Source organism: Primulina eburnea, chromosome 18 (genome assembly GCF_022965805.1).
Source record: "Primulina eburnea isolate SZY01 chromosome 18, ASM2296580v1, whole genome shotgun sequence".
Taxonomy (NCBI): domain Eukaryota; kingdom Viridiplantae; phylum Streptophyta; class Magnoliopsida; order Lamiales; family Gesneriaceae; genus Primulina; species Primulina eburnea.
In genome coordinates, this window is record NC_133118.1 from 1713410 (window position 1) to 1785498 (window position 72089).

The window sequence follows — 72089 nt, forward strand, 5'->3', positions numbered from 1 at the left end:
CGATAATAAGGAGGAGATTCATGGACCGTGACTCCAGTGGGAGCCAAATGCGAGGTAGATCAAAGTCAAAAAATAAGAAGAAAATATTTACTGCTTTAAATGTAGCGGTAGAATGAACTTCAAGATGGAAAATGTTACTACAAATTTGTATGGACTTTTGGGAGAAACACAAAAGAGCCAAAACTAGCGGTTTCATCGATTGGTTAAGGAGAAGAATTAACAATGTTATGGTGTAGAAAGCTCGGATATATGTCAGAACGAGGGTTGAAAATTCTCTCAAAATGGAAGCTGTTGCTCGGGCTTACAAATGTGTGACTACCTTCTTGTGAGCATTGTGTTACCAGCAAACAACGCAGATTAAAGTTTGACACTTCTATTGGCAAAATAAAAAACATATTGGAGCCGATTCATTCAGATGTTTGGCAAGCACTAGCTGTATCTGTAGGATGAGCGAGATACTTTGTCTCGTTCATTAATGATTTCTCTAGGAGATGCTGGGTGTATCCAATCAAGAAGAAATCAGACGTTTTTCATGTGTTCAAAGATTTCAAAGAACGGGTTGAACTTGATTTTGAAAAGAAAATCAAGTGTTTGAGGACTGACAATGGAGTAGAATATGCAAGTGACGAATTTGATGTATTTTATCAACATGAGGGCATCAAAAGAAAGTTTACCTTGAACCATTCCAAATTGTGAGGTGGAGTTTGAGATTAATTTGGTATATTGGTGCTTCGCCAATTTCAAAAGCACCATATTGAATGTCTCCACTGATCTCAAAGAGATAAAGGAACAAATGCAAGAACTGTTGGATAAAAAACAAATCTGACCAAGCCCATCTCCGTGGGGTGCTCCAGTCTTGTTTGTGAAGAAAAAAGACGGGAGTATGATATTTTCTATCGATTACGAAGAACTAAATAAAATTACAATCAAGAATAAATATCATCTACCAAGGATAAATGATTTTTTTGACCAACTCGAGAAAGATACGGCCTTTTCCAAACTCGACATATGGTTAAACTATCATCAGTTAAAGGTCAAAGCTGATGACATCCCAAAGACAACATTCAGAACAAGGTATGGATACTACTAGTTCATGGTAATGCATTTTGGGTTGACAAATGCTCCAGTGACATTAATGAATCTCATTAACAGAGAATTCAAATCGTTTTTCGATAAATTTGTGGTGGTGTTTTTTACGATATCCTTATGTATTCACCTAGTGAAGGAGACCACAAAAAACATCTATGTCTTATTCTTTAGACACTAAGGGAAAGAGATTTGTATGCCAAATTCAAGAAATGTGAATTCTGGCTAAGTAGCTTTAAATTCACACAAAAGAACTTTAAATTTAAAAAGAGTGAAGAGTGTGAGAAGAGTCGGTTGTTTTTAACATAGATAGCTATTCATTTAAGTGTTCGGGTAGCACCAATAGATCTTCAACAAGGTGGAAATTCCCGTATTCCGTATGTACATGTTCTTGCGGCTCAGATGAGTATTCTTGTTTATATCGCTACAGTTATAAACAATTTATTGTTCCTATTAACAAAACATTCCTTTTTTCTTCGCTCTTTCGGAACCAGTACAGAAATGTGTTGGAAACCAAATTTCGGAGTTTGACAAACTGAATAAACTAACTGAATTATGAAACAACTGAATATTTAACAACTGAAACCAGCTGAACAAATGAAGAAAACTGATCGGTTGGAAACCGATCAGTTAATATACTCAGCTGCATAAGTTTCAGTCAAAACATATATCAACTGAATGCTCCTCGGGAAAGAACATTCAACCGACAAAAGGACATAGTAAACAGCAAATGAATATGGAAAGCCGCACCTCAATCATTCCAGCATAGAACAACGTACTTCGGCTACTGCAATTAAGACGCCGAATAACAATCAATGAAGAGAACATTGCCCAACAAATGATGAAGTGGCATTCAACGGATACTAGAATTCAAATGCATATCAAAGTTACCGTTGAAAGAGAAGTATAAATATGACTGAAGAACAGCAGAAGAAAAGAGAGACAATCACTCAATCTTAAGCTTGCTGTTACTCTGTCAAAATCTTAGCTCACTTTCATTTGAATTACTCGTAGCAATCAAGGCTACAATCTGAGCTTATTAGCACTATCTAAAAGCTGTTAGATTCAAGTGTGCTAACATCAGTTACGTATTGAGAATATTGTGTAGAACTAAGAGTTTCAGTTTTGGCAGTTGTAAGTCCAAACTGAAGTGGGTCTGTACAAGTGTTGTACTTGATCAAAGTCTTTTAGTGAATATCCTATCCTTGTGATAGAAGGGGTGACGTAGGAGTAATTAAATTCTCCGAACATCCAGAAACAACTCTTGCATATTTCTTTCAGTTTCGTATTCTATCTTTCAGTCAGTTACTTTCCGCAACTACTCTAGTTTAACTGATTGTTATTGACTAACAAGATTCCGAGATTCAGTTTGTCACTAAACTGAACTCAAATATTGTTAAAGAACAATTTTTAAGTGTAAGTGTTTATTCAACCCTCCCTTCTAAACACTCTTGTTACGACAACCGATCCTATCAAGTGGTATCGTAGCGGTTGAATATTGTTCTTGAATACTTCTGATTTATAAATCTGCTAGCATGACTTCATTCAATAAAATTCCTATGTTCTCAAGAGAAGATTTCGATGACTGGAAAATCAGAATGCAGGCTCACTTAGCTGTACAAGATGATGATATGTGGTATGTCATAACAGACGGACCCATGAAAATTCTAAAAGCAAACACAGCAATTGCCATAACTGAAGGGGCACCACAGAGAATTCAAAAGCCCAGAGAAGAGTAGACAACTGAAGACAAAAGGAAAGCTAATCTTGACAATGTGGCCAAAGATACTCTATACAAAACACTGGACAAAGCAACCTTCAACAAAATAAAGATGTGCAAAACAGCAAAAGAAATTTGGGAGAAGTTGATTCAGTTATATGAAGGAAATGACCAAACAAAAGAAAATAAACTCTCAGTTGCTGTCCAGAAATTTGACAATATCAAAATGAAGGTTGGAGAATCAATGAACGAGTATGATGAAAGGGTGAGCAGTATTGTGAATGAATTAAATGCACTCGGAAAAGTGTATACCAACAAAGAGGTTACACTAAAAGTGATGAGAGGTCTTCCAAAGGAATGAGATGTCAAAACTATGGCTATGAGAGAATCTAAAGACTTGAACCAGATCGAACTTCATGAACTATTTGCTGATTTAAAAGCTTATGAATTTGAATTGCAAAACAGAGAAGGAGAACCATCTACTCCTACAACTACAACTGCTTTAGCAGCTGTCAGAACTGAATCGACTTGTTCAGTTGAGAAATCTGCTGATCAGTTAAGCAATGATGCTATGTCATTATTCATCAAAAAGTTTGGGAGGTTCATGAGAAAGAACAAAGGAAACCTTCAAAAGCAATACCAGGGAAACAATTCCAAAGAAGAAACAAATGCTTGCTACAATTGTGGCAAAACAGGTCATTACATTGCTGACTGTCCTAAACCTAAAAAGGACAGTCAAGGATCAACTGACAGAAGAAAGAAACCATATGAGCATAAGAGAAGACCCATAGATGATAAGAAAACCTACAGAAAGAAACACGAAGTTCTACTAGCTGAAGAGAACAAATCCAAATGGGCAGAAACTGATAGTGACGAATCAAAACCAGAAAGCTCATATAGCTCAAGTGATGAAGAGGAAGTCAAATGTCTAATGGCAAATGACACTGAAGCAGAATCTACAAGTCAACATGTATTTGATTTTAGTTCAACTGATTTTACACGAGAAGAACTCATTTTAACATTGCATGAAATGGTAAATGAGTATCAGAAACTTGCATTATCATTTGAGGAAATGAAGTCAAAGCAAAATGATCCCATGGACAACAAAACCAAAACTGATGAATCAGTTGATAGGTTGAGTCTAAAAAAGGAAATTGCTGAACTAAAATCATAGAGAAAGAAAGATCAGTCACTGATCCAGAAATTGATCCTTGAAAATTCAAAATAGACTGAACTCATTCAATCTTGGAATAAGTCGTCTATTGCATTGAATGAAATGCATAATTCACAAAAATCAGTTTCTGATAAAACTGGTTTAGGGTTCAGTAATCAAGGAGAAACGTTTTCAAATGATTCTCAATCAAAGCTGACAATGAACAAAGGGAAGTACATTCAATTTGTCAGATCAACAGTAGAACAAGAGAAATTTGAGCCCAGCAAACTGAATGAAAAACCTATTAAGAATATGTATAAGGCCAGAAGACATGGAGTTGGTTACAGTCCAAAAATCTCTACTGACTCAGAAAATCACTCATCAAAAAGAGTTAGCGAGAATTATTCAAATTATTATAACTGCAAACCAGTCCAGAAAAGATACAGACTAAACAATCAGTTGAACCGAGCTAAAATAAATACCGTATCATCTGTACACTATTCACCAAGCACACAAAAACTGAGAAACACCATTTGGAATACAGCTACTGGAAAGTCAGTTAGACTAATCCAAGTATGGGTTCCAAAGGGACTAATAAGCTTTGGACCCAAATAGATATGGGTACCAAATCAAATTATGTGTGTGCTTGTAGGTAACAGGTACAAATAAAAATTCAATATGGTATTTGGACAACTGTTGCTCACGACATATGACAGGAGATGCAAGTATGCTATCTCAACTGATCAAATATAGTGGTCCAAACATCAGTTTCGGATATAATTCCAAAGGTAAAACCGTGGGTAAGGGTAAGATTATCCATGGTAACTTTACTATTAAAGATGTTTTATTAGTAGAGAATCTGAAGTATAACTTGATTAGTATCAGTCAGTTATGCGACAATGGATTCTCGGTATAATTTGATAAAAACTCATGCTTAGTTAAAACATCAACTGATGAAATCATACTAACTGGCAAACGATGTGGAAACACATATAAAGTCAGTTGGAATGAACAGCCTCATGCACCAGTCTGCTTCATTGCTTCAAAATCATTTCAAAACTGGTTGTGGCATAAAAGGTTAAATCATTTAAACTTTAAATCCATTGCTTATCTGAGTAAACATGAACTTGTAACTGGTTTACCCAAAATAAATTTTTCAAAAGAAAAACTTTGCTCAGCATGTCAGTATGGAAAACAAGTACGATCTTTTTTTAAAAACAAGGGTTGTAAATCTTCATCCCGATGCTTAGAACTATTGCACATGGATCTCTTCGGTCCAATACCAGTCATGAGCTTAGGAGGAATGAAATACACCTTGGTGGTTGTAGATGATTTTTCAAGATTTACTTGGGTTATATTTCTCAAATCCAAAGACCATACGGCTGCACAACTGATTAAACTCTTCAAAAGACTTTTAAACGAAAAATCAGTTGGGATTGATCGAATCAAATCTGATCGAGGAACTGAATTCATCAATCAAACATTTTCAAGCTTTCTAGAAAATGCTGTAATCAAGCATGAGCTCTCAGCAGCAAGAACTCCTCAGCAAAACGGTGTAGCTGAGAGAAGATATCGGACCCTTAAAGAAGCTGCTAGAACAATGCTTGCTGATTCTGGCATTTCTCAAAGATTTTGGGCAGAGGCAGTAAACACTGCATGTTATACTCAGAACAGATCAATGATTAATAAGAATCATATGAAAACACCATATGAGATCTGGCATGGAAGAAAAAGTATAATCACTATTTCAAAATATTCGGCTGTAGATGCTTTATTCATGATAATGACAAAAATTACTTAAAAGCATTTGATGGTATAGCTTATAGAGTCTTTAATAAGAAAACTTTAAATGTTGAAGAATCTGCGCATGTTGATTTTGATGAAACGGTACTAACTGATAACCCAACTGATCAAGTTGAGCTAGCTGATCGATTTACAGATATCAGTTTGGAAGATGATGACAAAGAAGAAAGTCATAACAATCAAGACAACTTTCAAACACCAGAACCAGAAATATTGGATCAATTAAATGAGCAGGAAGTCATTGATGACAATCAGTTATTAAAGCAAATTGATAACATTAAAATACCAGCTGACGAGGCATCAACTGAAGCTGAAAATTGCACTCAGTTACCAACTGAAGCAGTTGCTGATGAAACAAATGCAGAGTACAGATGGAGAAAATCACATCCACCACATCTGGTAATAGGAAATCCATCTGATCCAGTAAGAACTCGCAATCAAATGTTAAACTTATTTATTCATTCAGCCTTTGTTTCACAACTGGAACCAAAGAAAACTGATGAAGCTCTTGCTGATCCTAACTGGGTAAATGCTATGCAAGAAGAGCTGAATCAGTTCACTCACAATAACGTCTGGAACTTAGTTCCAAGACCAACTTCTAAAACCATTATAGGTACAAAATGGGTGTACAGAAATAAACTAAACGAGGACGGTTCAGTTATACGCAACAAAGCAATACTAGTAGCACAAGGATATAGGCAACAAGAAGGAATTGACTACGATGAGACGTATGCTCCAGTTGCAAGATTGTAAGCAATCAGAATATTTATTGCTTATGCATCTCATAAAAACTTCAAAGTTTACCAGATGGATGTGAAGAGTGCATTCCTAAATGGTCAGTTACAAGAAGAAGTATATGTCGAAAAACCTCCAGGTTTTGTAAACCACAAACTTCCTGATCATGTATACTATTTGAACAAAGCATTATATGGTCTTAAACAAGCTCCCAGGGCTTGGAATGAAACTCTCTCAAAATTCCTAACTGATCATGACTTTACAGTCGGATCAGTTGATAAGACCTTGTTTAAATTTACTAAAAATAATCATATTCTACTAGTTCAAATTGATGTTGATGATATAATTTTTGGATCAACTAACCCCAAATTGTGCGAAAAGTTTGCTAAGTTAATGCAGGATAAGTTTTAAATGAGCATGATGGGTGGACTGACATTCTTTCTTGGACTGCAAGTGAAGCAACTGGAAACTGGTATATTCATTAGTCAGACAAAATATACAAAGGAGTTGCTAAAGAAATTTGGTATGGAATCATGTTCAGCTGCAACAACTCCCATGAGCTCATCAGTTAAACTAGATACTGACGAAGGGGGAATATCAGTGGAGGCGACATTATATAGAGGGTTAATAGGTTCATTGTTATACCTAACAGCCAGTCGTCCTGATATTGTTTTTTCTGTCTGTATGTGTGCCAGATTTCAAACAAATCCTAAGCAATCACATTTCTCAGCTGCTAAAAGAATTCTGAGATATCTTAAGGACACGCAAAATGTCGGGCTATGGTATTCCAAAGACTCCACCTTCAATTTAGTTGGATACTCAGATGCAGATTATGCAGGATGTAATCTTGATCGCAAAAGTACAAGTGAATCTTGTCAGTTCTTAGGAGACAGACCGATCTCTTGATTCAGCAAGAAGCAGACATCCATAGCTGTAATGCCCGAGAATTATAGAATTGATAAACCAAGATTATTAATCTTCGTTAACGTGAGACTCGGAAGATATGAGAATGCATAATATGCATTGAGGGAAGAAAAGACAAGATTATAAGGTGTTGCAAAGATCAAAAATTAGAAATTTAGAAGGTTGCAAGACCGCACCCGCGGTGCCAGCACGACCGCACCCGCGGTGTATGTGAAGAAAATGAAGTGCAATTACCGTAGCCACACCTCACCCGCGGTATTAGACGGAGCGCACCCGCGGTGCAGACACCGCACCCGCGGTAAAGATAACACCGCACCCGCGGTCGAAGCCTCCGGAAGAATGGATATCTATCAGAATCATGAGCGCACCTGCGGTGCCATGCATGACCGCACCCGCGGTCTCACGTGTTGCAAAAAAGGATGTGCCACGTTTCTTGCCATGCATGTAATATATATATAGAAGGATTACACGTCTCCTTCTTCAGAAATCAAGAAAAAGGGTCGAAGGTTGAGAGGAAAGATCCTTACGCCTTTTAGAATTGGATTTACGAAGAATCCGTGTATCAGAAATTAGAGCTACTCAAGGACGTAAGTTTTATTACGTTTTGAGATGTTTTAGAAATATCATATTGTCAGAACTGAATATGATTCAGATATGGTGTTTCTGCTACAGTAGGTATTGTATAATCGGTCAGATTTAAGAACAGACTGTTTATACAATTGTTATGAATTTCAGAAGATATTATCTGAGATTAAACACTGGAATTGTATTATTCTTGATTCAAGAATAGAGAGATGATCATGCTTATGTGTTCTGGATAGATTATTCAGTATGTTATGAAGTCAGATCGAAGAAATTATACAGTATGTTTGTATTATGAATTTCAACAGATCCTGAGTTGAATTCAATAGATATTGACATACTAGAATTAGAAGAAGGATGATATGGTATTGATTATGCCTTTAGATATGATATCTGTGATGTTGAGATTGACAGGGTTACAAGATTGTATTATTATACCGTTGAAACATCAGTTGATTCAGATTGATCAGATTATATACTAAGTTGAGTATTGATCAGAACAGCTTGTGAATTGAGTTATACATTGATTCAGTGTATTTGATATTGTCATTTCAGATTTGATATGGAAAGATTCGAGACTTCGTCTTCGTCAGACCAGGAAGACAAAGGTATAATTCATGTGATATTCAGGAAGCCACAACTCAAATGAGATCTCATTTTGAGTTTCCCAATAAAATCACATACTAGACTGTTATTTATACTTTGAGATGTTTATGCTTTGATTTTAGAATTGTATTCAAGTGTATGAGATTACTGCCATATTCAGATATGAATATGATTGTGCTTTGTTTACAGATTGATATTCATTGCATCTAAGATAGGAGAGTCTTTGACAGTCATTGTCAATTATCTAGATGTTCGGTGTATCTCAGCTTAGGAGCAGCTATGACTCCTTTGTCAGCCGTCGATACAGCTCAGACCGAAGTCTAGGAATAAGACGTACAGTCACCCCGATTGGGAGAGTAGGTGACAGCCATTGACGTCTTATTCACATCGGGATCCCTAGAGTTATAGTTGAGTCAAGTCTGAACATGATTTGATTAGAACTGCATGCGTATATGAGTTGGTTTCATAGACTATGGAACCTATCGTTATTGCTTTCAGTCATGACAGTATGTTTCCTGATTTAGACTGTTTATATGCACGTTTATCTGATTTGAATTGCATGTTCAGTTAGATTAGATTTCATAGATGATGAAATCTATTACTACTATTTTGATTTTATTCATGACAGCATGTTTCATGAATTATTATGTGTATATGCATGTTTACCATGTTTTATACTGGGATTTATTCTCACCAGAGTTATCCGGCTGTTGTCTTGTTTTGTATGTGTGCATGACGACAGGTGGGGCTGGATCAGGGTCAAGAATATGAAGAGAGAAGACGAGTTAGCGTGGTGATTCCGGACTTAAATGTAGACTTGGTTTATTACTTGAACTTAGTAATTGAACCTTAGATTAGTTGGATGACTATTGTATAATATTGTACTTTTCTACTGAATTGTAGTTTTTATACAGAGATGTATATTATTTAGATTCCATTACCTTCCGCAGTTACATTTTAAAAAGAAAAATTTTTAGACCCTGTTTATCAGAACTGATAATTGAATCCCAACGACGATTAAGAAGATGATTAGCGTCCGGGTCCCCACAATAGCTACCTCAACAACAGAAGCAGAATATCTTGCTGCTGGTAGCTGTTGTGCACAACTAATCTGGATTCAGCAACAACTGAAGGATTATGGAGTAACATCAACTGAATCGCACATATTTTGTGATAATACCAGCACAATTGCCATCACTTACAATCCAGTTCTTCACTCAAGGACCAAGCATATAGATGACAGGCATCACTTCATCAGGGATCATGCGTTAAAGAAGGATATTCGACTAGAATATATTTCAACTGAACAACAAGCAGCTGACATCTTCACAAAACCATTACCCGAGGCTAAGTTTTCTTATTTTCGAAATATTTTTGGTTTAATTGATTTATCTTAGAAATTATTAGTAATATTGCTTCACTAACAGAATTATACGAAGAAAAGAAGAACACAACAAATTAAAATTAACACTTCATTAAGAATACCAACGTTCCCATTTTACAGAAGATATCATGGCATCAACTGAATCTAGCCACACCCTAACCCAATCATTTAACTCATAAATTCGAACTCTAGCAAATGCCCTAGATTTCGAAATCTTATCAACAACATGCCACTCCTTCCATAGCATCGCCTCCAAAAGACATTTGTCTTCAACCAAATCTCTAACATGTCTAACTTCAAAACGTTCAAGGTACTTCAGTGCTCTTGCCTCCTGAGCACGAGTAGGAATAGCACCACTGTCACTCACCCTCTTCAACTCATGAATCTTTTCCCAAGTTGAAATCACCTTCTGAAAGACATATCTCTCCATCTTTCTCTTGATGATTGTTAAACGAGGGGCTGACTGCTCAGAAACATAAACATAAGTGCTGCTGCATGCATCAGAATCAGACATATTGTAATATTTTTGAACTGATATTGCATCACATTTTTATCACTATCATCTTATTTATAGGAAAATGACGTTGGAGAAGCTGAAGAGTCTTACGACATTTAATGCGTCTTTCACATTTACCAAGGAATTTAAGTTGTCAGTTGTTAATAAGTCAACTGACACCAGTTTGAATTCTGTTAATAATTGTTTAAATAGTCCCAGTTCATGATCAACAAATGACAGTTAGTTTCTCATCAGTTTATGTCACAACTGATGAAACATATCACTTGCAGAAAAACAGAGTTAAAATCAGATAAATATTTCATTACTTATAAATGTGTCTGGATTACATCATCATACATATTCTCCACAACAATTATCCAAAATTTCAGCCAAACAGATAAAGAAGAAGGAGCAGTCATGAGAAAGCTGTGAGAATGAGCTATGCGCCTCAGGATCTTCAATTCCTTGCGAAGCATCAGCTGATACATGTGACCATCCTTGAAGACGTCCACCCACACAGCAATATTCAAGTGTTCTCGCACTTGATTCAGTTCTGCCACCAATTCAGGAGTGGTGGCCTCCCCAGAATTGTACAAGAGCTCAAGCTCCTGCAATCGCTCCCAATAATGCAGACTTTCATAGAAGACTTCGTCCTCAATCTCAGCCTTCCTGGCCTCTATAGAAAAGGGAGAAAGACTTGAGTCACCCGTGTCAGACATTTTTGAATATTTTGAATGATATGTCTAAAACTAACTGAGTTATTTCTATTTATAGGGGAATATCAAGAAAGCTGAAGAGTCGTCAATGGTTCAGCAAGACCAATAACTTCTCGCACTCTTAAAATTATTTTGTAGCACTACTTTAATTATTTTATGCACAAATTTAGGGGGAATATTAATTTCAAAAGGTTAACAGAGAAGACAGTTGTTTGTAACTTCTCAACTGAAATGAATCAGTTTCCCAACTGATCGTTCAGTTGGATTGTTTATAAATCTTCTCACATACGTTAACTAATTAAAATTTATTATATTCTAAATCAATTGACGTGACTGCAGATTGACAACGTGGCTTACTCTAAAACCGCTAATCTTTATACACACGTACACCTATTTTTTTATTCAAAATTTTCATGGACTGACACGTGTCCAGAATTTGAACAGTCACGCTCAAATGTACTATACCCGCTTCAATTCAGTTCTTCTCCTTCACGCATACAATCAGTTCTAAGAGCATATTAATTTCCAAATCTTATTTTCTACGAATTTCAGATCATTTTACCTTCCGAAATGGCTAATCAGATCCCTTCTCACGTGATGAATGCCATGGCAATCGACTTTGACTCAGTTTTATCAATTCAAGAAGCTGATATCAAAAATGTCTTTCTGAAGATTGAATCTGCTGGGCTCAGAATGTTCTTGGGACAATCTTCACAAGAAATGTACTCGAAGGAAGTGAATGAATTCTATATGAAAGGGTATGTCACTGTTGAAGGAAACATCGCTGTCACTATCAATGATAAGTTGCTGATCTTATCCGAAGAAAACTTTGGAGAAATGTTCTCCTTGCCAACTGATGGATATGTCAGTTTCTCTGAAGTTAAAACAATCGATATTGAGCAAATGCAATCCTCATTATCTGCTGATGGGCATAAAATCAAAGTCTCCGACCCAAAGAAAGAACTGAAACCAGAAATTCAGTTGTTGGCTGATATTGTAGCAAAGGGAATTTTAGCTAAAGCTGGCTCATATGCAGCTCTCACTCTTGAGAAATTCCAGGTGATGACAATCATCATGGGTGAGAAGAAAGCCAACTGGAGGTACATTATTTTCAGCATTCTAAAGAATATGCTTCTATCAACAAAACAGTTCAGGGGGTTTGCTATTCCAATCAGTTATATTTTGAAACTCAAAGGATTGGTAGCTAACAATGCCGAAAAATTCTCAAAATTCAAGATATTCACTGCCAAGAATATATTGCCACCAAAAACCAAGATGGATCTCTCGCCTAAACAATTAGTAAAAGTCAAGAAGGAGATTGGGATGCAGCAAGCCGCTCTTAAATCAGTCAAGAAAGCCAAGACGCTGGCCCAACTGCAGGCTACAAAGCGAAAACTGATTCTCAGTGAATCAGATTCTGAGAAAACTCCATCTCCCAAACTTATCAAGAAACCAAGGACACAAAGAACCAAACCAATACCAGCAGTGGAACCAACCATTACTGAGAAACTGTCTCAGTCAGCTGCTGAAAAGCCTATTCGGGCTATTCCATTGCAGGTCATCCCTCCTGATGATACAGTTCCAACTGAAAAGATACCCACAAGAGTAAAAGCTCCCTTCACTCGTGTAAATCAACCCCCACTATTTTACCTCAGGCTAGACCAAAAGGCGTCACATTGAAGGAACCAGCGGAGTCTACCAAATCTGGCCTACAAATTCCTCATATTCTAACCACAGAGAAGGGAAAAGGCAAGCTTGAGGAGGAGCCAAGGCCATCTCACTCCATTCAAACTCATATCGATCTAATTTGGGAAGAGGTAAATACATTTGCCACATCAAAAATCACAGCTTTTGACCGTTGGAAAAGCTTCAGGACCGAAATTTTTGCCAAGAAACTGAAGCACAAATCCCAACTGAAGACGTTTATTAAACTAGAAAAGATAGTTTTGAGGGTAGTTAAAGCTGCTACCATTATTCAAGCACTGGAAAGGAGACAGTATTTCTTTGATCAAATACGGGCTAATCAACTGACTAAGATGGTTAGACAGTTGAAAGAAAACTACAACCACACAGGGCCAACTGCATATCAAGATAGAGCTGTGTTCACTCAACTGGATGCAGATCTTAGTGGTCTACAGAGGGAAATAAGGTTTTGGGAACAAGATCAAGAACTTGTTCTTCCAGAAAAATCTTCAGGAACAGAGGAATACAAATCTTCATCACCTCAGCAGAATGAATCTTCTGAAGAACTCACTGCTGAAAAATCAGTCCAGGAGGTTCCACAAACAACAGCCGGGGATCAACATCTGTACTCTGAGACTGAACTTACCTTTGCCAATATCGATGAAATCATTCAGTCAATTGCTCAGGAAGATCAAACTGAAGCACATAATCTTGAATCAGTTGATCCTCTAACTGAACAAACAGAACAAGACGTTCTAGTTACATCTGAAGACCCAGTTCAAACTTTTATTGCTGAAGAACATGTTCAATTCTCTGATAATGCAGAACAAGCTCAATTTTTTGTTGCTCCAGAAATAGTTCAGCAAGTAACATGTGAAACGGAAGAGCAAACTGAAGTGCTCACTCAGAACCAAGAGGAAACACTCACTAAATCTGTGGAAGACCAGTTTCCTAATGTTGGAAAGCTTCAAACTGAAGAACCCCCCAAGTTTCAGCTGTTGATCAAACAGAAGAACAAGCCCATGATTCTACAACAGCAGTTACCACAGATAACCCTATCATTCTAGAACAAAGTGTTTCTGATGCTCAGAAGCAACCTTCTTCATCTCAAGGTCAAGAAGAGACAGTTGATCGCACTATGATAATTTTCACTCCACCAGAACAAGTGCCACATCAGGAACATATAGGAGTCATGTCTCCTGAAATCTCAAATTCAGAAGCATTGTTCGAAGAAATCAACACCATCAACACAAATATGAATCAAATAATGGATGCCATCAAATCCATTCAGTCAACCTAATACTATCATTCTGTAAAGCTGAATGGATCCGAAGATTTTGTTTTTGCAAAGCTGAAGAATATTCAGGAAGTTGTAACTGAACTCTCAGTTGCCATAGAACACAAGCCGAACAAAGCCACAACTGCTGCTCTTTTCGTTGCTCAAGATGTAATCAACCAACGAGTTGAAAGACTAGAAACATCTGTTGCAAACAAAATAGACTCACTGCAAACCTCAGTTCTTACTGCCATCTCCAGTATTTCAGCCGATGTCGGCATCTTATCTACTGAAGTTCGACAAATATCTCTCCACATGTCTCAGTTTGACAAAAAGGGGGAAGTTTAGTATGACTCAGAAAAAGCATTGAAGAGCAGTTAGCAATTTAACAGTTTATTTTGAGACAGTTTTTGTTAAGAAGCAGTCTATAAGAGTTCAATCCTTCAGTTAATATATGCTTAGTTTTGTCAAACACCAAAAAGGGGGAAATTGTTGGAAACCAAATTTCGGAGTTTGACAAACTGAATAAACTAACTGAATTATGAAACAACTGAATATTTAACAACTGAAACCAGCTGAACAAATGAAGAAAACTGATCCGTTGGAAACCGATCAGTTAATATACTCAGCTGCATAAGTTTCAGTCAAAACATATCTCAACTGAATGCTTCTCGGGAAAGAACATTCAACCGACAAAAGAACATAGTAAACAGCAAATGAATATGGAAAGCCGCACCTCAATCACTAAAGCATAGAACAACGTACTTTGGCTACTGCAATTAAGATGCCGAATGACAATCAATGAAGAGAACATTGCCCAACAAATGATGAAGTGGCATTCAACGGATACTAGAATTCAAATGCATATCAAAGTTACCGTTGAAAGAGAAGTATAAATATGACTGAAGAACAGCAGAAGAAAAGAGAGACAATCACTCAATCTTAAGCTTGTTGTTACTCTGTCAAAATCTTAGCTCACTTTCATTTGAATTACTCGTAGCAATCAAGGCTACAATCTGAGCTTATTAGCACTCTCTAAAAGCTGTTAGATTCAACTGTGCTAACATCAGTTACGTATTGAGAATATTGCGTAGAACTAAGAGTTTCAGTTTTGGCAGTTGTAAGTCCAAACTGAAGTGGGTCTGTACAAGTGTTGTACTTGATCAAAGTCTTTTAGTGAATATCATATCCTTGTGATAAAAGGGGTGACGTAGGAGTAATTAAATTCTCCGAACATCCAGAAACAACTCTTGCATATTTCTTTCAGTTTCGTATTCTATCTTTCAGTCAGTTACTTTCCGCAACTACTCTATTTTAACTGATTGTTATTGACTAACAAGATTCCGAGATTCAGTTTGTCACTAAACTGAACTCAAATATTGTTAAGGAACAATTTTTAAGTGTAAGTGTTTATTCAACCCCCTTCTAAACACTCTTGTTACGACAACCGATCCTATCAAAATCGATGCATTTTCTAGTTGTTTAATGTTGGAAAATAAATTTCGGTTGTTTCATCAGGTGATGGTTTTATTGGCATATTTGGGAGTAGGGAAACAGTTTTAAAAGAAAAGGCGAGTGATATGACCTGGAAAGTATGATATGACCTGGAAAGTACCTGTAGATGTGGGATTCAGGTACTTGGTCAGGCTTCAATTATCCAACCGAGGATACAAGATAATGGAGATTGGACTGCCGATTCTCAAAGTGCTCATCAATGAAGTAGTTGCTTTTACGAATATTGACATCTTCCAAGAAATGGATAGCATTGTCTTTCTCAAGCATGACCATATAGACTTTTTAGTTATAATGAGAGGACGGAAAGAAGAAGGTAAACGTCCACTCTCCCTTTGATCATGTGATGAATTCAACGATGGGCGTGTACCCTTTACGGAATTTGAAATATTCAAACTCAGCAACTTTGACAATAGTCTCGCCTTCCCTAATCCCTTGCCTTCAACACGGGACTCACCATCCTGGAATATCCGGTCTTTACTCTCAATTATCACTCGTAGAAATATTATCACAACTGTCACGGTATTTTGAGTACGTCAGGCTTTAGATTTTTTTAGGATTATAAGGTTTCACTCTGCCCAATTGTAGTCAGAAGATTTGCACAAGTTCGAGCTATAGTCCGGCATCAAGAAGCACAACTGATCGATCACCAAGAAGCAATGAACTTTAGAGCGTCAAAGATTCTATGCCGTTTTCGATTCAAGATCTGTGGGTGAGCTTTTGTAATAGATATATTTTTCATAAGTAGACTTGTCTATGTTTTAAACAATGATGTTTATGTTTTAAAAATTTGATCGTACATTATGTGTTTCGTGTCCTCTGATTTGTATATATTTCATTCACTCACTTTAATTCGTTCAATACACTAGAAATTTTGAAAAATGTTATCATTTCATTTTGAAGTGGACAGTTATATGATAAGTATGACCCCGTACAGTGGGCATAAAACTGCACTTATAGCCTTGTACAATGGGTTTAAAATCGTACTTATGGCCGTCTTTGGTAGGTATAAAACCGATACAATGACATTGCTTCATAGAAGAGTAATATATAGGAGACAAAATAATGACCATGAATGATGAGATGAAATTTCAATGTCTTATATATGTTCATATTCTGTTTATAATATGTTTCAATGCTTCGTTTCCATTGTCACGTCTTGATCCATGTCGTAACACGTTTTGCGATATGCTCTTTTCATACTTCCTTTCTAAGGGGGGTGTATTCAACGTGGGAAATTTATTGACTTTTAATGACTTTTGTAGATTTTAAAAATCAGAGGTATTCAATCAAGACTTTTGCATACTCTATAGAAGTCTTGTGATATTCAAAATAGACTTTCATAGAGTTTTAAAAAGTCAAGTGGTATTCAACATTGACTTTTATAAACTCTATAAAAGTCTACAGGTATTCAAATTTTCCATGGACTTTTAATAACTCCATGGAATTCATTGACATACAAACATTAAAGCCTAAGGTACAACTACAAATTGTAAAAAATTGTATTTGGTTCACCCCAAAGATTTGAATGGATTTTTAAAACTTCTAACTCTCTCTCTGTCGATTCACATCACATATCTTCATATCTTCTCTCTCAAATTTTCGAAGTGTATCTCTATATATATTTTCATATTTCTTTTTCAAATTTTTCATTTTTTGGCTGATTGTTCATTTAATAATTTTTTATTTAATAACACGGGGAAATTTTGAATTATAGAATTGATTTTGTGATTTTAATTTATGATTTATACAAATTAATGTAATATTCAATAATAATAAAAGATGATAAAAAAATGTTGTTTAATTCTTAATAATTGAATAGTTTCGTAACAACAATGATTTTTTAAATTCATTTTCGTATTTTTAATTAATATGTAAGCTATGATATTTTTATACAAAATTATATTCACACAATAATAAATAATATTATTTTTACATTTATATTATCAATTTAAAAATAAGATTACATGTTAATCAATTGATGTATTTTAAAAAATTTACAAACATGCATATAAACCCACATATATATATATATACATGTAAGGATTAAACGATTTAATTTTTAAATAAGTAAATTTATTTATTAATATAAATATTAAAAATAATTTCAAATTGAATATGTTATATATGTCAATTAATTATTGGTTCAAAGAAATTAATAAAAAATCACATGTTATAGTTAAGTACAAAATTTATAAAATTCTATAAAAAAAAATCTACAAAAGTCTATAAAAATCTTGCAAAAAAGTCTACATAAATCCACATAAATCTGTTTATAAATCTGTGAGATTCCATAAAAGTCAATAAAAATTTATCAAATCCATAAAAGTCTATCATTTAAAAAAGTCATTAAAAGTCATCAAAACTCTGAATTGAATACACCCCACTAATTGTTTTAAGGTATCGTTTCGAATCATGTCTATATTTTGTCTCGACTCATGTCTTGTTATGCTTCATGTCACATCCGCAATTATGTATATATTTATTTTATGTTATTCGGGAGTACGAACATCTCCACGTACTGAGTGTTTCCCCAAACACTCATGTTTTACTTTTCCTACCCTGATAAGAACAAAGATGAAGTAGACATGATGAACAAGACATGTTTTGAGATTGGTGACGAAGTTTCGAGACAAGAATTTTTAGAATTGTTTCAAAGTTGATTTTTTTTTATGTTATCGTTTTTGCATTTATGTTTCACGTTATAAAGATAATTTCATTTATGCAATAAACTCACTTTTTTATGATTTGATGTACTACTAGACTTGTTATTAATTGTTAAATAACCGAAACGCTACATTCTGTGCATTTGTTTACACACCAAGAAAGTTGAAAACTTCGAGCTGTCGGCTGAAAAGGTTTACAAAGATTCAAACAAATAAAATTAGATAGGGTTTCGTGTGAAACCGTCTCACGGAATCATACTCATATTCACATTAAAAAAAATATTTTTAGTATAAAAAATAATATTTTTGATGGATGACCCAAATAAAAATCTGTCTTACAAATACGATCGTGAGACCGCTCTCACCCAAGTTTTTGCCATAAAATTATTAGTATTTTACATGCGTTGACTGTGAAAGTCATCGATAATCCATCGTATTTCATTCCAAGATTCTCATGATTTCCACTCGAAATATGAAGGACTGCTCTTTACCAGCTGCTTATTCAATTGCTCTGCTGCTGTTTATGCGCTTCTTCATCGCTTTCACAGATTGTATTGATGATCCCGCTGCTTACATCACTGGTGATGTTTCAATTAACTGTGGCTCAGCTGCGGTTTCTGCGGCTCATAATGGCAGGAAATGGATTGGAGATAAGCACCCGAAGTTCAGCTCTTCGCTGCAGCTGAATGGAACTTCCACCATCTCGAGTGTCATTCGTGTTGACTCCAATTCTGATTACCATATCCCATATAAAACCGCCAGAATCTCTTGTTCAGCTTTCTCCTACACGTTTCTACTGAGCCCAGGTCAGAAATTTATCCGTCTTCACTTTAATCCCACTGCATATGAAGGATTCTAAAGAGGGAAGGATCTGTTCAATGTTGTAGCCGGACCTTATACCTTACTCGGTAACTTTAGTGCTTCGCTGACTGTTGGTGCTCTTGGGTTGAGTTATTTTACTAAGGAGTACTGTTTAAACGTAGAAGAGAACCAACTTCTAAGCATTATTTTCTCCCCTGCAACTAGTCAATCAAGAGATGTTTATGCTTTCATTAATGGGATTGAGATAAACCCTGTGACTTTGGGTCATTCTTGTTTCAATGATGGGGGTACTGGAGCACGAGTGATTGGACATGAGTCTCAGTTGTTCTATATTGATAATGACACTGCGATAGAAATGGTTCACCGAGAAAAAGTGAGACGGGATTCCGCCCCATCAGGTGATGATTTCATTGGCATATTTGGGAGTAGGGAAACAGTTCTAAAAGAAAAGGCGAGTGATATGACCTGGAAAATACCTGTAGATGTGGGATTCAGGTACTTGGTCAGGCTTCAATTCTCCAACCGAGGATACAAGATGATGGAGAATGGACTACCGATTCTCAAAGTGCTCATCAATGAAATAGTTGCTTTTACGAATATTGACATCTTCCAAGAAATGGATAACATTGTCTTTCTCAAGCATGACCATATAGACTTTTTAGTTATAATGAGAGGACGGAAAGAAGAAGGTAAACGTCCACTCTCCCTTCGATCATGTGATGAATTCGAATTCAACGATGGGCGTGTACCCTTTACGGAATTTGAAATATTCAAACTCAGCAACTTTGACAATAGTCTCGCCTTCCCTAATCCCTTGCCTTCTACACGGGACTCACCATCCTGGAATATCCAGTCTTTACTCTCAATTATCACTCGTAGAAATATTATTGCAACTGTCACGGTATTTATAGTTTCTGTGGTCAATATCCTTGTTCATAAGCTTAGAGGAATTCTGGAATCTAAGAATACAGAGGAGGAAAATAGGCCATCAGCCAGAGCAGAACGATTTTGCCGTCGCTTTTCATTATCTGATATACAATTAGGCACTGGAAATTTCAGTGATGCGCATTTAATTGGAAAAGGTGGATTTGGTAAAGTCTACAAGTGTCTAATCGATAATTGGAATGAGACTGTCGCCGTAAAGCGATTAAAATCAAATTCAAGGCAAGGGGCACGTGAGTTTTTGGCGGAGATTGAATCGCTTTCCGATCTCCGACATATTAACCTAGTTGCATTGATTGGCTACTGCAACGAGCACAACGAAATGATTCTAGTTTATGAATATATGCCAAATGGAACTTTAGCGGACCACCTCTACAAACTTGAGAGAAATGGCGCCAGTTGTTCTTCTCTCACATGGAAGCAACGTCTTGATATCTGTATTGGAGCTGGTCGAGGACTAGATTATCTTCACACTGGGAATGCAGTCATACATCGGGATGTCAAGGTTTCAAACATCTTGCGGATGAAAATTTCATGGCTAAGATTTCAGATTTTGGCTTGGTCAAACATGAAAACCGAAGCAACCCACAAAGCCATGTCAGCACAAAAGTTAAGGGAACGTTTGGGTATTTTGACCCGAACTATTTCAGCACTGGTAAACTGACCAGGAAAAGTGATGTATATGCCTTTGGTGTGGTGATGTTGGAAGTATTGTGTGGGAGACCAGCCTTAGATCAAAGTGTTTCGATGGATGAGCGGATCCTAACAAAGTGGGCTGGAGATAAAATTAGTAAAGGACAAGTTGATCTGATTGTAGCTTCAAGCCTGAGTGGGGAAATTTTACCGGATAGCTTGAAAACATTTGTACAGGTTGTTGAAAGATGCTTGGATGATGAGCCAAAGAAGCGGCCAACAATGGCTCAAGTTGTGCTCCAACTTGAGTTTGCACTTGAGCAGCAGAAGACCACAATATGTTCGGTAGCAAATGAGATTACAAGTGTTTCTCCACGTGTTGATGACACTAACTTAATAGGTAGTGAGCAATTATCAATATCTTCTACATATGGCCAAACAGTTGCATCTCCTGAAGGACAATCTAAGGGTAACATGGATAATGCTGATCCTTCATCTGGAGGAAACCAGAGGAAAGCCTCAGCAAATAAGCCATCTTGGTGGCCATGGAATGCAACTTGGAACAGATTTAAGTTTGGGAAGAAAAATGAATTGACAATACCAGGTATACTTTGATACGAGATAATAAATTCAAAATGGAAAAATGGTCATGTTTGATTTTCATGTTTCGCTAACATTCTGGTAATTGAAGAATTTTTTCGATAATGTCTAATATATGAAAATCACTTTAAATGATCTCAAGGTTGAGCTCAGAAGTTAGTTCACTTTTGGGCAGAGCAGGTACTGCTGGGCTCAGAAAAGCAGTAGATGCATTGGATAAACTTGGTGGTAACATGACTAATTTGAAACCCAGTGGCGGTCCTGCAGCCAGGATGAGAATAAAAAGAAATCAAATCGCTGTTCTGGCTTTTGAAGTAGCGAGCACCATAGACAAAGGTGCTAATTTAATGCACTCCATTTCAGAGGAGAATATCAGACATTTGAAAGAAGTGGTTCTCCAATCTGAAGGCGTGAATCAATTAATTGCAAACGATATGGATGAGCTCCTGAGAATTGTTGCATATGACAAGAGGTATCATGTTAGAAATGGTTTTATTTGTTACAAATTCCCATATAGCATCTGCGCAATTTGATTTGATACTTTTATTTTGGTATTGTGGCTTGTTTGTGTGCATTAACGTCTCAGGGATGAATTGAAAGTCTTTTTTAATGGGGTTGCTCGTTTCGGAAATCTCATCTGGGATCCCCAGTGGCACAACTTGGACCGCCGCTTTAAGATGTAATTTCAATATCATTTCCTCAGTTAGCACGTTACATGCTTGTTCCTAATTTCCAGTATGATCCTTAGTTCGTCTATCTGATACTAGGATAGCGACAATCCCACCTCTAAAACGCCTGAAAGAAAAGGTTGAAACTAAGATTCAGCCATTGATGACTGCGGTTCAGTACACTGCTGTATGTTTTCAATTATTGCCAATTTGATTCTATTTTTCTGTTATTGTTTAAAATGTGTATTTTCTTTATAGAAGTTCTGAGTGTCAGTATTCTAATTGAACATTGTATGTGGAATAAAAGTTCTTACTTGCTACACATGGAGCATGGGACGGCTAGTTATTGAAAACAAACTGTTTGAAAGTCTTTCATGATGTCAATTAAAAATCCCTCAAGAATACCAATAAGACAGGAAGCGACTGCCTAATATTATGTTGGATTTGTACTTTTTGTTTTTGGTTTTCTGGATGCATATTTATTTCAAGTTTGGAAGCAATTTAACACTTGAATTTAAGCTCAGTTTGGTGTATTGATGAAAAGGGATAGCTTCGGTGCCAACTATTTTGCTGTATTCTTTCAGTTTTGAAAGGATGCTTAATATTATTAGGTTGCAGGAATTATATCACGAACTCAATGTGCTGTGCCGATTAGAAGACAATGGGTTCAAGGATTTCTCCAATAGTGGACAGAGAGGTTATTATTGTCATATTGATTTGTCTTTTCAGTTAGTATAAGCTTAATTACATTGGAATAACCATATTTTAGCTTCGAAATGATGGTTGAATGAGTTGAGTCAAGTGGAAATCTGAGGAGTGTGTGAGTATATTAACACGCTTTCCTGGACCATCAATAGTTTTGGCTCGCTCACATAAGAGATCAGATTTTTCCTGTTTGCTAAAAGTTCTACGAGTTTTAATTTGTTTATCGGGCTTATTTAGCATTCATATTGTCCAGCATGTGGAATCTAGACTTTTTCTTTACGTAGTTACTGATCTTCTGTAGCATTGTTGGACTCAGTATATATCTTTCCCCTGCATAATGGCCTATATGAGTATGATCAATTTAGATATTTGGATTTTGGGAAAAGTTGTCTTGTGAATGTTTGATCCTAGCAGCTGCAAAGTTTTCAATGATATTTTCAGCGTAGAAGTCAATCCTTTCCATATTAGTCACCTTCGTACTTCATGCACTTATCTTGTTTCATTCTGTTAATAGGCTGCCAGAGAGGTATTACTCTGCTAAAATGAACCTTTCACATGCTTTATGTTTCATTGTTGAACATTTCTAATGGAGTCTGCTATAAATTGCTGTTTTTTAATACATACATTTTGTGTACATTTTTGTTCATAGTCATGTCATTTTCTCATATACCATTTTTTTAGTACCTGATTTTGTTTTCTGAAGGAGAGACCCTTTCAGATTTACGACCGGAATTGAAAAGCCAATTGAAACATGTACAAGGTTTGAAAAAGAAGTCACTGTGGTGTAAAAGCTTGGAGGAGGTAGCATCTCAGTGATTTTGTTTTCATTGAATGTTTGCTGGGCTTTTCAGCCAGAAAATAACTATTAACTTGTGAGTGTAGTAAAAAAACTCCCACACAGTTTAATAACATGTATATTTTATATTAATTTTAAGGTAATGGAGAAGCTTGCTGACATTGCTCGTTTTCTCCATCTGGAGATCCATTCTGTATTTGGAAGACATGGTAATGTGCTCAGAAACTTCAACACCTTTGCAACTATTTCAATGTTTTGTCTTGTTAAATATAACTTTTGGATGCTGATCATAATGATCTAAACTCTTATTTACCAGAACTTTTGGAAGATTCTACCTATATTTATGTTACCGGAGAAAGGATTTTAACACTCGATCATGCATTAACTTGGTAGTAGCCTTATAAATTTGGATCATGACTTTTTGGCTGTTAAAACAATTATACCCGTTAATTCGTTTTTGTTTTCAACAAGCATAAAACGGTCTATAGATTTGAGAGAGCTGAATAAATAAAGTTTGAGGACATGGAATGCTAATGATTCTGATGTGACCTTAGAATGGTTTGTTTGAAATAATGTACTTTTCCCTGGCGCTGAATGATGAAAAATATCTCTGTTGATTTTAAGTGTTTTAAATCCATTAGAGAAGCAATGTCTATTTACAATATTGAATCGAAAATTGAATGTTCCATTAGTTATTTCATAGCATTTTCTAAACAAGAGTAGTTTCGTTTAGCACTGGCAGAATGGGGATGTTCCGCGGTACTTTTTGAATAGACTATCATGTTACAAGACGAGATTCTACTACTCGTGTTTTGTTGTTTGCAAAATGATTTTCTTGTCATGTGATCAATGATCTCTGTGTAATGATGCAGTTGGTGTACACTTCGGTCATATTTTTTTACTTGTGCATGTTCTTTAGAGATCCACAGTTTGTCATCTTAGTTCAAGTTAATATCTCTGTCATTTCTCAAATTATATGTAACAGACCGTTTTATATAGGGATTATTGTTATAGATGGGGATGTGCCGTTAAAAAACAGCCACCAGAAGCTGGGATCCGCTGGACTTGCACTGCATTATGCTAATATCATTACACAGATAGATACTCTTGTGAGTGCTTCGCCTTTATTTTCTGTATGAAGTGAGACCTAAAGATGTTTCTTGAACGTGCGCCATTCAATAGATTTTCTATATTTTTAAGTTGATTGCAACCGTATACAACTAGAAGTGATGGGCGAACAAAATGGGTGAAGTTAAATGGAATTATACTGAACTACCATATTCTCAGTAGAAAAAGGCTCGTAACACAAACTACCGATGATTTATCTGCCTTTTGTTTACTTTGAGTTCAAGGATATAAAGGATGATAATAAAATTTCCAATTTCAATCAGGTGAGCAGACCACATTCTGTGCCACCAGGTATAAGAGATGCTCTATATCAGGCGCTCCCTCCCGCTATAAAATCAGCTCTGCGATCCAGAATACAATGGTTTCATCTCAAGGAAGAGGTACTTTCATCATTCTAATGAAACTATTTTTTCCCCATCACTTGCTTTTGTTTATTGCCTGTAAGCTGTTTAATTGATCTTTATCCATCTGCATGGTAATTTATTAATTCCTTGATGTTGTTTCTTCAGTTAACAGTAACACAGATCAAAGCAAAAATGGAGAAAACTTTGCAGTGGCTTGTCCCCATGGCCACCAACACAAAAAAGTAAACTGTTTTTATTCTGTAAACAGTAGCTCTTTAACATATCTTACCTTTTTCTCAGTCCCAGATTCCTTTGAGGCAACTCATTGCTATGTTAATATTCATGACACCATGCCCGAAGAGCAGCTAAATCTGTATTCATTTCTCTGAATTTAGAATACAATCATCCCGCCTTAACTAAAATCATAACAAACATGCATTCTGAAGGTCGATGGAATAAAAAGCGAGAAGCAGAGAGGCATAAAATGCCTTCAATATTTATTCAAGCTTCAAAGGCTGAATGAATCGAATTAATTACAATCTCAAGGTTCTACTGAATATAAAGAAAAAATTACACCTAATGATAAGATATAATCTAATTTAAATAACAAGATAAAAACAAACTTTTTATTTATCCTAACAACCTTATCCACCTAATAATCTTATCAATACTTATCAACACTCCCCCTCAAGCTGGAATGTACAAGTTATTCATTCCAAGCTTGTCAACCATCTTTTCGAACAATGGCCTAAACTGGCCTTTTGTTAGGATATCGGCAGTTTGTCCCGAAGTTGGGGTATATGCTATGTTGATGGTTCCTTCATCTATCTTCTCTTTAATAAAGTGTCGATCAACTTCAACGTGTTTAGTTCGATCATGAAGCACTGGGTTGTGACATATGTTTATCGCAGCTTTGTTGTCGCAAAATAGTTTTAATGGCATACTTGCATTCATTTTCAGTTCTCCAAGTAACATTTTCAACCATAAAGCTTCACATATACCATGAGCCACTGATCTTAACTCGGCTTCTGCGCTGCTCCTTGCTACTACTACTGATTGTTTCTTACTCTTCCAAGTGACCAAATTTCCCCAGACAAAGGAACAATACCCTGATGTGGATCTTCTATCACCCACTGATCCGGCCCAATCTGCATCAGTGAATATTTCAACATTTCTTGCTTCTGTTTTCTTGAAGAGAAGTCCCTTTCCCGGAGTCCCCTTAAGGTACCTTAAGATTCGATAGACGACTGTCATGTGTTCTTCAGACGGGGCATGCATAAACTGACTTACACAACTCACCGAAAAAGCTATGTCTGGTCTAGTATGGGCAAGATAAATTAGTCTCCCCACTAGGCGTTGATATCTTCCTTTCTCCACAGGGCAACCATTTTCTCTCAATTTCTGATTTGGATCCATGGGTGTGTCAGCTGGTTTACATCCTAGCATTCCTGTCTCATTCAAAAGATCAATCACATATTTCCGTTGAGATACCGAAATTCCAGATTTGTTTCTTGCCACTTCCATGCCAAGAAAGTACCTCAATTTTCCCAAGTCTTTCATTTCAAACTCAGCTGCAAGTTTCAGCTTCAGCCTTTCCATTTCATGTAGATCATCTCCTGTAAGAAGAATGTCATCCACATAAACAATAAGAATTGTTATTTTTCCATCTTTGTGTTTGTAAAATAGGGTATGATCAGTATGAGCCTGTAGAAATTCAAGTTTTAGAATCACTTTGGTGAACTTATCAAACTAGGCTCGTGGAGATTGCTTCAGACCATAGAGGGACTTTTTTAACTTGCAAACTTTACCACTCTTCCTTTCTTCATCAAACCCAGGAGGTAGATCCATGTATACCTCTTCTTCTAGATCCCCATTCAAAAAAGCATTTTTTACATCTAGTTGATATAGAGGCCAATCTAGATTTGTTGCCAAGGATAATAAAACTCGTATTGTATTGATTTTTGCAACTGGTCCAAAGGTTTCTTGATAATCTACACCATAGGTTTGTGTGTATCCCTTCGCAACCAATCTTGCTTTATAGCGTTCAACTGAGCCATTAGCCTTGTATTTAATCGTGAAGACCCACCTACAACCAACAGGGATTTTGTCCTTGGGTTGTTGAACAATGTCCCACGTTTCATTAATTTCCAGTGCCCGCATTTCTTCGAGGACAGCTTGTTTCCATCTGAGATCGCTCCAAGCTTCTTGGATTGTGGTTGGAACCTTAGCACTTGACAGATTAGAGATTAGTGCCTGAACAGAAGCTGATTGATGTTCATATGCCACATACTTAGCCACTGGGTATTGTGTGCAAGATATGGTTCCCTTTCGTAATGCAACAGGGACATCTAAATCTGGACATGAGACATCATGCTGTGGATCATCTAAAGTATCAACCGACCGAACCTCCGAGTTGGAGACTTGGCTGCCAAGAATCTTTGGTTCTACCACGGTATCTGGATGTTTCTTTCGTGAGAAGTGTAAAGGAAACGGCTGTAGTAATTCTCCCCATGCCGTTGACAGATTTGGAGTAGGAATATTCCAATGATACTCCAAAGTATTGCGAAGGACTGGTTCTGAATTTGTGTGCTCTGTATTATGGACATGGGTAGATTGTGCCTTTGGAAAGAATGCTCGTGTCTCGAAGAAGGTAACATCCCGAGAGATAAAATATCGTTTTGTATCAACTGAATAACACCGATAACCTTTTTGGGTCGAAGAGTATCCTAGAAATATGCATTTACGAGATCGAGGATCTAATTTACTCCTATTTTGATCATGGATATGTACAAATGCAGTGCATCCAAAAACTCTAAGTTCTAAGGAAGATGACAGCCTATGTTCTGGATAGGATAGATGAAGGCGATCAAGAGGGGATTGAAACTCTAAGACACGGGAAGGCATTCTATTTATCAAATAACATGCTGTTAGAATGGCATCCCCCCAAAAATATTTAGGGACATGTGATGTGAATAAGAGAGCACGTGCTACTTCCAATAAGTGACGATTTTTCCTTTCTGAAATTCCGTTCTGTTGAGGTGTATTAACACAAGAACTTTGGTGAATGAGACCATGCTCACTTAAAAATTGGTTAAGCACAGAGTTGAAAAATTCAGTTCCATTATCTGTACGCAATATATGAATAGTAGCATCAAATTGCGTTTTGATCATGGAATAAAAGTTTCGAAAGGTTTGTTCCACCTCCGATTTTTCCCTTAAAAGATACACCCAACAGACATGAGTATGATCATCAGTAAAAGTGATAAACCATCGCCGATTGGAAGTAGTAGGTACTCGAGAAGGTCCCCAAATATCACTATGAATTAGAGCAAACGGTTTAGATGATTTATATGAATGAGGAGGAAAAGGAACACGCGTATGTTTTGCCAATTGACAAATTTCACATTGAAACGAGTCATTATTTCGAAATAAATAAGGAAATAATCGTCTTGAATACAAGAAATTTGGATGTCCTAATCTGGAATGCAACAATAATATGTATTGTTTGCGAGAAAGAGGAGAATTCCCAACTGCTGTTTGAACATGGTGACTCACGATAGATCCATCCCGAAAGTAGTAGAGACCTGAGTTTGCCTTAGCACTGCCAATCCTCTTCCCCGAGGTTAGGTCCTGAAAAATACAAGTAGATGATGTGAAATTAACCGTACAATTCAAATCTTTTGTAAGTTTGCTGATGGACAACAAATTGCAGGACAAATTAGGCACATGCAAAACATCCTTTAGAACAATCGAATGATTGAGTAAGACAGTTCCTACACCATGCACAGGAGTATATGATCCATCGGCAATTTTAACCTTTTGGTGACTTGTACTGGGAATATATGATAAAAACAAACTCTTACTGGAAGACATATGGTCCGACGTCCCAGAATCTATGATCCAAGTCTCACCTTTTGTAGTTAGGTCACTGAGGGCTGTGAATTTGGTACCTTTCTCAGCCAAGTTGGAACATCCAGTAGCATCAGAGAAGAATTTACAGAGTTGCTCCATTTGTGTCTTCGAGAAGCCTGCTGTAGATTGATTTTCATCTACATCTGAGTTGGCTGAAGCTTGAAGTCCCCTTTTTTTTCGATTTTTGAATTTGTTTGGGACCCAATTCGCTGGTTTACCGTGTATTTTCCAGCAAGTTTCCACAGTATGATATGGTTTTTCACAATGTTCACACCACGGTTTGCCATTCTTCATATTAGGATCAACACGACTTTCTGAAGTGCGTGTGGCGAGGGCCGAATTTTCTGTGAAAGGTAATGTGTGAAGCATCACCCTTTTTCGGTTCTCCTCTCTACGAACCTCTGCGAAAACTCCATCGATTGATGGTAACGGCTTCATTCCCAAAATACGCCCACGAACCTCATCTAAACTTCGATCCAGCCCAGCGAGAAGGTCATAAACACATTCCTTTGCCACCATCTCGCGATACAAGGTCCCATCGGCTGGATCTTTCCATTCACAGACAGTGAATAGATCCATTTCATGCCACAATTTTTTGAGTGCGTTGAAGTATTGAGTGACAGAACCATCTCCTTGGTTCAAGTTTTGAATTTGATTACGTATTTCAAACACTTGAGAGGAGTCTTCAAGGTCAGAGTACTCCAAAGTAACAGCATCCCAAATATCCTTAGCAGTGGGATGGAAGAGGTATATTTCACTGATATTTTCCTCCATCGAATTGATAAGCCGTGTCATCACCATCGAATTTTGAGTATCCCAATTTTGATAGGTGGGATCCGTGGCAGAAGGTGGCGAAATGGTTCCATCAAGATACCCAATTCTCCCTTTGCCTCGAATTACCAATTGAACGGAAAGAGACCATTGAAGAAAGTTTTTTCTGTTTAGTTTGTGATTCGTAATTTGAAGAGGTGCAGATTCAAGGGTATGAGGGGAAGGAATTGTGTTCGATCCAGAGATCGTGGAAGAGCTTTCCGATCTGGATGCGTTATGGCTCCCAGAATATGCCATTTTAACCATCGGTAGAAGCCTTCAATTGTGCTCTGATACCATGAAGGTCGATGGAATAAAAACGAAAAACAGAGAGGCATAAAATGCCTTCAATATTTATTCAAGCTTCAAAGGCTGAATGAATCGAATTAATTACAATCTCAAGGTTCTACTGAATATAAAGAAAAGATTACACCTAATGATAAGATACCAATCTAATTTAAATAACAAGACAAAAACAAACTTTTTATTTATCCTAACAACCTTATCAACCTAATAATCTTATCAATACTTATCAACACATTCTAATATTGACACTGATTGGGTTGAGAAAGACTGAAGTTAACGTTTTAAGTAAACAGCACATGAAAACTTTTAATGTTCTTGTTCCTTCTCTCCCCTTTGTGATTTCTTACATAAATGTCATTCATCACTTTTCTATTCTGGGGTTCTTAAACAGGGCACAACATAGGTTTGGTTGGATTGGAGAATGGGCGAATACTCGGTGAGTCTGATTTTCTTGTGTTTTTGACCCCCTCTTTTTGTTGCTTTTTACCAAACTATTTGGTCTCATTAGGTCTGAACTGAACCGGAATTCTACCGGTCAAACTGATCTACTTCGCATTGAAACACTTCATTACGCTGATAAGGAGAAAACCGAAGCTTACATTCTTGATCTGGTGGTATGGCTTCATCATCTAATCACCCAACCAAGGGCTGCAGCTCGAGTCGGATCCTCAAACAATCCAAGATTCATCCAGTTAACCCACAAGTCAAACTGGCCACTAACAGCAGAAGATCAAGAACTGCTTCGCCATGTGAGTAAAACTAACAAGTCAAACTCGGCATTGACAGTTGAAGATCAAGAAATGCTTCAGAATGTGAGTAAAAGGAAACTGACGCCTGGAATTAGCAAGAGTCAGGAATTCGACATGACAACTAAGAGGTTGTACAAGCAACATAGGCTAACTAGGAGTAGAAGCCATTCACCAGCATTCGAAAATAAGGAGGATCCTTTCCCTGTTAAACGGCGGCCATCTTCCATCCCTATCATAGACTTCGATATTGACCGAATCAAAGCGTTGGATGTGATTGATAGAGTGAACAAAATGATATGATTAAGAGCATAGCATGGATCCTTCTATGGTAGTTTACAGCGGTCATTTTTCAGCTGTGATCTTCTGTTTAGTGTAGGGAGTATGCCATATGTTTTCTTTGTATTTGTTAAGGAAAATAAAAGTTTATGTAAGGCAAGATGTACGTGTAAATCTAGCATTTTTCTTACATATTATATCAATTGTAACTTTTAGATTGAAATATTATTTCTTTTTATCTGTAAAGATTTTAACAAATTAATTTTCATCTTTATTAACATATTTATTGGTTGAATGTCATTTTTAAAAATAGAAACTATCCAAATTAAAAATTTAATTCATATTTTATATTTGTTATATAGATTCTATAGATATGTGTTCATCTTTTTCATTTTTTATTATTTGTATTTAGACATGATAAAATAGACTTCTAATCTCTAATTTTAAATAATTTATTTGTGTATTTCGTTTGTAATGATTTATTATTTATTCATTGAAATTTTAATTATTTTGAGATATAACTATCCAATACATTTGAATGAAAAATTTAAATTACCATTATTTGATTTAGAGTGATGCATAACCTAAAATATAAGACAACGTAGATCAGTTTTGAGGTTGTAGTGTTCTTCATTTGTCTTGTTAAAGTAAAATAATCTGAAAATAACATATTTTTTGGTTGAATACATAAATAAGTTGGGACATGAACAATGTGAGTGCAATATTGGATTGAAATTTTTTTATGATTGTAAATTGTCTCCAAATGAGAGAGATGAAAATTTATTTAATTATGAGTTTAGTTCATTAACAGAGAAAATATATCTAAATATAAAAAGAATCTTAGAGAACAAAACAAATTTCATTTGCAGCCCGAACTTTCCATTTTCGTAGGCGCATAGATTATTAGTCGTGCCGACTCCGTTTCTGATTACCAGGTTCCCTATAACACCACCAAAATCTCTAGTTCGGTTTCTCTTACACGTTTACACTGAATCCAGGTAAGAGATTTATCTGTACTACCCATGTAAGTAGATTGAACAAAACCCAGTTCGATGTTGTAGCAGGACCTTTCACCCTACTTGGTAACTTTAGTGCTTCGCTGACGGCTAATGCTCTTGGGTTGAGTTGTTTACCAAGGAGTAATGTTTAAACGTAGAAGAAAATCAACTCCTGAGCATTATTTTCTCCCCTGCAACTGGTCAATCACGAGATGCTTACGCTTTCATTAATGGGATTGAGAAGTCTCGGTGACTTTGGGTCATTCTTGCTATCATGGTGCGTGTATGGGAGCACGAGTGATTGTACATGAGTCTCAGCTGTTCTACATTGATATTGGCACTGCATTAGTGATGGTTTACCAAGAAAAGGTCAGATGAGATATTGCCCATCCCATTGGTGGCAGACTAGAATGTTCTAAGTTAAGGTTGAGCTAATATTAGAAAATGGAGTTCTCGGGCTAAAATATAGGAAAAAAAACCGACCACCTAGGCTGCCGCCTAGGAGGAGCAACACATGGCTCCGCCCGTGCCTCCCATCTAGTGATGATTTCAGTGGCATATTTGGGATGAGGGAAATAGTTCCGAAAGAAAAAGAGATTGATGTGACCTGTAGATGTGGGATTCAGGGACATATTTGTGGTCGCTTTTCATTATTTGAGGGTACCACCTGAAATTTCAGTGATACACATTTAATTGGAAAAGCTGGATTTGGTGAAGTCTACAAATGTCTAATCGATAACTGGCGCGAGACATTTGCCATAAAGCGATTAAAATCATACTCCAAGCAAGGGGCATATAAGTTTTTGACAGAGATTGAAACATTTTCCGAGCTCCCACATGTTAACTGATGGGTATTAGTCTAAAAAGTGATTTATTTTGTAATTAAGAATTGATTGAGGTTGTAAAAATTAGATTGGATCATTGATTAAAGCTTGGGCCTCATAGAAAGCCCAAGGTAATCTAAGCCCATGGTCCATCTAGGGAGCCTATAAATAGGAGCTATCCCACCATTTTGGGGGAAGGGGGGATTTTATTTTATATGCTCCAAAAAGCCTCTAGCTTTTGAGAGTACATATCTTGGGGTGTTTGCTAATTCGAGTACCGGAGGACCTTTTACTGAGAATCTCACGATACCTCTAATCTCGTTTCGTGACACAGGTGGCGACCCTGATATTTACTGCTGTGGACACTAAGTACGGGTTATTCTCTCATAACAACGTGTCCACCCGGATAGATTGATCACCTAAATTTTGTACTGCATCATTAACCTGGTTTCTTTGATTGGATACTGCAATGAGCACAGGATATTGTTCTAATTTATGAATATATGCCCAACGGAACTTTAGAGGACCACCTCTACAATGGCACCAGTTGTTCTTCCTCTCTCGCATGGATGCAACGTCTTGGTACCTGCATTGGAGCTGGTCGAGGACTAGATTGTCTTCACACAGGGAATGCAATCATACACAGCCATGTCAAGGTTTCAAATATCTTGCCGGACGAAAACTTCATGGCTCAGGTTTCAGATTTTGGCTTGGTCAAACATGAAAATAGACAACCCAAAAAAGTGGTGTTGTAAGTATGCGTGGGAGACCGGCATTAGATCAAAGTGTTTCAATGGATGAGCAGATGCTCCAGGTTTCAAATTTTGGCTTGGTCAAACATGAAAATAGACACAACCCAAAAAAAAAAGTGGTGTTGGAAAATATACGTGGGAGACCGGGATTAGATCAAAGTGTTTCAATGGATGAGCAGATGCTAACAAAGTCGGCTAGAGACAAAATTAGTAAAGGAGCATTCGATCTAATTGTAGCTTCAAGCTTTAGAGATAGCTTGAAAACATTAGTACAAGTCGTTGAAATATCTTAATATAGTGTACAAAATGTTGGTTTCACGTGCGACAATTTGAGATAATAATATGAACTGGACACCGATATTTACGTGAAAAATCTCTAAAAATTATTATCGTGAAAACTACGGGTAAGATGAAAAGAATTCCACTATAATATTTTTATGGTGTACAACCACATACTGTGTTTCCAAAGAGAACACATACTCTCTTAATACAGGAGAACAATTACCTCACAAATATTATATAACTAAGCACTCAAACGCTATAAGATGAGAAAGAATTCAATGAAGGTATGATTTCTGAATGAGAGGAAGGAGCTCTATTTATAGAGCTCATCGTCTATGTGAAAACACGTATAAAAATGTGTCTTCCGTCTGAATGTTTCTGTTGTCAAATTTGAAAACTCACAAACTCTCAATGATAACATCCAATCATTGCATTTAATTCATTTCCTGTGTCAATCTATTTCTTTTCCGACATTTCTTCAACTTGGAGATTAGAGATTTGATTGAGAATCAAACACATCTCCACATATCCTTAAAATCTTGTCATTCTCTGCTGCTTACATTTTCCCTAGGTCACTTGAGGATCTACACCACTCAAACTTATTAATGTTCATTGGCTTGGTCAAAAAATCAGCTATGTTATTATTCGTATGGATCTTCTGTATTTCCACAATTCCTTCCTTTACTACTTTTGCAAAAAGTGAAATTGGACTCCAATGTGTTTCGTCCTTGAATGAAAGGCTGAATTTCTTGCGATGTGCAAGGCACTTTGACTGTCACAAAACAAAGGAACATTTTCTTATTTGTGCTCGATCTCCTTCAATAACCTTTTAATCCATATTGCTTTCTTGAAATCTTGAGTAGCTACCATGTATTTTGTCTTCGTTGTAAATAATGTCACAACTGTTTGCAGTTTTGAAACAAAGCTTACTGCTCCCCTGTAAGTGTAAACACATAACCAATAATAGATTTTCTCTTATCAGGATCACCTGCATAATTTGAATCGACATAGCCTCTGAGTGTAAAATTCGATCTCCCATAACATAATGCAGCTTTTGAGATACCCTTAATGTATCTAAGAATTCTCTTAACAGTGCTCCAATGCTCTCGTCCAAGATTCACCATATATAGACTAACTGCTCCCACTACTTGAGAAATGTCTGGTCTTGTACAAATCATAATGAACATCAAACTTCTCACCGCTGATGTATATGGTACTCGAGACATCTTCATCCTATCTGCTTCACTGCTAGTACACATCTCGGAGGATGACTTGAAGTTAACAGGAAGAGGGGTCGATATTGGTTTACTATCTTGCACGTTGAAGCGTTTCAAGACTTTCTTCAAATAAATTTTTCTGAGAAAGAAAAATCTTTATGTTACTTTTTTCTCTGTGAACTTGCATCCCTAGAATCTTATTTGTTGATCTCAGGTCCTTCATATCAAATTTCCTAGCCAACTGTGCCTCCAATCCTTGGACCTGATCTTTGTTGGAGCCTGCTACTAACATGTCGTCCACATACAACAGCAAAATGATATAATCATCACCAGACCTCTTGATATATATACAAGGGTCTGCACTCAGTCTATTGTATCGAATTCTCAAGATAGAGGAATAAAATATCTTGTACCAACACCTAGGCACCTGTTTGAGATCGTACAAAATTTGTTCAACCTGTAAACCAAGTTCTCTTTGTCTTTTTTTTGCAAAACCTTCTAGCTAGAGCATATAGATTTCTTCTTCAAGATCTCCATGAAAAAATGCTGTTTTCACATCTAGATATTCTAGATGTAGGTCAAACACTATGTTGTAAGCCAAACTATATGAGAAAATATCTCATTGAAGTCAATATCTTATTTCTGAGCATATCTTTTTACCACCAATTTAGCACGATACGTCTCCACTTGGTTCTTGCCATCACGCTTTATCTTATAGACTCATCTATTACCAATGCTTTTTTCCCTTGGTAGTGTAACAAGATCCCAAGTTTTGTTCTTGTCTAATACATTCAATTCTTCTTGCATTGCTATCACTCACAAAGATACATTCGAGCTTTGAGTATCCTCGTGGAAACTCGATAGCTCACCATCTCTAATAATGGACAATATGCAATATTGCTTTCAATGACATAATCTGAAAGCCAACATGGTGGTCTTCTGTCTCGACTTGACTGCCTCACATTGGAAACCTCGATTCAACATGTTCTTATTTTTCGTGCTTCGGTACTGCTTCACAAAAAATTTGACCTTCGTCTGTCTTATTTTCAATCTGAAATATAGTAGTTTCTGAATTCAGTGTGCCTTTGTCTTCCTTTACTTTATCTACCTCGAAGATAACATCTCTGTTGATGATAAGTTTGTGGACAGTAGTAACCCACAAGCGAAACCCCTTTACTCCAGTTTGTAGCAACCCCTTGTGACACGTTTTAAAGCTATGAGACCTCTGGCCAAAGCAGACAATATCATAAGTGGACTGATCCGTGAAATTTGGTATCAGAAAGATTCCGCATGAGTTTGGGATGGTGGGGCAAACCACATCAAGAACGCCGATTCCTGAAAGGGGGGGTAATGTCCCTTAGTCAAAATACCACATCAACCGACAAAATAATGGGGAATGGAGGTAAACCCTAAACCCACCATAATCGAAGGACGGAGAAGGCTTAGCGGGCAGGACTTTTGTATTAATTCAATGGCTTAGGATTATGTACAAAAAAGAAAGGTCCAATGTAAAAATAAGCCCAATATCAAGTTAGCAGTAGGCAATAAAATTCATCCTCGAGGCTTCGAAATTAGCACTCACCACACAAAGCAATATCTTTGAGCTCAATAAAGTCCAAGGAATTCAAGTTTGATCGAGATTCAATGACTGAAAGGGGATTGAAGAAGAAGAAAGTTAATCTCTGTTAAATCTTCGTAATGTAATCTTTCAATTCGTTGAATTGTAACATTTGAATCTTGGATTTGGATCGATAAGATTTGGCACACATTGCCTAACCATGTAATTCTTGTGTCATTTATTTTCTGCTCATTTGTGATTGCGGGTTAGGTGTTGAAGAATTTTGTTCTTGAGACTGTAGATTGGGATCTTAACAAAATGGTTTAACTCGTATATAAATAAAATGCTTCAAAATAAATTTAACATGTCGTATTCCTTAAGCAATTTGGCATCTAATTTGGAAAAACAAAAAATATAATACTGAAACTTAATTACCACGGAATCCTTCCAGGGCACCGAGGATCATTTTCTTAATCAGAAGCTCATAAATTGTAGCATAACTGCAATCCTTGTCGAATACATTATCTACACACCAAAAAATAAGAATAAAACTAAGCAACCTTTGTACAGATCCAACTCAAAAACTTTAACTCACAAAAATCAAATATATGAATTCCATGCAGCACGCGATTATTTTCAACTTTCCAATTTTCGTGTGATTCCTCGCGTGGAGGCCTCAATCTCACGGCGACTTTCATTTTTAGTTTCCAATTTTGAGTATCCATAGCTCTTGCTCTGAATGAGACTGAGAAGGAGATCAACGAACACTATGGTGAAACTTTTTGCTCTTTTTTCTACTTATTATTCGTAAGCACGTGACTAAGTTGGACACACCCGGTTGACCAACAGCCCTTGGATCTGTAGAAATTATGTGGGGCTGGTGATCAAGTGCTATGCTGGACCTGGATTTCTAGGGTTTAGGGTTTTTTTTGCTTTTTTATTTAAAAAAAAATCGGCGGTAACGGGGGTGGGGGCGGTGGGGTTAGGTAGACCCATACCTGTATATATCCACAAACACAAACAGTAATAGTACAAAGAAACCTTAAAAGAGGAGGGGGGACAAGACCAAGACCTCTCCAAAAAGGCTATAGTAGTAGAGACACAAAAACAGTGCAAACTAGGAAGTAAATACGATAGCAAAACTAACCATAGAATAATATCATAGTGCGCCAAAATCAATCAAAGACGAGAAGCGCTAAGAACAACATGCTATGAAAAACAAAATTAAATCTGCGAGAGGAGCGTAGAAGCCATGGAGAAGCGCTCATCCTTGAGCCATCATCCTGTAGAATCCAATCTATCAAAATGAAGCTAATTTGGTATCTGGCAACTGTACAAATCCCACCAGTAAAAAAAGATCTGGCCGAGAAGTCACTGTACAAAGGCGAAATCCCACATTGCTAAACCAAGAGAGAGATGCTAAGCATTTAAATGAGCGTGTAGCAACCCATTGTGATTCGTTTTAAAGTCGTGTGGCATTTTTCCAAAGCAGACAATATCACAAGTGGACTGGTATGTGACATTTGGTATCAGAGAGACTCTGCATGAGTTTGAGATGGTGGGGCAAATCTCGACGAGGACGTTGAGTTCCAAAGGAGAGGTGAAGGCTCTTAGACGAAATCCCATATCGCTAAACCACAGGAGAGATGTTGTGCATTTAAATAAGTGTGTACCAACCCCTTGTGACGAGTTTTAAGCTGTGAGGTCTCGGGCCAAAGCGGACAATATCACAAGTGGGCTGGACCGTGTCATTTGGTATCAGAGAGACTCTGCGTGAGTTTGGGATGGTGGGGAAAATCTCAATGAGGACGCTGAGTCCCGAAAAGGGTTGTGAAGGTCTTTAGGCGAAATCTCACATCGCTAAACCACGGGAGATATGCTAGACATTTAAATGAGCTTGTAGCAACCTCTTGTGACGATTTTATAGTTGTGAAGTCTCAGGCCAAAGCGAACAATATCACAAGTGGGCTGCACCATGACATTTGGTATCAGAGCGACTCCGCGTGAGTTTGGGATGGTGGGGCAAATCTCATGGAGGACGTTGAGTTCCGAAAGGAGGGGGCCCTTAAACGAAATCTCATATCAATAAACCACGGGAAAGATACTGTGAATTTAAATTAGCGTGTAGCAACCCCTTGTGACGCGTTTTAATGTTATGAGGCCTCGGGCCAAAGCGGACAGTATCACAAGTGGGCTGGGCCATGTCATTTGGTATCAGAGCGACTCCGCGTGAGTTTGGGATGAGGGAGAAAACCTCAACGAGAACACTAATTCCCGAAAGAGGTTGTGAAGGTCCTTAGGCAAAATCTCACATCGCTGAACCACGGGATATATGCTACGCATTTAAATGAGCGTGTAAAAACCTCTTGTGACGCGTTTTATAACCGTGGGGTCTCACGCCAAAGCGAGCAATATCACAAGTGCGCTGGGCTATGACACTTGGTATCAGAGAGACTCCGTGTGAGTTTTGGATGGTAAGGAAAACCTTAGCGAGGACGCTGAATCTTGAAAAGAGGGGGTGAAGGCCCTTATGCGAAATACCACATTGCTAAACCACGGGAGAGATGCTGGGCATTTATATGAGCGTGTAGCAACCCCTTTTGACACATTTTAAAGCCATGAGGCCTCCGCAAAATCAGACAATATCACAAGTGGGCTAGGCCGTGACGTTTGGTATCAGAGCCAGTGTGTGGACGTCGTGCGTTGTGATGTGTTTTAAAGCCGCGAGGCCTCGGGCCAAAGCAGACAATATCACAAGTGGGCTCGTCGTGACATTTGGTATCAGAGCGACTCCGCGTGAGTTTGGGATGGCGGGGCAAATCTCAACGAGGACGCTGACTCCCAAAAGGGGGTGAAGGTCCTTTGGTAAAATCTTACATCGCTAAATCACAGGAGAGATGATGGGCATTTAAATGAGCGTGTAGCAACCCCTTGTGACGAGTTTTAAAACAGAGAGGCCTCGGGCCAAAGCGGATATTATCACAAGTGGATTGTGCCGTGACATTTGGTATCTGAGCGACTCCGCGTGAGTTTGGGATGAATGGGCAAACCACAGCAAGGACGCTGAGTCCCGAAAAGGGAGGGTGAAGGCCCTTAGGCGAAATCCTATATCGCTAAATCACGGGAGAGATGTTGGGCATTTAAATGAGCTTGTAGCAACTTCTTATGACACGTTTTAAAGCCATGAGACCTCGGGCCAAAGCAGACAATATCATAAATGGGCTGAGCCGTGAAATTTGGTATCAAAGCGATTCCGCGTGAGTTTGGGATGGTGGGGCAAACCCAAGTGAGGACGCCGAGTCTTGAAAGGGGGGTGATGTCTCTTAGGCGAAATACCACATCGACCGGCAGATAATGGGGAATGGAGTTAAAACCCTAAACCCACCATAATCGAAGTACGGAGAAGGCTTAGTGGGCAAAACTTTTGTATTAATTCAATGGCCCAGGTTTAAGTACAAAAAAAAAGGTCCAATGTTAAAATAAGCCCAATATCAAGTTAGCAGTAGGCCATAAAATTCATACTCGAGGCTTCGAAGTTAGCACTCACTACACAAAGCAATATCTCTGAGCTCAATAAAATCCAAGGAATTCAAGTTTGATCGAGATTCAATGACTGAAAGGGGATTGAACAGGAAGAAAGTTAAGCTCTGTTAATTCTTCATACTGTAATCTTTCAATTCGTTGAATTGTAACATTTGAATCTTGGATTTGGATTGATAAGATTTGGCACACATTGCCTAACAACGTATTTCTTGTATCGTTTATTTTCTGATCATTTTTTATTGCGGGTTAGGTGTTGAAGAATTTTGTTCTTGAGACTGTAGATTGAGATCTTAACAAAATGGTTTAACTCGCATATAAATAAAATGCTTCAAAATAAATTTAACATATCGTATTCCTTAAGCAATTTGTCATCTAATTTGGAAAAACAAAAAAATATAAAACTGAAACTTAATTACCATGGAATCCTTCCACGGCACCGATGATCATTTTCTTAACCAGAAGCTCATAAATTGTACCATTACTGCAATCATTGTCGAATACATTATCTACACACAAAAAATAAGAATAAAACTAAGCAACCTTTGTACAGATCCAAATCAAAAACTTTAACTCACCAAAATCAAATGTATGAATTCCATGTAGCACACGATTATTTTCAATTTTCCAATTTTCGTCTGATTCCTCGCATGGAGGCCTCAATCTCACGGCGACTTTAATTTTCAGTTTCCAACTTTGAGTATCCATAGCTCTTGCTCTGAATGAAATTGAGAAGGAGACAGCGAACACTATGGTGTAATTTTTTGCTCTTTTTTTTACTTATTATCCGTAAGCGCGGGACTAATTGAAGTCAATGTCTTATCTCATTGAAGTCAATGTCTTATTTCTGAGCATATCTTTTTACCACCAATTTAGCACGATACATCTCCACTTGGTTCTTGCCATCACGCTTGATCTTAGAGACTCGTCTATTACCAATGCTTTTCTCCCTTGGTAGTGTAACAAGATCCCAAGTTTTATTCTTGTGTAATACCTTCAATTCTTCTTGCATTGCTATCACTCACAAAGATACATTCGAGCTTTGAGTAGCCTCGTGGAAACTCGATAGCTCACCATCTCTAATAATGGACAATATGTAATATTACTTTCAGTGACATAATCTGAAAGCCAACATGGTGGTCTTCTGTCTCGAGTTGACTGCCTCACATTGGAAACCTCAGACTCAACATGTTCTTATTTTTCGTGCTTCGGTACTGCTTCACAAAAAATTTGACCTCCGTCTGTCTTATTTTCAACCTGAAATATAGTAGTTTCTGAATTCAGTGTGCCTTTGTCTCCCTTTATTTTATCTGCCTCGAAGATAACATCTCTGTTGATGATAAGTTTGTGGACAGTAGTAACCCACAAGAGAAACCCCTTTACTCCAGCTTGTAGCAACCCCTTGTGACACGTTTTAAAGCTATGAGACATCTGGCCAAAGCAGACAATATCATAAGAGTACTGATCCGTGAAATTTGGTATCAGAAGGATTCTGCATGAGTTTGGGATGGTGGGGCAAACCTCATCAAGGACGCCGATTCCTGAAATGGTGGGGGGGGGGGGGGGGGTGATGTCCCTTAGGCAAAATACCACATCAACCGACAAATAATGGGGAATGGAGGTAAACCCTAAACCCACCATAATCGAAGGACGGAGAAGGCTTAGCGGGCAGGACTTTTGTATTAATTCAATGGCTTAGGATTATGTACAAAAAAGAAAGGTCCAATGTAAAAATAAGCCCAATATCAAGTTAGCAGTAGGCAATAAAATTCATCCTCGAGGCTTCGAAGTTAGCACTCACCACACAAAGCAATATCTTTGAGCTCAATAAAGTCCAAGGAATTCAAGTTTGATCGAGATTCAATGACTGAAAGGGGATTGAAGAAGAAGAAAGTTAATCTCTGTTAAATCTTCGTAATGTAATCTTTCAATTCGTTGAATTGTAACATTTGAATCTTGGATTTGGATCGATAAGATTTGGCACACATTGCCTAACCATGTAATTCTTGTCATTTATTTTCTGCTCATTTGTGATTGTGGGTTAGGTGTTGAAGAATTTTGTTCTCGAGACTGTAGATTGGGATCTTAACAAAATGGTTTAACTCGTATATAAATAAAATGCTTCAAAATAAATTTAACATGTCGTATTCCTTAAGCAATTCGGCATCTAATTTGGAAAAACAAAAAATATAATACTGAAACTTAATTACCACAGAATCCTTCCAGGGCACCGAGGATCATTTTCTTAATCAGAAGCTCATAAATTGTAGCATAACTGCAATCCTTGTCGAATACATTATCTACACACCAAAAATTCATAAGAACTGGTATCAGAGCCTTGTTGTGAAAATTCATAAGAATTCTGAGTATGCTCTGTGATTGCAGCTTTGTCTGATCTTCCACATCAGAAAAGATTTTTTAGATTTTTTGCGAAGGCTAGAGAAGTGATGACCGGAGATGATAGATCGGGATCGGGAATCAAAAAGTTCGACGGAACAGATTTTTCGTTCTGGCGGTTACAGATAAGAGATTATTTGTACAGTAAGAAGCTGCATCAACCTCTATCAAGAAAGAAACTGAAAAGGATGGAGGATGATGATTGAGAGCTCCTTGACCGACAGGTGTTAGGTGTGATACAATTGACCCTAACAAAGAATGTGGCACATAACGTGGCGGAGGCACAAACCATAGAAGATATGATTTCCATTTTATCGGACATATACGAGAGCCATCAGCAAACAACAAAGTGTATCTCATGAAAAAGTTATTCAACTTGAAAATGGGAGAAGGTGCTTCGGTGGCTAAACACATCGATGAGTTCAACACGATTGTTTCTCAGCTAACATCAGTTGAAATTAATTTTGATGATGAGATTCGTGCACTTATTCTTTTGACGTCTTTACCAAATGTTTGGGAACCAATGCGGGCAGCGGTTAGCAACTCTGTTGGAAAAAGAAAGCTACAATTCAATGATGTCAGAGATCAAATTCTTGCTGAAGGAGTTTGCAGGATGGACTCAGGTGAAGGAACATCATCGAGATCTGCTCTAAATCTCGAGAATAGAGGAAAGGGCATGAGTGGCGAAAAAAGTTCTAACCGATGGAGCGGTAGGTCCAAGTCAAGAAATGGAAAAGAAAAAAGCAACTTTGAAAAGAATTTGAAGTGCTGGAGCTGTGGTGAAACTATTCACTTGAAAAAGAACTGCAAATTAACGAAGAATGATGCAAATGCTGTCACTTACATGATGTTCTACTACTATCCATGGAAATCCAGGTTGATTCTTGGGTTATGGACTCAGGAAATCCCGGTTGATTCTTGGGTTATGGGCTCAGGAGCTTCGTTTCATACCACTAGTAATCGTGATGTATTCGATAATTACATCGCTGGCGATTACGGAAAAGTTTTCCTAGCTGATGGAAAACCTTTAGAAATAGTTGGTATGGGTGATGTCTGGATGAAGATTTCAAATGGATCTGTTTGGAAAATCAACAAAGTCATACATGTACCAAAATTGACACGCAATTTGATCTCAGTGGGACAGCTCGATGACGAATGCCATAATGTGACCTTTGGTGATGGTTCCTGGAAAGTAAACAAAGGAGCCATGATTGTTGCTCGAGGAAAAAAAACTAGAACACTTTATATGACTTCCAGTTGCAGAGATACATTAGCAGTCATGAATGCTGGAGCAAATTCAAGTCTATGGCATTGTAGGCTTGGGCATATGAGTGAGAAGGGAATGAAGATTCTTGTATCAAACGGGAAGCTATCGTAATTAAAGACCGTTGGACACAAGCTATGTGAAAGTTGTATATTTGGAAAGCAGAAAAATGTGAGCTTTTCAAAAAGCGGTAGAAAACCGAAAGCAGCAAAGTTGGATCTGGTTCATACTGATGTATGTGGACCATCTATTGAGAAATACCTTGGAGGCTCAAGATATTATGTCACATTTATCGACGATTCCAGGCGGAAAGTTTGGGTTTAATTTTTGAAAAATAAATCTGATGTTTATGAGACCTTTAAAAGGTGGAAAGCCATGGTTGAGAATGAGACCAACTTGAAGGTGGAGTGCTTACGGTCTGATAATGGTGGTGAATATGAAGATGAGGATTTCAAGAAATATTGTGCACAGAACGAGATCAAGATGGAGAAAACCACTCCTTGTACACCTCAATAGAATGGTGTAGCTGAAAGGATGACAAGGACCCCAAATAAACGTGCTAGGAGCATGCGACTGCATTCTGGAATCAAAATCATTCTGGGCTGATGCTGTTAACACTGCAGCATATCTGATCAATAGAGGACCTTCGATACCGCTTGACTGCAGAATACCCGAAGAGGTATGGAGCGACAAAGAAGTAAACTTTTTTTTTCTTGAAAGTGTTTGGATGTTTATCCTATGTTCATATTGACTCTGCTAGCAGAACAAAGCTTGATCCGAAATCAAATAAATGTTTCTTTATTGGTTATGAAGATAATGAGTTTGGCTGTCGTTTTTGGTATGACCAAAACCGGAAAATCATTCGGAGCAGAGATGTAATCTTTAATGAGCAATTTCTTTACAAGGACAAGTCGGACATTGGAACTGAAGATGAAAGTTCTGAAGTCAAGAATAAATATGAGCTGTCATTGAATGATATTCCTGTGAATGAATCAAAAATCAGTAACCAAGAAGATGAAGAAGCAACTGCACAAGATGATGACCCACAAACTCCGGTGATTGAACTCAGGAGATCTTCGAGAACAATTAGACCACCTGATAGATACTCCCCTGCACTTCACTATATTTTGCTGACAGACAAAGGTGAACCAGAGACCTATGAAGAGGCTATGAAAAATGGCGATTCAATCAAGTGGGAGTTAGCCATGGAAGATGAGAGGTATTCACTGTCATCCAACCAGACGTGGGAGTTGACGGAACTTTCGCAAGGTAAAAAGGCATTACATAACAAGTGGGTGAACCGGTTAAAAGAAGAACATGATGGCAGCAAGAGGTACAAGGCAAGACTTGTTGTAAAAGGTTTTTAACAAAAAGAAGACATTGATTACACTAAAATTTTCTCTTAAGTGGTTAAGTTCACTATAATCAGGACTGTACTCGGATTAGTGGAAAAAGAAGATTTACATATGGAGCAGTTAGATATAAAGACTGCATTTCTTCATGGTGACCTAGATGAAGAAATTTATATGAAGCAGCCACAAGGCTTTGAAGTACAGGGTAAAGAGAAAATGGTGTGAAAACTTCAGAAGAGCTTGTATGGTCTCAAACAAGCTCCAAGACAGTGATACAAGAAGTTTGATGGATTTGTGAGTAATAATGGTTTCCTGATGTGTCAAGCTGATCACTGTTGTTATGTGAAGAAGCTTGATGGTTCTTATATCATTCTACTGTTATATGTAAATAATATGATAGCCAGAGCTTGTCTGGAGGAGATTGATAAACTCAAGAAAGAGTTATCAAAATAATTTGCTATGAAAGATTTGGGTGTTGCAAAGCAAATCCTTGGAATGAGGATCTTAAGAGACCAGGTGAATAAAATCTTGAAGTTGTCTCAAGAAGAATACGTGAAAAAGGTGGTTAGCAGATTTAACATGGATGAAGCTAAACATGTGAGTAATCCTTTGGGTAGTCATTTTAAACAAAAACCAAAGCACAATCACCTTCGACGGAGCATGAGCAGGTTTACATGAACAAGGTTTCTTATGCTTCTGCTGCCGGAAGTCTTATGTATGCAATGGTGTGCACTAAACCAGACATAGCACATGCAGTGGGAGTTATAAGCAATTTTATGAGAAATCCAGAAAAACAGCACTGGGAAGCAGTTAAATGGATTCTGAGGTATTTGAAAGGTACTGCTAGTTCATCTTTATGCTTCAGAAGATCAAATTTAGGCTTACAAAGTTTTGTCGATGCCGACATGGGTGGTGACCTAGATGGCAGGAAAAGTAATACTGGGTATGTGATCACATTAGGTGGTATGGTCGTAAGATAGTTGTCTAAACTGCAAAAGATAGTTGCACTTTCGACTACTGAGGCTGAGTACGTTGCAGTCACATAAGCTAGCAAGGAGATGATATGGTTGAGATCTTTTTTGGAAGAATTGAGTCAGAAGCTTTAAGGTAGTACGTTACACTGTGACAGTCAGAGTGTTATTCATTTAGCAAAAAATCATGTTTATCATGCTAGGACAAATCATATAAAGGTTCGGTACTATTTCATCATATCATTACTTGAAGATGGAGTTTTGATGCTTGAGAAGATTCCTAGAAGTAAAAATCCAGCTGATATGCTTACAAAGACGGTAACCATTGACAAACTGAAGTTGTGTTCAACTTCAATTGGACTCCAAGTATAAATGAAGAGATCTGAGCTGCTGCACTGATGGTGTGAAGACATGATTGAAATCAAGTCTTCTAGTGGGAGAATTGTTAGGTGAGATTTAATGGGGTGGGGCCCACATTAAATAAAATAATAAAAAACGTGTTTTCCCACATATCCCACATCAAAAAAGTTGCAAAGCTGAACGAGAGAATTATTTATAAATAGAGCTCAATTCCTTCAGTTATTGTATCCCAAAATCAAAAACTTTCAAAGCTTAGAAAAATAGAGAGAGCATTTGAGTGTCGAGTGTTCTCTTGTGTGATTTGGAGAAATTATTTTTCTCGGTTATACTCGGGTTGAGAGTGTGAGATGTTTAGTGTGTTGTTGTATACACTTGTTGTAATATTTCTCCTGTTATAAAATATCAGCAGTAGCTCCGTGAACGTAGCTTACCTTGGGTGAACCACGAAAATCTTTGTGTTCTTGTTGATTATTTTATCCCGCATTTTTTTGGGTACTATTATCATTGTGATCGGCATCGCTTCGGTATAATTTCCCAACACCTCCCCCTCGGAATCTTTTGATGGTGTAGTCTCAAGTAAATCAGACTTGAAGTCTGAAGACCTTTGGAGTTGTTGTTCTGGAGATTGTGAATGGCAACCGAAGCATTGGTTTTCTTCAAGATCGAGAGCACCTTCATATTGCTAGCTTTGTAAGTAACAGATTTAAGAGCTCAACTCTCTGTAGATATTATAGTGTTACTACCATGCTGACAGTCACAAAAAATATGTCTTCCAAAGATACAGCGATGCCATTATTGATATAGCAATACTACAGATGTCAATAACTAGCCAAAAAAGAAATATGTAGAACTGTCGTATCTTTAGTAGAACTCTAGCTTAAAATGAAGGGAGCTGATCAAGGAAGAAATCCCGAAATTTATGTAGTGTTTGTAAGAGTTTATTTTAAGCGTTTCCCAAACTTCTGACAGTTTTACATATGTATATATAGTCACACAATATCCAAAAGCATTATTCTGCTGCTGTGGTTATCAAAATAAGCATTATTTAGTTTTACCTAAGAAGATAATTACGGGCATGCATGCGACCTGATCATCATCAAACTCGATCGGTGCTTCAAACCAGATCTGAAATAGATCTTTTTCTTTTTGTCATCGACACTTTTATGCCGTGTTGTCCAGACACGAATACTGAGGGTTGATGGAAAATAATAGATTTGATGGATGAATCGATTCAGGATGTCGATATGGACGAAACACAACTATGCATCCAAGTCGGTATTTTATGCACAGGAGAAGAATGGCATCAACGGCCAACAGTGTCCGAGGTGCTCGACATGTTGGACGGAAAATAGTCCTATGTCAGTCACCCAGGCCCAATTTCTGGATTTGATGATCATCACTAATGACAAATGAGCAGTGGCGGAGTCAGATCGGGTGGCTCAATTTTTTTTAAAAAAAAATTATATGTAAATTTGTATAATTTTGGATTAATATGATATTAGTCCAGTTAGATCAATTTAAAATATTAAAAAATTCTAGAGTTTAAAATTTTAGCTTGAATAAAGCTATATTTCTGACTCCGTCACTGCTAATGAACATATGTGTGTATGTTTTTCAGTTTGAGTTTTTGATAACTAGCTGTTGTTGCTGCAAAAAATGTAATATATCTCAGAATATGTAGTTTTTACCTAAGAAGATAAATTTGAAACATTCAGATTATATAAATGCTCCTGAATAATTTATTTCCCATCAAATATTAAATATAATATTTGGTTGTTCACAAATAAAACTATAATTTACGTACAAACTTGTAATATTCTATTTCAACTATGTATTAATGTAATCATATGAATTAAATTATTTTTACTCTTCAACAACTGAGTTATATATCCAATTTAAATTATTTTTGCTTTGAATATATTAGAAACAGAAATTGTGAGGATTGGGGGAAAACAAAAAAATATTCAAGATTTATGATAATATATACATATATTTCATTTGTTGAAGTAAAAAGATGAGAGAAAAGTCTAACTATACTGTAAGATATGATATATTTTATAAATTATTTTGCAATTATCTAATATAATTTTATTTTCAGGTAGTATATAACAAAAAAATTAATAATAAATAAATAACACATCGAAATGAAATCTGCAAAATGACATTATTCAACAAGAAACCATGATTTCTGAAATAAATACACTCTTGAGAGAGAGCAGTTACTAAGTTACTACATGAGCTATGCAGAGTCTCTAACCACAAAACAGTCCGGTATAAAAAGTTGACTTGCTAATCGAAAAGCTTACTCTAGATTGAAGATGGAAAGAACAGCATTCGGAAGACGAAAGAAGCGGAGTTCTAAGGAGTGGGATGATACTTGGACGCGATTGAAGGATTTTGTTTTGCTTTGTACTTGAAAAGTTCACCATATACCCGGAAAAATTTCAAGATCAAAGGCCACCGATCTAGTCAGAATACATGTTTTGAAGTGATAACGATGATGATCCACCTGCAAAACAGAAATGAGACTAGGGTAAATATTTAGCTTATGATCTCATTGGTCATGGGTTCAAGACGCCTTGGAGGAGTATTGTAAATCCAACCAGCTCGATTCTCCATTTCTTCTTTTCTTGATAATTTCTTTCCATGGATGGTGAGAACGTCTACCGGCAGCATTAGGAATAGGGTGGATGTCAAACTTCTTTTACAAGAGGGTGTAAGATCATATGTCCAACCATTGCACTCGACAGTAAATGACAACACAGTAACCCATAATGTGCAAGAAGGGGCGTAAATGTAGGAACTTTCAATACCTTCTTTACAACTCCTCTTTTCTGCTTCCATGTTTTGCAACTGTATCTCGATGCTTCTGAATGAAATCTATCATGTCTTCTTTAGTTCTATCTCCATTGTACTGCACGACATTTCCACTAGAAGATTTGAAATATAATGTTGGATAACCTTTCACGTCAAATGTCTCACGTGGAATATCATTTGCAGTAGCATCCTACAAAATACCAAATAAATACTTGTGTAAAAAAAATGACATTCGAAACTTTAGGTGTCAGAAAAAGTAAAACTGAAGCAAAAACCATCAAATATTTGAAAATTAGCGGCCATAGATCCTGCTATGTATGGCCATTGCATCTCATCACACGGAACAATGCCATTTAAATATCAAGTAAAAGGAGAGATTTGTAAAGCCATTTTCTTCCCTTGTGAGATTTTAAACCAAGAATGTGAAACCCAATGGTATAGGTGAGCAAAGCTTACGATTTTTGCAATGATAACATCTGGATCATTCTCAAATGACGCAGCAACCTCACCCAAGATGGGAGCCAACTTTTTGCAGTGTCCACACCATGGTGCATAAAACTCTAACAAAGCTGCACAACGGTTTTTTCCCATATGTGAGGGTGTCATGCAGAGAATAAAACATGAATCCACTAAAAGGAAATAACTTAAATTAGAAATCTTTTTCTTGTCAATCAAATTACGTAAACTTGATCAGGGTGCATGCAACCAAACATGTGAAACCACAAAAAAAAATTCAAGAAGAATCAAGTATAAGCTGGTAAAAAACAAAAACAAAAACAAAAGTTTTATTAAATGGTGCAACAAGGTACAGAATCAGAAGTGAGTTCAACAAAAAAACCATTTTAAATTTCAGACCCACGTGAGTAGAAGTTTCAAGATGAACAAAATTTAAAAAAGAACATGAATGATAACTGACCATTTTTTCCAGAACTTAAAACCATTTCCTGCAGACTGTCAGCCACCACCACCTTAACAGGTTCATCGTTGGTATCAGGAACTGGCTCTGACTTTTTGTACGGTTGCACAATGCCGTCCTTCATGTGTTATTATAAGAGGCTAGTTAGTTACTGAAAATAAGCAGTTCGCAAACAGCACATGCTGGAGAAAAACATATAAGATTCTTAATCAATTACGAGAATAAGATGCAAGTTTTGAGATGAACTATTCCCTAACTTGCCTATTGAGGAAATAATTGAAGTTTTCTCATCATAAAATGAAGAGACGTAGGTGAAACTTCAACAAGTGATAAATCAGAATAGAAGGTGATATAAATTAAGAAACCAGTACCTTAAAGTCCTTTACCCATGATTCAATCTGATCAGGCTCAACATTTGGCTTGAGATATTTCTCTCCGTCCGTCTTCTGGATAATGATTAGTGGAATCTGGTCTTCCTTGATCCCAAAATACTGTTCATTTCAGGCAGTGATGGCAAGTCAGTAACGATATTCAGTAATATGGCTCAACGACAAGGTGATAATATACTACCTGGAAGGCACCTTGGCTAGCTTCAACATCACCGATTAGAAAACTTAAACCCTGGCCCTTATACTGCAGAGCCACATTACGATACTTTGATTCAAACGCATCAAACTGCCCATTTGTGAAGTTTAGAAACAACATTGCCTGCCAACAAAAAGGCTTTTATCCAGTAACTAACCTTGGAAAAGAATAAAGAAACTAAGACATAATCCATCCATAGATAACAAAAAGAAGGTGACGAAGTAGAAAACAACATTTGTTGCCAACCAAAAGTTTCTCATCAAGAAACTGGTCCAAGGTAATGCACGTTTAGAATCGATAAACGAATTCTTTTATTTACATTATAAATTTACAATACTACCAGTTACTTGCACGCTTTTAGAAAGAAATAGTAAAAGCAGCTCACCTTGGCATTGGGGCTGTTGAAGTATTTAATAACAAAAGGATGGTGCTTTGGATCTTTGTCGAAGATAGTTAGAGTAGGAATACTTGTTTCTTCAACAAATTTCACTAAAGCATCCACATCAAATTCCTGCAAGCAAGAATATTAGTTACCAGGTTAGTTTTACAAAAAAAATTCTAAAGAGAACAAAACAGATATAATTTCGAAAGAAGATATCGTTAGATGAGATGAGACCTCATAACTGTTATACCTGGAAATTGACGACAAGTTCATCAAAAGGCTTAAACAACCTAACAAAAGGCCCTCCAGATGATATATCCCCATGTGGGAGAAGTTTGGCATCCACAGTATGACCGAATTCACAGTCATCACGCAATCTGTCAGCTAAAGTTGTAAAATTCTCAAAACTTTCTCCAGATAATTCTGGGAACACTCCGACCTATACATTTTAAAAGAGGGTGTCAAACCTAATACACGGGTTTATGAAAAAGAAAGAGCGGACTTACGACAAGAATCTTATTGCTTTCAATTATAGAAGTAACTTCTTCAGGTGATTTAAGTTCAACCGAAGCAGGACCGCTTTGCTTTTTCAGATAACTGACTATACCATCAGCATCGCGGGGTCCTTTGTATTCTTGAACAGCACTACCACCATATCTTAGTATTTTGAGAGTGGGGAAACCTCGAATCTCGTACTCATTAGCTAGGGGTTTATTATCCTGATCATTAGCATCTACTTTTGCCAAGACAACTTGAGGATCAGTCTTACTCAAAAGAGATGCAGCCTTTTCAAACTGAAAATTCATAGAAAATACTTAGCATAGATCGAAAGAATTCTCTGGATATTTACAAAAAGAATGTAAAGCAAATTCCATTAAGAAAAACAATAACAGTACCTCTGGAGCAAGTTTCTTACAGTGGCCACACCTGTTATAACATATGAACATTAAAACAGGGTTGTACTATTGGATGAGAAAATCTTACATATTCATTTGTTAAGGAAGTAAAAGCGGAAATTTCATTGCGAAAAAAATTCCATAACAGTTATAACAGTTCAGTTTTATTCTCTGAAACGTAGTAGAATCATTGTATTTTATCACATAATAAATTGGTGTCGAAAAGAGAGAGATAATAATAATACTAACTCACACTGATTGCATGATTCAATTAAATTGATAGCTAACAAATGTTCATCATTTCTGATACATTTTCAATGAATAGATTTATATAGGAAATAGACTCTCAGATCATAATGTCAAAGACAGTTTGCTTAAAAAATATGCGCTCTTTTTCAGTTTTACGGATCTCCTCATATATGCCCTTTTTTCGTTTACAGATCTTCCATCATTTAAACTTTAAGTCTCTCAATTTCTCAGCAGAAGAAAAGATTCTCCACATCGACAAAGCAACAGAATATCCTAGTTTTACATACAAAGATCGACACTTTGAACCAAAAAAAATCAAAATCCACAAAACAAACAAAAAAGATGCAGCAGCTGGAAAAAAACACACAAGCACGCATAAAAAATAGTACCCCAGAAAATCCAATTAACAAACCAAGAAGTGGACAACCAAATACCCACCTAAAACCTCCGTAAAAAGCACACAAAAACAAATCCCAACATATAAGCACGTAAATAATACTTTAAAACAGGAAAAACAATCACCAAAACCAAAGAGATACCAAGGGGCATAGAATTCAACGACGATGAACTTGTGCTTGGCGACGAAATCAGTGAAATTGGAGTGGTCCAACGTCACCACGAACTCTCTAGATTCGGATTCTTCCGCGGAACTACTCTCCGTAGCTGAAATGTAATCGAAGCGGGATCCGGCTAGGATCACGAACGCTAAGCATAAGCACATGGAAATCTTGGAGATCGCCATTTTTATCTGAGATTATCTCGTCGCGGGCCGCGGCTTATATAGGGTTTGGTTAGGGTACGAGGTTGCCGCAGCAACATTAATTTGCTATTAACACGCTATTCACTCGACTCATTTTTGTGGTCACATCCCCTGTCGTCTCACAAATCTTTATTTGTGATACGGGTCAATCTTATCAATATTCACAATAAAAGTAATAATTTTAGCATAAAAAGTAATATTTTTTCATTAATGACACATATAAGATATCTATCTCACAAAATACAACCAATCAGACTGCCTCACACAAATTTTTTGTCCTTAATTTTCACCTCAAAATTCATTGCATTGAACACATTATCGTCACGTCGTCTAAATTAAAATATCGAAATAATAAATAAAATCGTCTTATAATTTAGCCATCTTCTCGATTGAGACAACTCAACGTACTTTGATGGACTTAAATTAGCAAACAAATTAAATGAAGGGGTTGAGATTGAAACGATCATTATTAATCTAATTTTTCCTTATCATAAATTCATAATTGAGTTTCTAAATTATCAATTATTTTATAAAATTTTATCTACGGAGAAACAACAAATCGTAATATCAAAATTCTAAACTCAATTATCTTAATGCTTAAAATTTAACTAGTTTTCTTTTGCTTGCGTTCATGTTTATATAGTTGGATTTTTTATTTTTTTTTCAAATTAATGATTTTTTTTCATATTTTTTTTTACAACGAGTGATATAATCATGTAAAAATCTTAAATAAAGATAATGATTAATGAATACTTTCTTAAACTTAGAAAAAATTGGAAGTGAATACAAGTACAGATAAGATACAATTATAAAAATAAAAGATTTAGAGTAAATCTCTTGTGATACGATCTCACGAATCTTTATCTGTGAGACAGATAATCCTACCGATATTCACAATAAAAAATAATACTTTTAGCATAAAAAGTAATATTTTTTTCATGAATGACCAAAATAAGACATTCATCTCACAAAATACGACCCGTAAGACGTCTTAAATAAATTTTTACTGAAAATTTATAATATGTTTATCAACTCGCGATTATATTTTATCAGACAGGTCCAAGATAGCAAGATGGGCAGACTGGGATTCTTCATTCTTTGAACAAACCAATTATCATATTGGATACAAGTAAACCTTTAAATAAAATCATGCATTAATCCATCAACATATCAAGAAATGAATGGAACTGTCTACAAAATGTTAACTCTTTGCTTCAATGTGAGCTTGCCTATTATTTTCGTTGGAAATCTTGCAACTCTCACCTTCTAGCATCATCTGCGGCGTCAAAATGCCGGTAGGCAATCCCCTTGCGCTGTTGCAAACCAGAAAATTCTACAGAAATCTCATATGTATCATATTATCATGTTTGACAAAATAGATACAAAATCTACCACTCTTTTTTTTAGTTGCTACAAGATTTTTGACGGCCCTTTTTGAGCAGAATCTCAGAAGATATGAACCTTCAAGTGGACTCGACTTCATTTCGATTGTCAAGGTCTTAGCTAACCTACGATGCTCTGTTTGGCGGTATAATTCTTCTATCTTATGCAATGAAATGATTAGTTGATTTACATACCCTGTGGCTGCTTTGATTCCCCAGAGATGCTTTCCGGACAGATTGAATGGTCAACATCCAAGGAATGTTACAGCTAACAAAACCTCTAAGTCGAAGAATGGTGCAGCTAACATAACCTATTAGTTAAGATCAGTACGCTGTAACCTAACATGTTCGTGTGCTTTCAGAGCTTCTGAAGTGAAGCTGTCCAACGACCTAAAAATTGGAACCAAGCCTCCTTGTAAACTACTTGAAGCAGCATCATGCAACAATTTCATGGCGCCTTTGTGCTTTATCCGTTCTTCGGCCAATTTCTGCCTCATGGATTCCAAGTCCACTTTTAGAACCTCCAACGGCAACACTCCACTATCTGATGGAACTACAGACAAACCTGTTTTATCGGACATCACATCTGAGTCACGGTTCAATTTTCCTTTATCCATATGCTGTGTTGTTTTAAGGTTTTCTCGATATTCCTTCATGAGTGATTCAGCTATGATCCTTTGCCGCATCTCCTCATCTTGCTTTTCCCATAGCTGGTGCAAGGTTGTGGCAAATGCATTCATAGCATTTGCCACCTTTGCCTCGGTGATGTTTTCCATTGCTTGATGCCAGTCATTACAAATTATGAAAATTGGTGGAGCTTGAAGTTTTCCGGGGGAGTAGGGTGTCGGTCCGTCGGGGGTTTCTTCAGGTTCATATTGAAGGCACTGGAGAAGCCACCCATTCAAGGACTCGACATAAGATTTTTGAAAGAAAATCCAATCTTTAAAATGCCTACACCAAGAATGAAGCTCCCTTTCCAGATCAGCTGTGGCCCTCGAGCTCGAATCTGTTTGGAAACCAGTGTTGGCTTTTAGTTTTCGGATTTTACTCTCCATGATGGCATGAAACTGCTTTCGGTGGCACTTGAGCATTGCTTTCCACATTCTGATCAGCCTAAATATTGTTCATAAGACCATCAATTTAATACTAAAAGCTGATTATTCCATATTTCAAAGACTTTTGAAGTGGTAGGACAAGAAGAAAGGAAGACAGCACAATAAACTTTGTTTCACAAATAAACATCAAACATGTTTGCATACAAGCATATTCAACAACGGAGCTAAATAATAAGATAGCAAATATAAAAATCAAAAATAAGATCAAGCATTTGGTTCAAAGAAGAAACCCAAAAGTACAAAATTATGAGTACCTAACTCCATGTCGCTCGATTTAAAAAAAAAAAATGATGCCAAGGGAAACATGCCAGAAACTTGTGAACATTTGGGTTGTGAAGGGTGTAGACATCTTGAGAGACCACATATGCCAAAAGTTTGAATTCAAATTAGGTGGGTAAAACAACAGCTTTAATCCTTTATGCACGTCAATATAAGCCCGAACTAATATCCCAGAGATGCACTTTTATGTTGATCATACTGAAAACCAATTTAATCAAATTTAAACGTAATTGTGAACCAGGGATTTTTAAATTCTAATACTGTGCCTCTGATTCCAAGACTTATGCCACTTCTATCAAAACCTTTAGCTCATGGGTGGCATGCGATAAATAGAACAATATACTTTAATGTGGAATGCAAGAAAAATTCAGTATGATTTAACTAAAGCTGAATCAACTGAGATTTCAAACAAAATTCAAATACCATCTCTATGTGATCAATTACAGGGCATGCAAGAAAAAGGTGTGGCATCCAGTATGATCATACCCGAGAATCAATATGGCAATTTGGGGTTTCAATTCTTCATCTCTCAACTTCTGTATCCTCGTTGAAATAGCATCAATTGCTTTAATACTGACATCGAGTTTGGTCAGTAACCTTCTGATATAATCTTGAGCAGCATAGATCTTGGTAGACTCAGCCCCATTATCATCTAAGAGTTTTAGCCTCTTACGCTGTTTTTCATACATTAAACGAAGTCTTTCTTCTTCCTAATAAAAGTAACCACCTACCAAAATTGAGCAAGATTGAATGCAAGATGGTACTGACTAAGAATCTCAATGTATAGATGGCAATATTATTAAAGAAATTCATGACTCGAACACACGCACAAAAATCATGTTTGCAGTCTAAGAATCAGTTCATAGAGTCATTTGAACCTTACAAACACATGCACAGTCAGAAGCCTAAAGATATAGATCCCAGGCACAATGGGGCCTAAATAAGAGTTATTTGTCCCACAAATTTGTTTACAAAATAAATTAGGTGGGTTTCTTCCCTCATACTTCTGAATCTACGTTAGAGATTTAGTGCTTCAAACATCAATTTACCTATAAAGATACACTGATGTATCAACCATCAACATAATTCAGATTGATAATTGGATGGCCAGAATCAATCAAAGAGCATCTCTTAACTTGAATTTCAAAGTTCGAGGTCGGGTTTGAACATGCAATGGAGCAAAAGAAAGAAGAACACGGGAATTGAATCAAACCCATAGCTATGTTCAAGTAAAATCAGTTACCTTCACTTCTTTGTATAACTTCTTTTCCCAGGCATAAAGCTTATCCAAGGTTGACGAAAGGTTACAAGCCTTCACATTTACATCATTCCCAACATCTTCAAAGTACGATTTTGCCAGCTTCACTGTTCTAGAAGCTAATTTCACCGATTTCCTCGATAAAAGATCTCGAGATGATAATGATGGAGCTATCAAGTGCAGTATCCTAGAGATGATTACTGTAAAAACACATTTTAGCCCAAACAAATAAAAAAGAAATCTAAAAAATATTTATCACGGTGTTCCAGAAGATAATTAAAATTCACAAAGGGAAAATCACTTGATATCCAGTGCATTCTTTTATCAAACTAATTATAGTTCCTACTCCAGAAAAACGGATTACTTAAATTCCAGACCGATAATAAAGAACTCAGCGAGCCAAACAAACAACTTCAGATTCAGAACAAAAGTATGCAAACCATCTTCACTACAAACTATTAAGTATCCCAAACGTATAAAGGTGTATGGAAAAAACAGACCTCTAAGAAGGCCAGGCTGAAAAGGCATTTTGCCAACCTCGAGTATCACAGCCACCTCTTTTCCACAACCAGAAGCATACTCAAATTCATCCCTGATTTCCCCGACAGCATCTCGTAGATCTCGAGTGGCATGAGGTGACAATGTAGTGAAGCTATTTGAAGAATCAGTCTGTTTTGATATCTCCTCCACATCGAACGTCACCCCTCTCCTCCTCCTCATTGAATCCTCATCCACACTCTTCGACACAGTAGTACCTGTGCTGCTTTTCTCATCAGTAAAATTTACTGAACCGGTCATTCCTCTACTAGGTGATCGATCAACCCACGATGCCCCTTTACTGTGGGGTGGTGATATTGATGGTTTTGCACTTCGGTCACTATACTGTGATGGCAAGGATGTTTTTTCAGTTTCCTCACTATTAGAACTACTCTCGCTTTTGTGCAATGGTACCGATCCTGAACTATTCTCACTTTTATCCCAAGGCACAGACTTTGAGCTACTCTCACTATTTTTTTGACTTGGTATCGTTCTAGAGGGAGGACTGTTTTCTCCAGATTTTTTTCTTGATTCAGCATTATTCATTCCCTTTGAACTAAAAGTTCTCTGGCCTGATCTCTTTTTTGCTTCAACATCTGTTTTCTTTTCCCTAAGAACCTCCTTATACACTTCACTCTCTGTTTCTTCCTCCAAATCAGGTATACCCTCCCTCTCCCTCACTTCATTAGAATCCGGGCTGCTAGAATTTGACAAATGCCCGTACGTCCCACTAGAATAATAACTTGGGTACCCATTATCAAACACATCAAATGGGTTGAAGAAATCCCATGCTGAGGCAACTGGTGGTGGTGGAGGCGGAGTCTCTTCAGGTCGACTGGCTTTGGCACTTTCATCGCTCACTCTCACAGGTGAGCTCGTAGGAAAATACCCATAATTCCTACCATAAGCCGCGGGGATGTTCCAAAATGAATCAGAATACCCACTGGACGGCTCGGCTGCTGGCTCCTGAACCACTGTTCTCATCTCTGAGACCTGCTTTTTCATGTAATTAACATTTGAGTAACTAGAATAGTTCCACGGATTTAGCCCATTGACCCCCCAATTGTACTGATCCGTGTAAGGTTCTGCATACGAACGAGGCGACTGTGGGTATGGATACTGCATCCCACCCCCGAATCCATCCCCACCAAAGTTCCAACGAGGATATTCAGAATTCATCCCTTCGTTTGAATGGCTTGAATCACCATTACCATTTTCCTTGTCCTTGTGCAGACTTCTACGCTGCGTGTGGCCTGAAGGCTCGAAATCATTATCGCCATCATCATCAGAGGAACTCGAAATATGCAAATGTGAATCATCCTCATCGTGCAAATGGGATTCGTCCGAATCATCGTCAAACTTTTTCTTTGAATTCGGGGGCAGAATCAAAGAAGGTGAGGAAACAGGAGAAGAGGAGGAAGAAGAACGAGTATAAGTAATAAGCTCCTCATCCACAAACTTACGGAGTGCATCGCCGACGTCCTTAAGCGACCGGAAATAGGAAACATGCGCGGCGGCGAGGGTGTAGCGGTGGTTAGCAGCGGCGCGTATAAGCTCCCGCCTCTCACGGCAGCGCACCACCAGCGGCAAGTCCTCCGTCTTGGACCCACTACAACCCATGTCAAAACAGAGCCACAGAAACAGTTTTGACAATGATTTCAGTTAAATCCCATCGAAGAAGAAAACTACTGAACGTGGGGTAAAAATCAAGAAACACTTCAACAAATCTTTCGAGGCAACCAAAATAAGGTAATTGGCAAACTTCCCAGGAGGATCACACACAATGGGAGGGAAAATACCCAGCTACAAGGAAGTCGTAAGTACTTCAAATCACGATGCATTTACTTCGGATGCATTTACTTCGGATCAGGTGTGAGAACAAAACCCAGTAAAAATAAATGAACAAATCTGGTAAAGAAACCATGAAAGCGAAATGGGTTTGCGAAATTCGGATAAAAAAAATCCAAATCCCACCGTAGAATTGCAGCCATTGGAAATGGTGCTTTGATTATTATCCTCCCTTCTTCAGACCCGCGTGGGTTTCACGGCGTTGAAAATTGTGCTTGCAAAATGGTGTGAATAAAGAAAGGATGGAATGCGCTTCGAGATGTGTGCGAGTGCGCTGGATTTGTACGAACTAAGCAGCACAAAGACCAGGGACTTTTGTCAAAAACTCCATTTCTGTTGTGCTCTTTTGGGATTTGTGGGGTTCGTTCTCTTGCTTTGCATTTACTTCATAAGGTACATTTTGTGTTTTGTAAATCACTATCGACCGAAATTGATAATCAATATCTTTGAAAATTCGGTTTCATCGCGAGTCAATTTTACGTGACAGATATTTTATTTGAATCGATCACGAAAAACAATTTATTTTTTATTGATTCACTTTTTTTATTGATTCGCTTTTTATATTATAATTTTTAATTGATATTTGGGTTTTTAATTTACTTTTCGAAAAAATTAGTTCGATTTTAACACATACTCCCGAGAGTTCAAGACTCCAAGTAAATATTTCTTGATTTTTTTTAATAAGATTAATGGGATGTTGTATACATAATTTGTCATAGGCGTAACATCTTATATTAAAAAAATATTCAAGGTAAATTAAATATAGAAACATTTATTTTTTTAAAAAAAGAAACATTTATTTTAGATATTTATTAATAGTGGATTATTTATGAAACATATTGACTTGACTCATATATATATATATATATATATATATATATATATATAGTATTAAGTCGAAGAATCATATAACAAAATTGATCTGTGAGATCTTTTCATTAATATTTTTTTATACTATCCATAACGAAAATAAATAAAAGCTAAAATAAATTGTTAAGATGAAATAAATTGCCCTACTTAGATTCATAGAATACCATCCAAACATATATATATATATATATATATATATATATATATATATATAAAGAGTAGGTCTGTGAGATGGGTCAACACTACCGATATTCACAATAAAAAGTAATATTTTTAGCATAAAAAGTAATACTTTTTCATGACCCAAATAAGATATCTCTCTCACAAATATGACTCGTGAGACCGTCTCACACAAATTTTTGTCATATATAAACACATAACGCGTGTAAAAATTGTTTGTTATTTTAAAAAGTAAGATAATAATAACTTTAAGTCTCTCGAACTTCATCAATTTTTATTTTCTTAAATTTTTAAACATATATTGAATTTATAAAAATAGATGCCATCCTTTTAAAACTATATATATGAACCTCATCATCAATTTGATGTTAAATAAAATACCAACTTGGTCAAATCTTATTAATATGTTCATTTTAAGTGGGGTGGGGACATATTCCTTACAACAACTTGTGCGATCTATCCGTGGCTATAATTTTATATTTACCAGTGTACTATTTTTCAATGGATTAGGTCTTATGAGACGGTCTCACGAATCTTTATCTGTGAGATTGTGAGACCGGTCAACCCTACCGATATTCATGATAAAAAATAATACTCTTAGCATACAAAATAATATGTTTTCATTGATAACTCAAATAAGAGATATATCTCACAAAATACGACTCGTGAGACCGTCTCCCACAAGTTTTTTGCTTTTTCTGTGTTACATCAGGGTGAAAATAGTCTCATAAAATATGGACCATTACATTCTTAAAATATTCGATTCAAAATTTTTCTTTTCAAGTCAGTCAAATAATTTGAAATCAATAATTTTCTAAACTCATCGTATCAAATCTATCAATTTGAAGCTTGTAAGGTTCCGGATTGTGCTATCTATGATTGTTTTTCTTAATTTTGTATGATTTACTCCAATTGTTTCACCTTTAACTTTTTGGGCTTAAGTACCAATAAAGTTTCCTAGGCTGGATTATTGGGTCCAACTTCAGGCCCACTTGTTGTGGTAAAGCCCAGCTCTTTTATTGGCCCAATCATTGTTTCGCCTTGTTGTATTCGTTGACAAAGTTGAACAAAAGCAGAAGTAAAAAAGCTTCAACTTCCAATCTATGCCAAAAAATCATTCAAAAATAAGGTATGAAATTATAATACAAAAACAATTTATGCGATTATCTCACGAGTCGATTTTATGAGACAGATTTCCTATCCGACTCCATCAAACTAATGGAAAAGTATCATTTTTATGCGAACAATTCTAGTTTTCGCTTCAAGTATGTCTATGAAACCGTCTCATAAGAATTCTACTCATTATAATTTGAGTACCATTATAACCGTTTTAGAATATTTGCTGCAGAAATTTGGAATTTAGTAATAATTTTGTTGTTAACTGAGAGTATAATTTATTACATTAAAGTATTATTAGACTTGTGAGATGAGATTATGAATGATAAATAATAAATTCATATATTTACATAACATAAATATTTATAATTTTAATAAATTATACAATTTAAGTCAAACGTTAAATGAAATAAATATGTATTATTAATTAATGTTTTATTATTCGCATCGTTCGTGCTCTCATTTTAGGCAAAAACTTGTGTGAGACGGTCTCACGGGTCGTATCTGTGAGACGGATCTCTTATTTGGGTCATCCATGAAAAAGTATTACTTTTTATGCTAAGAGTATTACTTTTTATTGTGAATATGGGTAGGATTGACCCGTCTCACAGATTAAGATCCGTGAGACGGTCTCACAGAGACCAACTCCTCATTTTATTAGGTCCACATTCGTTTGGTAATATCTGTTGAGAGAGCTGTCATGTTTGGTGTAACAATTTTAGTTAATTTAGGCAATCTAATTTAAGTCGAAAATTTTAGCAATTTTAGGCAACCAAATTTAAGTTGTTAGACATTTTCATTTTTTTCTTTTAAAAAAAACATAGAACAAAAAAATTAAGTGGTATACCCTCTATAATTTAATAGCATTGGGATCATTTAAACTCTATTAATAAAAATAAAAATCAATGAATTGATAAATTATAATTTTGTTACATTTAGTAAATTCTTGGTCTCATGTGAAACGGTATCACATATCTATATCCATAATACGAGTCGACCCGATCCATATCTGAATCGAAAAATAATTATTTTTTGGACCTTTGAAATAAAAAATAATAATTTTTAATAGATAAGATAGCAGATATGTGACGTCCAAGAAGTTTAAATCAACACCTAAATCACTTGATTTCATGTGGAATCCGTCCCCAAACCCATCAAATGTACCCGAATGCCCTTGCTATAAATAATTGAACGTTTGAAATATGTTGCGTACGTACTGAATTTTAGATATTATGTTTGGGCTTAATTAATGTGATCAGATGCTCAATTTTGACAGTTATGTCTTTGACAATGACAATATAAGATTGATTTATTGTTCAAGTTTGGATAGTTCGATCACAATGTTATTGACTCTTTCGTCAAAGTCTGATATAGACTCGTCAGACTTCATCTTGATGTAATCAAATTTTTGTATTGCAACAGATAATTTGTTATCTTTAGTTTGGTCATTGTATTCACAGAGTAGAATCAGTAGCTCCCATATTTATTTGGCATATTTGCACTTCTTGATCTTGTTAAACGTGTTTTTGTTCAAAATTTTGTATAATATGTCTTTTTTACAACATTGTCTAAATTGGTTTTCTTTTTATCCTCACTCGTCCAAATTGGCTTTCTTGTTATCAAAAGTAAGCTGAGTGAAATGTAAATAACACAAATATATTTCTGGATATTCGGATATTTGAATAAGTCTTACGTCGCCACTTTTTCTTTGTGGAAAGATATTCACTAGAAGGCTTTGGAGATCACAACTTTTGTAATAACCCGATTCAATAGGACTTTATCATCGCCTAACTTAATCATCACCTAACTTAAACTTTTGATTTAGCTTTCTTAAACAACACTAAACAATATACTAACTATTAGTTTACATGTACTTCGAAATGAAAATACTAAGAACAAATTGATCCTCAATTATTTGATATAATACTTAAAAGTGTGATAAGAAATCTTAAAAGCAGTTGGGCTCTTGAAAAATTTAACACTTGAACTTATGCGATGATTCCAGAGAACCTAATTGATTAATAAAGTTCCTCTATTTATAGACTTGGATTCAATGGTCAATAAAATCAAATATTGTATCCGTTGCAAATATGATAGCCGTTAATCTCGTCTTTTTTCACATCACTCTCATTTCTAAAAATAGTACACTATAGATAGTTCTCGCGGACTTCTGAAAAATCAGAAACTATTGATACGTAAATGTCAAACTCGTCTTTAGTTCGGTTGGGTGGACCTCAATATCAGTTAAGTTTAATCAGATTTTGTCTTGTAATACTTTCAGTTCAGTTTAAATTTTTTCTTAAAAATCACTAAAACTTAATTGATCCAACATAATCCAATGATTTGGAATGCTAATTCCAGTTTCCAGTTTTGTTATTAGATAATGGTATCTAAGCATTGATTAGTGAATTGGTTGATTCTTTAAAAAAAAAAGTAGAATTAGTGAAATGTTTTATTTTTTCAAGTAGATTGTCATCAATTAAGAATGTATATTAAAATGATAATTTATGACTTGTTTGAATGTCGATAGATGTTCAGTGGTTTTTCTTTTTGAATTGTCAATGTTTGAGATAAATCCTCAGTATCACAAGAATAAAATTATTATATGATATTTTTATTTTATTTTACTTTGACTATTCAGCTATGATTCAAAATATGAGTTTTTGATATTTCATTCACTTGGAAGTCATTTCATTACTTTCAATACAATTTCTAATTCTTATATAATTTTCATGCTCTTACTTCAATCATAATGCTACTGATTCTTTTTAATTATCAAAGTTTGACGTAGACTCACCAGACTTTATCTTGATGTTATCAAATTTTTGTATTGCAACAGATAATTTGTTATCTTTTGTTTGATCATTGGCTTTACAGAGTTAAATCAGTATCTCTCATATTTCTTTGACATATTTGCACATCTTGATCTTACTAAATATGTTTTTGTCCAAAGTTTTGTACAATATATCTTTAACCACATAGTACAAATTGGCATTTTTTTTATCCTCACTTGTCCAAATTGGCTTTCTTTTTATCAAGGGTAAGTTGACTGAAATGTAAATACAAATATGTTTTTGGACGTTCTCGTGCATCATTTTTCTTTTTGGGAAGGATATTCACTAGAATACATTGGAGATTACCACTTTTGTAACAATCCTATTCAGTAGGACTTTATCACTGGCTAACTTAAACTTCTAGTTTAGCTTACTTAAACAACATTGAACAATATACTTACAAGTATTTCGAAATGAAAATACTAAGTACAATTTGATCCTTAATGATATGATCTAATACTTAAGCGTGTGATAAGAAATCTTGAAAGTAGTTAATTTTTTGAAAGCTTGAACACTTGAATATATGCAATGATTCCAGATGGTCTAATTGATTAATAAGTTCTCTATTTACAGACTTGGATTCAAGGGTAAGTAAAATCAAATATTATATACGTTCAAAATATGATAGTCGCTAATCCTGTCTTTTCCCACGTTACAGTATTTTATAAAAATCTTACAATGTAGATATTGCTCACGAATTTCTGATAAATCAGAGACTATTGTTACGAAAGACTTTATCAAATAATCCAGCTTTGTAACTCTGAGAGTCTGACTAATTCTGTATACTTTTTTACTCAACTATCTTTTAGTCTAATTGGTCTTCAGCTATCAGTTCGGTAAACCTTAATATCGGTTAAACTCATTCAGATTTTGTCTTGTAATATATTCAGTTCAGTTTGGTTTTTTTTTTTTTGTTAAATCACTAAAACTTAATTGATCCAACCTAATCCAATGATTTGGAGTTCTAATTCCAGTTTTCCAATTTGGTTGCTAGATATTGTACCCAATCACTGATTAATGAACTGGTTGATTCTTAAAAAAAAAAAAGTAGAATTAGTGAAATGTTTATTTTTTCAAGCTGATTATCATCGATTAATAATGTATTTTTAAAATGACAATATCTGACTCGTTTGAATGTATCGATAGATGCTTGATGGGTTTTTCTTTCTTTTTCTTTTTTGCACTTTTTGAATTTTCAAGGTACGAAACAAATCATATACGTGTCACAGAAATAAAATTATTATTATTATTATTATTATTATTATTATTATTATATATGAGTATGTCTCTTGTGAGACGGTCTCACGACGGGTCAACCATTCCGATATTCACAATAAAAAGTAAACACTCTTAGTATGAAAAATAATATTTTTTCATGGATGATACAAATAAGAAATATGTCTCACAAAATACGACTCTTGAAACCATCTTACACAAATTTTTACTAATATATATATATATATATATATATATATATATATATATATATATATATATACTTTGACTATGCAACTATGATTAAAAAAAAGAGGAAGTTGATGAAAAATCCTCAATCAAAATATTTCTTTGGGTTCACTCTCTACCCACAAAATTGTGGTATTATGTCATACAAAATATAGTACACTTTATCTGGAAATTTGGTACACATCATGTGGAAATGTGGTACTAAAAAAGTACACAGGGACTGAACACAAAAAAATCGACGACTGGAGACTGAAGACCAATTTTCCATAAAAAATATATGTTTTGATACGACTAGCCGTCAGTACATACAAAGAAAAAATGAAGCTATATATATATAAAAAGAAGTGATGGGACAGAAATTCAAACTTTTTTTTGAGTACATGAATCTTCTTCTAATTTTCGTGGGATTCAAATATTTTGGTCGTGACGATTTGAATATAAAAATAAGATTAATATGTACATATTTTAAACTCATATTTTATATACTATATTAAATATAAAAAATATCGTAAAAAATTATTTTAAAAATACGAACTACACATTAAAGAATTGAAATATAAACAATATACCATACAAAAAATATAATCAAATATTTAATGAATTATTAAAATAAAAATGTCCAAACAATTCAGATCGTAGTAGCTGGAATTCTCTTTTCCGGGGGAGAATTCTTTCGGGTGAGTCTGTGATTAGTCCTAATTATATTTTTGTAATATAAAAGAAAACATAAATTAGTTCAACCAAACAGTATAATAATTGGACCTAATCCCAAGAAATTTTCTAGTTTCAACTTTAGAATTTTTCAAACATCATCTAGAAAACTTATTTTCTAAAGTTTAATATTTAAAAAATTAAATACAAACAATTATATTAATATTAATAAATAAAAGTGTCAAAAGAGATGTTCGAGTTTATGAAGTAGACAAGCATTTGACCAATGATCAGAAATTTGATTCTTAATAACAACATCTTAACTGATGATTCTATCGCACACGACTTGTTCAATATTTTGCAAGAAGGGTATTATTTTTTTAGCGCGAAGGTTTATCTAGTACGTAACGAAAGTAGTTGCCGCGAATTCTGATGTAATCAACAAAATAAAATAAAACAAAAAACATTAATTGTTGGGCTAGAATTTGTATTAAAATATATACTTATACGATGATGTGTAATATGTAATATAATCATTCCCAAGTCCATGCATGAATCATGCATGTATGGTACTATTTCATATTTTTAATTCAAAAAATTAATACCAGTAATTTTAAAATTTATGTCTTTAGTTTTGTTTATTGTTTAACCAATATTGTATTTAATTTTTTGATGTACAAATAAACATGAGTGGGTCACATTTGAGATCGTCTCACGGATCTTAATCTATGAGACGGGTCAATTCTACCTATATTCACAATAAAAAGTACGATAAATTGGCCTTCAGTCCTCAGCCGTCGATTTTTTTTTGTGTTCAGTCACTGGGTACTTTTTTAGTATCACATTTCCACATGAAGTGTATCACATTTCACATGAAGTGCACCACATTTTGTATGACATAGTACCACAATTTTGTGGGTAGGGAGTGAACCCAAAGAAATGTTTTGATTGGGTATTTTTCACCAACTTCCCTTAAAAAGTAATATTTTTTCATGGATGACCCAAATAAGATATCCGTCTCACAAATACAAACCCATGAGACCGTCTCACACAAGTTTTTGCCATTAAACATTGGACATGGTTATAAATATTTTTTTTAAAAAAGGCAAGAATATAATTACGTGCTTAAGAAAAATATTGAAGTTAGAATTTCTATTATTCTAATGATATGTAAAAACTTGTGTGAGCGGTCTCACGAGTCGTATTTTGTGAGACGAATTTATTATTTGGGTCATCCATAAAAAAATATTACTTTACATAAAAATATTTACTTTTTATTGTGAATATCGGTATGATTGACTCATCTCACAGATAAAAATTCGTGAGATTATCTCACAAGAGATCTACTCCTAATAATAAGATGAAATGAAGCGAGAAAAAACCGTAATTAGCAAAATAATCTTCAACCAACATTTAAAAAAAAATGATATTCTCATATATATTTGAAAACACTCAAATATACTTAGAGATGATATTTTTTTAAAACGAAGTTTGACCAAAGTTATTTTCGCAAATATCCTGAAAAAAAGAAGCTATGAGATAGAAATTCAGACTTTTTTGGTGTGTGAATCTTCTTCTATTTTTTTTGTTGGATTCAAATATTTTGTTCGTGGCGATTTGAATATATAGACAAGACTAATATGTATGTGTTTTAAATTCTTGGCCAGATACATTTATACTACATTGGCTATAAAGAATATCATAGAAAAATATTTTAAGAATACGAATTACACACTAAAGAATTGAAATATAAAGATTATACCATACAAAAAATATCATCAAATAGTTAATAAATTATTAAACTAAAAATATCCAAACAATTCAGATCGTAGTAGCTGGATATTCTATTCCCGGGCATTCTTTGCGAATGACTAGTTCTTAAAAATGACAAAAACTTGTGTGAGACGGTTTCATGGATCGTATTTTATAAGACTATTCTCTTATTTGGGTCATCAATGAAAAAGTATTACTTTTTATGCTAAGAATATTACTTTTTATTGTGAATATCGATAGGATTGACCCGTCTCACAGATAAAGATTCGTGATACCGTCTCACAAAAAACATACTCCCTACAAATTGCACCTTATATGTAAGGCCCGAGAAATTGATTACCGTAATCTGAAATGATCTGATGATAATTAAGGTAATTATAGACAGAAAAGATCGGACTGGGAAAGATAAGATAATACATGAATGTGTGCGAGGAACAGTAGCTCTCACGCATGTGCGCGTCACTGATACGCGCACATGCGCGAAAAGGGAAGAGGGCCTCGCGCATATGCGCGAGGAGTAGGCGCGCATATGCGCGAGGTGTGTTGTGCGTGACCAGTAGGTCTCGCGCATATGCGCGACTTGGGTGCGCGCATATGCGCGAGCAGTTCAATAACCAACGTTTTGGGACAGAAGCTTTGGCGCATATGCGCCGGATTGAGGCGCGCATATGCGCCAGTAGTTGCGAAGCCGAGCATTGAGACAAGTAGGTCTCGCGCATATGCGCCATTTGGAGTCGCGCATATGCGCGAGACATGCAGATTGAAGATTAGCCACGTTTCCATGGCATGTGACTTGATATATATATGTATAATTATCCTTCATTATTCCAGAAAATAAACGAGAGTAAGGCTAGGGATATTTCACTTTTCCTTCGCAGCTTATAATTAGGATTTTGCTGAATCCGTCTGTCTGAATTTGAATCCGTGTACAGTACCGAGTTCCTAGCGACGACAGCTACAATTGGACGTAAGTTTTGTTACGTTTAGACATGATTTGAAATTATGATATTGTCAGAATCGAATATGAATCATATATGGTGTTTCTGATACAGTAGACAGCGTGTATTTGAAGTCAGATCGAAGAACAGACTGATTATGTAATTATTATGATTTTCGGAATTGATTTGATTGAGATTTGATATCATATTTGTATTATCGTTGAGATTAAGAGTTATATCGATATTGATTATGAGTTCTTGTATTATATCTATGATGTTGGAATTGACGGGGTTACGAAGACTGTCCTGTTATGCCGTCGAAACATCTGTGGGTTGATATTGATCAGATTCAGTAGTGACTTCGATTATATCGTGATATCGTCGATATAGATTAGATTGTGTCTTGGTTCGATATTGATCAGATTATGTTTTGATTTGTGTATTGATCAGAACAGGCTTTGAGTTAAGCGGTATATTGACATGGTCTATTTGATACTGTTATTTCAGAGTTGATATGGACAGATTTGACTTCGATACTTCGACTTCGTCAGACCGTGAAGATAAATGTATAAATTAATGTTGAGTTGGGATTGCACAACTCGAGTGAGGTTTGACTCGAGTCTCCCTAAATCACATACTTTATTGTATTGCATTGTTATTTGCAATTGAATACGATTGATATCTTTGATCTATGGATTTATAGGCAATGTATGTCTTGAGTCATAGGCGAATGTGCCTAGTCGTAGACATTTGATCTTGTGACAGAAGGGCCGGATAGTGAGGACTCTTCACTGGCCCATTGCACTTTGTCGCAGGATAGGATATTGGCGATAGGGCCATAGTCCATGACGGATAGGTCAGGACACCGGAAGTTTGGTTATATCGGAGTGGATAGAACTGGAGTCTTTTCTATTACTGGTGTTCGATATGGAAAGAGCCAAAGTCCGTGAATAAGAACATAACACCATCCCGATCAGAATGTAGGTGGGTGTATGTTCTTATTCCGAACGAGATCCCTAGATTAGGACTGAGTCGAGTCGGAGTCTGAGAATCACGGAGAGTGATTCATTGCTTGATATGGAATTATGTTCCTGATTATAGTACATGTTTAGAATATGATGTATTCTTGATAGTGATTCATGTTTAGGATTATAATACATTTGATTCATGTCTCTGATTTTGATACATGTTAGGAATATCTGTTATATGCTTTTATATTGTTTTATGATTGCATGTATACACGGTTTATACTGAGAATATAATTCTCACCGGAGTTATCCGGCTGTTGTCTTGTTTGTATGTGTGCATGACAACAGGTGGGACATGATAAGAGTCAAGAAGAGAACGAGGCTGGACTAGATAGCGTGGAGATCCGGGCTCAGAAATAGACTAGGATTCAGTACTTGATATATAGTAATTGAAATCTAGTTTAATAGGGATGTATTAAGTATTAGACTTGTACTTTAACTTTAATATGTAAATTAGATTGATTTACACTATGATTCCGCTGTGTATTTTTTTAAAAAAAATTTATGTCCCACATTACTTAATTGTTTCATTTGATATTAAAAACGGTTAAAGAAGTGATTAGTGTCTGGGTCCCCACATTATAATTTTGTAATCTTACTATATTATTATAGTACAAAAAAGTCACTTTCGTATTTTTTATTTTACCATTTTTTCTTTGTTTTTCGTTACGAAAACTGAATTGTACAAACACACAATGTATATACCCAAAATACTAGTAGAACTGAAATATATGATTGTATGGAAAACATAAACTAGTCCAAACAAACATTATAATAATTATATTGGATAAAACCCTAAAAAAAATTTCTATTTTCAATCTTAGAATTTGTCGAACATCATGTAGAAAAACGGATTTTTTTTAAAATAATTGATATTAAAAACATTAAATCAAATAATTATACTAACTAGTGCACCCACATAATGGTGCGTAACGTGTATAGTTTTTTCTAATTAATTTGATTTGTGTTAAAATCAAAGTCATATTATAATTATAGAAATTAGTGAGGTGTCGTATTGCAAATTTGATAGGGTAATATTGCAAATAAGTTGGAATGACAATTTCGAGAAAACATATAAGTGTAAGAGAAATTTGAAAAACAAACAATGATGTTATTTGATATATTCTTTATATAATAGTATAAGGTACAGTTTGGTACCTAGGATAGGATAAGTAACGGATATATAGTATAAAGATAAATCAAGGATAAATATAATGATAAGATAATATGTTGAATGTTTGGTATGATTTTAACATGAGTGATTAAATTTATATATTGAATTGTAATGACAAAATTAACCCTACTATAAAAACTTATATTTTGTTATCAAGATCTTGTAATTGCATGTCTCAATTCTTATTTATATTTTTTTAAAATCCCGATTAAATTAAAAAATTATTAAAAAATATATATTAGAAATAAATAAAATAAAATCATAAATGATGAATAATTTTAAACAATTTTAAAAATAATTATTCATCTTTATTTCCTTTAAAAAATGAGAGAATTTAGAAAACAATAAAAAAAATTCATCGTCCACACCAAAATTCATTTCTCTTTCGGCGGCCGCCGAAAGAGAAATGAATTTTGAAGAATGTAAAATGAAAATTTAGGGTAATTGTCGATCCAAAACTTTGGGAGTTAATAATGTCATTTCATATTA

The 72089-nt window shown here is 35.9% G+C and overlaps 2 protein-coding genes and 1 pseudogene across 2 annotated transcripts; 1 reads left to right on the top strand and 2 right to left on the bottom strand.

The window, feature by feature from the left end:
• Nucleotides 1–18758: 18758 nt before the first annotated feature.
• On the top strand, nucleotides 18759–31269 carry LOC140819496 (putative receptor-like protein kinase At5g39000; annotated as a pseudogene).
• Nucleotides 31270–48693: 17424 nt separating this feature from the next.
• On the bottom strand, nucleotides 48694–53236 carry LOC140819485 (protein disulfide-isomerase-like). The gene is made up of 11 exons (XM_073179602.1): nucleotides 52933–53236; nucleotides 52145–52175; nucleotides 51755–52042; nucleotides 51499–51687; nucleotides 51252–51377; nucleotides 50852–50989; nucleotides 50653–50772; nucleotides 50282–50399; nucleotides 49822–49934; nucleotides 49362–49555; nucleotides 48694–49057 (listed from the first exon to the last, which is right to left on the bottom strand). The coding sequence occupies exons 1-10, from the start codon at nucleotides 53133–53135 to the stop codon at nucleotides 49367–49369; spliced, it is 1515 nt and encodes a 504-aa protein (XP_073035703.1). The 5' UTR covers nucleotides 53136–53236; the 3' UTR covers nucleotides 48694–49057; nucleotides 49362–49366.
• A 975-nt stretch (nucleotides 53237–54211) lies between these two features.
• On the bottom strand, nucleotides 54212–59955 carry LOC140819660 (uncharacterized). Its single transcript, XM_073179835.1, has 4 exons — nucleotides 57688–59955; nucleotides 57173–57387; nucleotides 56416–56639; nucleotides 54212–55648 (listed from the first exon to the last, which is right to left on the bottom strand). Exons 1-4 carry the CDS (start codon nucleotides 59342–59344, stop codon nucleotides 54850–54852), a joined length of 2895 nt encoding a protein of 964 aa, XP_073035936.1. The 5' UTR covers nucleotides 59345–59955; the 3' UTR covers nucleotides 54212–54849.
• Nucleotides 59956–72089: the final 12134 nt, after the last annotated feature.

What these genes read in the sequence shown, in the direction of transcription:
- LOC140819485 (XM_073179602.1), bottom strand. Translation starts at nt 53,135, where the DNA reads ATGGCGATCTCCAAGATTTCCATGTGCTTATGCTTAGCGTTCGTGATC. An exon ending in AACTTGTCGTCAATTTCCAG is followed by an intron (nt 51,378 to 51,498) that starts GTATAACAGTTA and finishes TCTTGCTTGCAG; the next exon opens with GAATTTGATGTGGATGCTTT. An exon ending in CTAGCCAAGGTGCCTTCCAG is followed by an intron (nt 50,773 to 50,851) that starts GTAGTATATTAT and finishes TGAAATGAACAG; the next exon opens with TATTTTGGGATCAAGGAAGA.
- LOC140819660 (XM_073179835.1), bottom strand. Translation starts at nt 59,344, where the DNA reads ATGGGTTGTAGTGGGTCCAAGACGGAGGACTTGCCGCTGGTGGTGCGC. An exon ending in TCAGCCTGGCCTTCTTAGAG is followed by an intron (nt 57,388 to 57,687) that starts GTCTGTTTTTTC and finishes GTGTTTTTACAG; the next exon opens with TAATCATCTCTAGGATACTG. An exon ending in AGTTATACAAAGAAGTGAAG is followed by an intron (nt 56,640 to 57,172) that starts GTAACTGATTTT and finishes TACTTTTATTAG; the next exon opens with GAAGAAGAAAGACTTCGTTT.